Source organism: Neopsephotus bourkii, unplaced genomic scaffold, assembly GCF_033783945.1.
Source record: "Neopsephotus bourkii isolate Nb327-2 ecotype Australia unplaced genomic scaffold, CSIRO-AGI_Nbou_v1 NB_1656, whole genome shotgun sequence".
In the NCBI taxonomy this organism is placed as follows: domain Eukaryota; kingdom Metazoa; phylum Chordata; class Aves; order Psittaciformes; family Psittacidae; genus Neopsephotus; species Neopsephotus bourkii.
The window spans coordinates 259,071-320,018 of NW_026902130.1; the positions used below are offsets into that span (position 1 = coordinate 259,071).

Sequence of the window (60,948 nt, forward strand, 5' to 3'; positions counted from 1 at the left end):
AGATGAAATGGCAGCTTAAATATTTCATTTACATGCAATATGCACAGCATTAAGTCCTGTCTTAATTCTTCACCTGTTTTCTGAGATCCTTTGACAAACACAGGACATTTCACCTCGCCATTGTTATTTCGAATGACTCTCAGGCTCATTTAATGGTTTTGTACTCCTATGTGATAGTATCCTAGGAGGGGAGCAGACTGCGGTCTCTAACAGGAGCACCGAAAGCTGCAGCCGGGTTGATTCTTCCTTAGCAGACATTTCCAACTTGCTGCTACTGAATAAGGATGGAGCTTCACCCAGGAAAACAGATCTGGCTCCAGTGGGCATGCAGATGCTCGGGGGATGAGCTCCATAGGAATGGGCATAAATAGAACTAACAAGCAAGCAAGCAAGCAAGCAAACAAGCAAATGGCACCTCCCACTATATGAACTGAATTAATTTTCTCTGATGGGAAGAGGGTCCAGTGATTTCGAGGCTTCAGGATGTTCAGTGTAGTGTTCATTTCTGCACAGCAACCCTTATGACACAGGCTTCATCAGAGGCATTTCCATGTCCAGGGGCTCTTTTTCTGGTGACTGGCTGAGCTGTCATGAAACTGTGATCTACAGCTTACTCAACCAAACATTTTCTGTGCTATGACTCCTATAAACCAACCCATCTCACTATGCATAAGTCTGAAAGCCTGCACCACTGTGTGGCAGAGCTCCTTCCTGTACACACACTTGTGCACACAAACATACACGAGAGCACATACACTCTCTGCTCTTTCTACTTACTAGTAAAACTACAGAAGAAGAGAGAGCACTTCTGCTCAGAAGATGATATGATAATTTGCTTCTGAAAAAAATACCCATATTTATCCATAGGTTCTGGGTATGCTTCTGGGTTTGAAAGTACACGTAAACATGCAAATTTGTACTCCATCCGTAGTTTATTAGAACAAAACATATTCCTTACTTGTCCTTCTAATAGAGAAGATTAAAACAGTACCAAATGTGAGCATTAGTGACTTTGGAAAGGGGGTTTATTCTTTATGCCCTCAATGCCTAAACTTATTATTTTGAGGTGGCATACAAGCTGTGATCATAAACCGAGTTTTACTGGGAAGCCATGTTTACTTCTTGTTTATCAGGCTTATTTTAATTCATTCTGGGTAGGTTCCAAGTGCTGGGTAAGAGATTAAAGGCAACTGCACACCCCAATTAGCAGCCAACCCTCTCTAAGTAAAAATATTTCTGAGGGGTGAGATGAAAGTGGAATAATTTCTGTTCATTAACAGTAGAGAGCTGGGGCGGGTTATTTTTCACTGAACAGCTATACCTTGATTTTGAGCCTCTCAGGACTTAAAATGGATGACCATTTTAAAAGTTAAACCCAATGCATAATATACCCCTTCAGGAATGGCTTTCGATAGAGCACACGAGCTCTGCAGTAAAAACCATACTGACTAGTAAACCTTCGGGACTGTGCAGGACTCCAAGCTCTCCAGCAGAAAATTTAGCTCTGGGGCATTAATCTCTCTGTCTTTCATGCAAAACTTTTCAACTGAAACCGCGGTGGAGGCCATAAAACTTTTTGCTTCACTTTAACCAGGGCAGCAGAAAATTCACTCTGTTCTAGGGGAACAGTCGGCTACGGGGCTGAGAAAGATCACCTTCAAAAGGACTTTACCGTCTCTTTCCTAATATGATTCCTCTGTGCAAGTGTAAATCCTACCTCGTGCACACAGTAAGCGAGAGAAGTTTCTCCCTTCGGAGTAATATGGAGTTTATCAACTAAAAATTGAGCAAATAAATCTCGAAACTTTATTTCTGGAGTGTATTTTATACCTGAAAGACTTGTTTTAATTTTCACTTTTTCACAGAGGCCTATAAATCTTACTGTATACCCGCTTCACCTTTTGAGAAAAAAAAAAAGCAACACAACAAAACAATAAAAATTAAAGAAAGGGAAAGAAAAGTAAAAGAGAGAGAGGGATGGTGGTGAGCAAAAGCAGCGTCGGCCACAGCAAAACAGCCGTGAGCACACAGCCAACGCAGCCCCGACGCGACAGTGACGGGCCGGGCAGAGCCCCACGCTGCATCCCGTTCCTGGTGCCCACGGGCTTCCCAGCCTCTCACAGCCCGCCTGCCAGGCAGCTGTTCGCAGAGCTCTTCCTGGTGCCTGGGCCTTGGCAAACTTGTTCCCCCTCCTCCGCCACCACCGGGTAAATCCCTGGCGTCTCCTGTTAACTTTCTAATGAGTAGAGAGCCGGGGAAGGAGAGTCACCCACCCGGGCTAAACCCCGCCAGGATCCCGACGGGAACTCCGATGACTGATTTATTTACCGTCATTGTTTTACTAGACAATGCTCGCTTCCCGAGAAACTTCGGGCATCTCGGGGGCATATTGTTCGGAAATATCTTTGAAAATACTCCAGCTGCTCTCATTCCTGCCAATCGTAGCACCTCTTTGATTTGAAGGGGAGAAAGCTTAAATCCTTGCCTTTTATTGAAACCCGCGAAAGACCTCGGGAAGAGCGGGCGGGAGGGAGGGGAGGAGAAACGGGGAGAGGGAGCGAGGCTGTGGGGATCCGTCAGTCGGCATTGATCCTCTTGTTGAGAGGAAACAGCGCCAATGCTTGCAGCGCACATGGTTCGGCGGCCGCACTCTTCGCATCACCTGCCGCCCGAAACCGGGTCCTTCATGGGGAGCCGCGGAGAGCGGGGCCGGGTTCTCTGCAGCGGCACCTGCGGGGCTCCGCGTCCCGCCCGGCGCTGCAGCCAAGTAGTACTCGGCGTTACAGACTAGGATGAGCCTATAGCCGGAGGTTTATCTCTGGCTCTCTGGGGTGTTTCTTTGCTCTGACAGACGAGGGAACGGACGAGGATGCAAACTGATTTCTGTGCGGGAAGCCTCGCTTGTAGGTTTGAAACTGCAGCACTGCCCTGGAAACACTTCTTCATAAAACATCTTTTCAAACTTTACACTCCCCATCATCTACAAGCACAGCTGTAAATGTGTGGGCGTATTGGCTCCTACACGCGCGCGAGAGAAAAATGCATGTCCCTCCTCCTATAAGTGATCCTTCCTGCACTAGATTTCACGTCTTCAGTCTGCCTTTCTTCTTGATGTGTCAGGCTCTGCCTTTAAATATCAGCTACGAAACTGGGGGGGGGGGGGGGGGGGGCGCCCGCGGAGACGAGACGAATTTATTAATCTGAAGTAACTGGTGCCCTCTGAGCTCAAAATAACGTAACATGATAATTGCAGGACTGTGTCTTTAGCATAAATCCGAGCCCAGAGCACAGCCACATCCTGGTCTCTGTTCCGGCCCGTGAATCGGGCATTTGTGTCAGCCTGTGTAAACGCTGGTTATTTTGGGCGGAACAAAAGTCTCCATCATTCCCGAAGGCGTGACACTGGTGGGAGCAGTGAAAACCTTTCCTTGTTGGCTCGCTGGCGATCAGCATGAAGGACAAACTGCGGGAGAAAGTCGCCTTGGCCAGGAAAGGGACATTTCAGAGAGGCGAGAGGATGGGCAGGAGACATGGAAGGAGAAAGGATCGTGCTTGGGACCCCGAGGAGCTGCGATCCCGCTGCTCCTTGTGGGTGCACACTCACTCATACACACACACACGCCCAGATGCTCAGGGGTGTCTTGTCGGCTCCCAGGACCCACGCGAAGGTTATCCCTGTGTTCAGCGAGTGATGGGGCTGTCATCGCCACCTAATGCTGGTGCTCGGTGGGATGGGTGCATCACACTACCCGCTCGGCTTTGCTCTTCCCTCTTTCCCAGCTCAAGGATGCATCTGAAGAAGCTCATTATTGCTATTATTATTATTATTACCACCACTACTACTACTACTTCCTCTTTTTTCAGTGGGAAGGGAAAAGCAGGAGGTCCCACCACCCAATCCACCTAGTAGAAAGTATCCAGTACACACGTCTACATTGTTCCCAGGGGTGTTGGAATAGGGGATAAAATTTTGGCTCTCGTATTTTCCGAGCTACCTACTTTTCCAATACTATGTCGGTGCTGGTGTGATCAGTCTTACCCCGCTGTAGAGAAAATAACGCTAAATTGCTTCTGTTTCCTCAGCTTTTCGAGTGTCTCTCCTTCTTGCAGATTAAACGACTGGCTGCGGGGGGGGGGGGGGGAGGGGCAGGAAATCACAAGACTGTGAAAGGAATAAAACTCTAAGTCCATAAAGATGAAATGTAACGAGTATGTCGAATACATAACGCTGCTATATAACAGTTTCAATTAGTTGAGTAAGTCCTCTGTAACGTCTTGTAAAGGTGTAAGGACACGTTTACAGTATAAGAAACATAATGTTCTCAACTGTACGAGTTAATTATTTCCAGATTTGGTTGTGTTGTTTTTTTTTTTTTTTTTTTTTTTAGAAGCGAGTTTCACAAGTAAAGGCTCTGTCCCGGTATAAAACAACTGATGTATTTTTCCAACATTAAACATCTTGAGTTCATAGCTAGAAGAGGAGGAGAGAGCGAACAGTTTAATAATTTGACCCGTGAATTTGAGAGAAACAAAAAAAAAAAAAGAGAAAAAGAGCAGCCTTTTGTCCTTCAGGGAGACGCGATTATGGCGACCGGGTCTCCTTCGCCCAGATTTATCTCCACTCAAGAGAAACAGTCCGTATGGCAATAACGCCGCCTGGCCCAGCCCAGATGTGTCGGAAGGGAGCGGGAGCAGAGCTTTTCTCTCCTACAATTCACCAAATCCCGAGAAATTTGGCGAAGGTGTTTTTTTCTCACTCAACACCTCCAAACTTCTGGAAATGAGGGGAGTAAAGTCTCAGGCTTGTGCCAAGGTCCGTGCACGACCCCAGGTCTCTGTGCCAGCAGCGTTTCCCCCCTCTGTCCCCAGTGCCTCCAGCTGGGAGCCGGGAGCACCTTCCACACTTCATGGGGTCGGGCAGACCCCAGGAGGATGTCGATGTTCTCCTCGGTTCTCCTGCCGTGTGTCTGGGGCTGGCTGATCATTCACTCTATTGCTTTTTATGCTGCAAAGGTCGCAAGTTCCTGAGGAATTGAACTTGCCCTCACTCCCGAGTGGTGCCAAAATCTCACCTCTTTCCCCGTAAGATTGCGATACCTACATGGGCCTGCTTTTAACTGCACCCTCAAAGCCAACTGCCCGAGCCCGCCTCCCTCCCACCAGTTTCCCTCGAAGTTTATCGCATATTTAACCTCTTCTTTTTTCTTTTCGGGGTTGGGTGTTTTGGCGGTTTTTTGTTTTTTTTTTTTTTCAGAGCGGGTGTAAGCTCACAGTCAAAGTTGAGATGAAAAAGAATCAAAAAGAAGGATGGGATTTCCCATGCTTAGGCTTTTCCTATAACTGAGTCCAGGACCTAAAACTCCATGCAAAAGTCTTGGCTTTAGCTCCCTGCACTCCACAGCTTCCAAGACAAGCATATGCCGAGGCTGAGAAGCCATCCGTTGGTAAAAATCAACGCAAAATTTACTTGTCACTAACTTTGATTGACAATAAAAAGGCCCATAAATCCCTTTTTTTCGTGCGTCTTAACCCAAAGTTGTCCGATTTAAAACCAGGTGCTAGCAGCGGAGCAAATAAAGAGTTCCAGATTTCTCTTAAACGTACTTACATTCTTTGTTAGGGTGTTTTGTTCGTGAGGACCCAAGCTCACTTTGGGCTCGTAGAGGTGCTCGCACCTCACCGGGACCACAGAGAGTCTGCAGAGGATATGTTTTTTTTTTCTTAATTCGGTCAATTACAGCACAACTTTTCGCACGAAGGGAACATATGCATACACGTATAGGAAAACTTGTCTAGACTCCCGTATGAACCATTATACACACACATAGCCCACGACAGGCAGAGGAGTGCTTAACAGAGAGGAACGTTTTCAGTATCCTGTGGGGAGTCTGTATGTAGGTACCTGATAGAATCAGAATCCCGGCAACACTGATTTTGGGGATTGGTTATATATCTTTTTTTTTTCTTCTTTCTTTCTTTCTTTTTTTCTTTTTTTCTTTTAGTTTTATTTTATTTTTTTAGAAGGTAACAGGATGGACGAGTTGCTAATCTCTGTAGGTAAAATCATATTTGAGCTTCTAAGGGTAAAAAGACTGGGAACGTCTCTCTGACCTGCGACTGGGATCATATATTGTTCTAAAGTAGAAATGTCAAAGTAAAGTCATTTACCACCTGGATGTCCTTGACTTGGGATGATTAAAGTTTAATCCGAGGTGTGTGCACAGTTTTACCGTGTTATTTAAACACATCAAAGGTCATAAAAGGATTCCAAGAGCATGAGTCGTACACCAGAGAGCTTTCTCTGTGGAGAAATCAGTATTTTATTCTAGTCTAAGCTCCAGAATGCTCTTTAAAGAAAAATTAAACAAATGGAGGAAGAAAAGCGGGGGGAGGATGATAGGGGGAAAGGGATTTAATTTCTAAAGGGAGTGACAGACGTCAAGAGGCTGGAGGGTCGGGCTCTGGGGGGGTAAACCCGGGAAAGGACAGAGCCTTTCAATTATCATTAGCTGTGCAGACATCTAGTGGGAAACCCTCGCAATTGCACCCTGACCTCCTCAGCCCCGCGGGAAGGAGCTTACCCCGGCTCCTCGGGCGCACTGCTCCCCTCTTCTTCATTTCTCTCCTTTCTTCCGGCCGCCGCTGAGCCCTGCCGCCGCCGCCGCCGCCGCCCCGCCGAGCCGCCGTCGCTGAGCTAGGAGCCGAGACCGCGGATGGCGGCATCCCGCAGCGCGGCCCCCTTTCGCCCCCATTGGAGGCTCCCGGTGCCCCGCCCGGGTCCTGCCCCGGCGGGACCGGCCCCCGCCCGGCATCAGCCCCACTACCCCTGCAGCCCGCCGTGCTGCTCCCCGTGCCTCTCTTTCTTTGCCGCAGGCGGTTCTTGAAAGTGAGGCAACGGTATCCACCTTCCCCCTCCGCAGCCTTCGGGGCTCTGTTTACCCTTGCAAATACCTGACGGTTATCGCTAGCAGGGGACAGGAGCCTACCCCGGCGCCGGCGGAGCCACCCGAGCAAGCCGGGACACGCGGGGCGCTGCCACCCGCCGCTCCCGGCGGGACGGCAGACACCCGAGCTTACCCGAAACCCTTCCTGGTCTTTTCTGGGTTCCAGATCTCGGCAGGGGTAGGCAGAAAAGACGGGGGGGAAAGGAGGGGGGGGAGAGGGCCTGCTAAAAAACAGTAGGAAGAGCTCGGCTCCAGGTTTCCCTTGCGCCACAGCGGAAATTCGTGTCTTCATTTATCCCGTGGAGTTTGGGGAGAGGACGGAGGAGCGGGCAAAGAGGAAAAGAGGAAGGGGAAGGCGTTGACCTTGAGATTTGAACCATGTGTCGGCATTTTAGAGACCTACCCTCCCGTGCCGGGGAATGCCAGGCTGCCCCCGTGTAGCAGGTGGCTTCTCCTTGGGCACGAAAGTCGTTTCCAAGTTGCAGTGGGACCCAGTGCCAGAGTCTTTCCAATTTTGTGGAGAGTTCGGGATATTTTCTAAACCGGCTAATCTCCTCCCGTCCCACCTTTCTTCTTTTCCTGAGGAGTTCAGATCATTCCAGCTTCTTAGCTGGCACCTAATCCTGGTGGCAGTTAAGATGTGGGAAGCCCCACCACCTGCCCAAATGATGCTGAGGGGGAGCCACGGAGGAACCTTCCACTTTGTGAAGACTCAAACTACAGTTCTTACGGCCCACACATTTTTCTCCGGGTTCCTTTTTACTAGGCAAGGGTTTCCTTGTCGGTTTATTATTTCAGTGACTTCTACCGAGGCTACATTCGATTTCTAAGTATCAGAAATCTCTACAGATCCTAAAAAGCCATTGTATTTTCTCTTCCTCTCCCTTTTCTCGCACGTTGCTGGTCAACTCCCATTCCCAAAGGCTTTCCTGGCTTGCAGGTATTCTCACCTCAGAGAGCAAAATGACCCCTTTGGGTACCCAGAAAGGGGAAGAGACATCTTGCTATGGGCATGCAGGTTTGAACTATTAGGCTGTAAATTTCGTACCGTGATAAAAGCTTCAGCTGTGTTGTTCAATATTAAAGTTTTTGGCAATAGCATCACTTGGGGTTTTTTACTTCCTTTAACCCCCGCCTCAGACCTACATTCCCTTCTCACAGATTTCTGAGAAAATCTTTCATGTTTCGTTTTAATATCTCATATATACGTTTCAGGTTTCTTAGCTGGTATACAAATAAGAACAGACATATGGCAGGAACATTTGATGTTTGCAAACGGGCAGAGGATACTTGCTAACCGATTTCCGCTGGGGAGTTATATGGGATTCTCTTTTTATATATAGGCAGCTTTTATGGCAGTTGGGATATTCTTGCTCACAGTTTTTAAGGTTTCGATCTTGTGGTTATTGTTAAAAAAGTAGTACAATCCATCACACACACTAACCCCCAATAAATGAAGTTTAATCTTAATTCTCTCACTGGGATAGCTGCACACATAATGTCATCTTCCCAGCTACAGTGGATTTTTGTTTTTCCTTTTGCAATGGTCTTGCCATCCTATCAAAGATGAGAACTTGACTGAAAGTGCATTATGAAATGACGGTTACTTGATTGTCTAGGCAGTGTCCAAGCTTCCTAGGACCCTCAGTACAAAATTCTGACCTCTCTTTTAGTGACCCCCAGGGTAAGCACAGAGCCGGAACGACCTCCCTCCAGCCTCCAGCGAAAACTAATAGGTCAGACAAGCTCCCTCTCCTTTATTTGCCAAATATTTACATCACCCAGAATGGTGATGACGTGTCTGTTCGTGCCTTCACCACCTCACAGCGGAATTATTCCTTGTAGGTAAAACTTCCTGGCGGGCTATGGGACCGGGAGCTGGCTGTTCCCCCCACAGCAGGTGGGCTCCGGTACCGGGGTCCCGGGACGTGACACACCTCCTCCTAGGTTCTCCCCACCCCCGCCGGGGCCACTGCCGTGTCTCCATAGCCTGGGCCCGACCAGTTTCTACTGGCTTCGCACACAGGTTTCAGCCTGGATCTGTGTCCACACTCCGTTCTGGATTTCTCCAGATAGAGCCCCGGGACTGAGAATTTGTTAACCTGAGAGCAGGGAGAAACCGGTGTCCGGCGGATATATATATTTCTGCTGAGCAAAGAAACACCAGCCTTTATGTTTCTCTTGCAACACCACCTACGAGATGTTGCTTTAGGTTACATTCAACTGGGGTTTTCTTCTTCTTTTCTTTCTTTTGTTTTCTTTTTAGGGGGGCGGGCTGGCAGCGGGCTGCGCCGGGAGATGCAGATGATTTGACGTAGTCCCCACGCTCGGCAAGAGAAATTGCAAAGAAATACGGTCTTGTGAAAGTGAATGACAATTAGTAATTACAGACAGCACAGAGTATCTTCCCCACAATCGGGAGGAAACTGCTCGGAGCAGGGATACTCACTAGCTGGCACCAGGGCAGCCGCATCTGCAGGAAGGCGGCCCCGGGTTGTGCGCAAGTGGCCAGGGGAATTTCTTCCTTTAGGTATCTGCTTCGGGAGAGAAGGGGGCATGCCCGACTAGAGACTAACCTTTATTGTTTTGCAGCTCATTTCTTATATCAGAGAGGTTGCTGTGAAAACACTCCCTTTTCTCCGTGCCATTATTGTACTAAATATACTTTGGCTCCCGGGATGTTGCGAATTGTCTTCTGAGCGTGGGAACCTTGGCGTGTGCCCTGAGCTCCTCTTCAGCTGCTTGGCACCAGCCTGGACCCCTCTCCCCGGGTTTCTCTCTCAGAAGGCTCCCAGCACTGCAGCAGGGCTGCTTTTTCTGGTCTGAGGCCGTCCCTGCTCTTTCCCTTTCCCCCTGCCTCTGACCCGTGGAGAGGATGGAAGAGCCTGCCCCCGCTCATCCACACCAGCTGCTAGGTGCGGGGAGAGACACAGTCTGGCAATGCCAGGTGTTGTCCGGGATCCAACTGACCGCCACCTTCAAAGACCCACAGTTCGGTGTGCTCGGGCAGATGGAGTCCGTATCCCAGATGAGAAGCTCTAAGCCCAGGCATGGGCAGATAGGACCTGCGGGAATGCGCTGAGTGCGGGTTAATTCCGGACCGACTCTGCTCCAGCCTTTCCTGATGAACCACCAGCCTCAAACACACCACTTTAAGCTGAGCCCAGAGTAAATAGCATCTTAGAAGTACAGTCAGCTGTCGCGTATGTAAGAATGGGATTTAGCCTTCAACAGGGCCACATATGTAAGTGCTTATCTAAAGAAGATATAAATTTAAAAAAAAACTTTTTGGAAAAATTCATGATTCAGCAAAAATGAACGGAGTAATATGCTTACCCAGAGATTCAAGTTATCAGCTAGTCTGCATTTGGTTGGTGTTATGTTTAAAGGAAAATACTGTATAATTCCTATTTAGAGAATGTGTTCACGGTATGGATGGAAAGACATTAGTTCCATCTGACATGAAGAGTAGCAAATGTCTCTTGTTATTAAAGACAGCACGTATTACATGTACCTGAGAAATGGACCCTAGAAGCTAGAATGCATTTTCTAGACACCGATTTTACTGGATTTTTTTACCAAATAAATTTTTAACAGAACTGTGTGTGCTTGGTGAAATGTAAAGCTAATTGGAGAACACGGGATCATATCACAGTATCAAGTAACTTTCTGCTGGGAGGTGGCTGGTACTGAGAGCACCCACGACATGGAGGAAGGGCATTTAAGCAGTGCTGAGGGCTCAGCCGAGTCCAGCTGCCTCTTTCTGCCCGAAACTGATCGCAGATCCGTGCAGATGGTGAGGTTCTCCTCGTGAAGCGTGTCCCCAGAGTTGTCCCCGCAGGGTACCACCCGTGCGAGAAGGAGGGTCTCACCAAGCCAGAGGTGGGATGAGCCTGGGGATGAGAGAGGGTGAGTGGGAACCCCATCCCGGGGTCGAGGGGCGACTCACTCTCCCCTGCAGCCCTCTTTGCTCCAGCACGACCCTCGGCAATGGGATGAACACAACGTGTGGCGAGGCGAGAGGCATGTGTGTGGTCACACGCATACCCTACAGCCAGGGCGAGGAGACATGGGGCCCGTCTCAGGTGTGCGCTCCCGTTGCCTGCCTGGGTGCGCGTTCCCCCATTGCAACTCACCTCCCTTCTCACCCACTGCCTGCCGCCAAAAAACCCAAAGAGGCGGATGAAATGTACAGAGGGGAAAACCCGAAACACTCAAAGGCGAGCCCCGTCTGTGCCCGGGAGTTAGAAGGAGCCGTGGCGAGGTCCCTTGGGTCAGAACCAGCACCCGGCCGGGTCTCCCAGCACATGTGTGCCTCGAAGCGGCTGCCCATCCCGGTGGAAGTGCCTTCCCGAACTGGTGGGCAGGCAGCCTGGTAACATGCCAGGCGGCAGGCAGGGAGCCCCGCAGAGCAGCCCCGCAGCCGCACGACCTGCTGGAGGAGCTAGTGGGGCAGGGGATATCAACCATGGGGCTTCTCCCGCCGCCATTCCTGCTCCTCTCCACACTACCTTTGGCAGAGTTGCAGGGAGCTGCCAGATGCAGCGTGGTTTGGCTTTGGGATTTTTTATGTCCTCTCAGCAGGATGGTCCCCACTCGTGGCTCAGGTAACTTCCAGCTAGAGTCACCCTCCCCTACTGTCCGTGCGGTGAGCCCATATCTCTTCAGATACAAATTAAGGCTGACGCGATTTAGAGCCCCGGTTATGTACAGTCTCATCTGAGCAAAGGGCTGGAGAAGTGAGGAAAAAGAGCTGTTAGACAGACCCAGACACTAGAGATAAACTGCCTCCATCAAGTCAATGTTTTAATCACTAAAACCACTTCTGAAAAGGGAACCAAAAAACCCTCTTGGAGAATGTACTCAAACAGCTGTCTTCCAGTGAAGGCAAACATGTCCAATGCTTCCTGTATGATTTTTTTTTTTCTTCCCCCTCTTTCCTTTCTTTCTGTAGATACTGCGCACAGACGTCTTCAGCTCTGGGAGCCTTATAGTTTCCCTAGGTGAAGACACGGCTCGGGAGTCAACATGGAAAAATAATAATTAATAATAATAATAATAATAATAATAAAGACCCTGCAACTTCTTGGAGAAATCAGCAAAGTCCACTCCTGCCCCTGAACCCTCCTGCTCGGACGCTGTGTAAATGTCACGCTATTACAGGGAAGCTGTGGTGAAAAGGCGTTTTAGAAACGCTTTCTCTTGCTTTGTAAAGGAAAGAGCAACTTCGGCTTCTCTCCGACAGCTTTTCAAAGGGAAATAAAACAGCACAAAATGGGCCTGAAGCTCAGGAAGAACTTTTTTTTCCCCCTAATGAAAAAGGTGGAGGGATAAGTTTAATTGTAATCAGGCTGCAACAATACACCATGTGATCATGTGGTAGCAATTATTACAAGCTCCCAGCAGAAATAGAGAGGATATGTTATTGCAGTTCACTGTACCCTGCCTTTCATATCCCCCCCCCCCCAAAAAAAAATTTTGACCTTCTGGTAGATAAGGCAAGAAATTATTTTACTCCCAAAACGCTAAATCCTGAAAATCGGAGGATAGACCCAACAAAATCAAGGAATATTAACTTGAGTATTTTTTTTTTGTTATCTGTTGCTACTACACATTTATACAAGAATATTTTTACCTGGAAGATGTAACCGACCTGATAAACCACTCCAGTGGCCACTTGCACGGCCAGCCTGGCCTCCTCGCTTATCAGAATTGACTAACAGTAAAACAAAAATGTTCTCTGCTCCATTTCTGCTGGTGGACAGAATTCATGGCGAAGAAATCCGCCTCAGTTTACATGGCAAAATTAATGTAAGTTGTAGAGACGTCTTTATCACTGCATCGAGGCAGCCTGCAGCTGGCAGAGAGCCCGCGAGGGCTTCTCCTCATCGCCACATTTACACGACAGTTTAAGTAAAATATTTTCTGCTACCTACCACCGCGTAACGCCAGTCTTCTGTTGCTTTCACCCGCCAAATATAAACAGAAAGCTATCGCACCCTCCCTGGAAATGCGCTTGTGAAAATATTATAGGACAAAAATGTAAAACAACACACACACACCACCACCACCACCCCCCACCCCCCCCCCGGAAAAAAAAGCAGGAAAAAAGACCTTGACCGTGAGACAGAGATCAGGATCATTCCCATTTTCACTTTAATCATGTGAAATACCTCCAGCATATTTTCTAGAGCTAAAACACAGAAAAAAAAAATAGCACGGAGTGAAGCGATCTGCTGAGACCTCGCTCCATAAAGACCAGTCCGTGTCCCACACTTCTGGTGAAAGCAATTACACTATTTTCGAGCACACCTCATTTACAGTAAGTGCTGTCTGGAAGCTGGGGTGGACTGAAATAGGTAGGTCCGTACCTAATGTGCTCCTGAGGATTTTTGAGACGCCTTCGGAAATCTTCTCGGACTCTTCTCCTTCTGTATTTGCTTTTACAAATGCTTCTTATTTTGTAATTATCTAAGCACACACACCACCACCCCCCCACCCCCCCCCCAGCACGCAGTGGGAGGGAGAGAGTTAAGATGTCCTGCAAACCCCGCTCGTAAAGCTGCTTACTTCCATTAGAAACACATGAATATCCTGAAATACAAAGTGTCTTTAAAACGGACGCAGGAATGTTTATCTTAATCCTTGATGCTTCAGAAATTGTGGAAGAAAGCATCTGTGACTGTACTGCTCCAAATTAACCTTCTGGCAGGTAAATTTCATTTGCTCATGAAAATCAAGTTCGATTAAGGTTCTTGCTCCTGCTATCACTTCACTCCGCGTCTTCGAAGACTCCTGGGCTCTGCAGGGCCGAGATGATTAGTAGTAACCAAGATCACCGTTTAGCTCCTCCATTATCAGCTAAGACCTTTTAGCGGGTTTAGGGGGATTTGCTCTGTCACAAACACATATTTGCAGCAATCAGAAACGATTTTCCCCCCACTTAATGCTTATTAATTAGCTGTAAGCAGTGGGTGGAAAAATAAGAGTGGATTTCTTTGGGCGATAGTTTTTCCTCTCTATTTGTACGATTGCGATTATCCTGCAAGAAATGAGAATTCTCCTCAGCCGGGCATTCCCGCGGCAGGGCTCCGGAGGGTTGATGGGGGTGTTACCACACAAAGGCTGGCTTGGAAAAATAAAAACCCTAAACCTTCTGTATGCTCTGTCGACAAACTCAGTATTCGCAAAAGCTGATATTCATCTGAAAACACTTTTTGTTTCTCTAAGGAAAGCGAAATTTTAAGGCCTCTTTAGGAAAGTAAGTAGCCGCATTCTTATCGCATGGGGAGATTTACAAATTATTTATATGCTCTCGTTTAAGGCCGAAATCCCGCAGCCCTCACCACGCCAAGACTATCTTTGGCTTCACGGTGCCAGGAATACACAGTGACATGATTCAAAGCACTTGTAAGAGTAAAATTCTACCTTCACTTACACCTGCAAAGTGGGTCAAACACATCCGACCACTCTCAGGGCAGCCAAGGGAAGAAAACGCCACTAAACCTTTTTGTAGTACCTGAGATGGGCATGGCCATGCACTACGAGGTGGGGCTGCCGCCGAATAGGAAAATCAGTGAGAAATTGCCTGGCTCCAAAAGGATTCAGCACCTTCTAAAATCCTCCTACTGATCATGGTTGTTCATCCCCTTTCTCCCTAAGGAATTAATAGTCGTTTTGAAGGAAACGTTTTAACAGATGTATTTCTCCCTAAGATGTTTTATACGCTATATAAACGCAAAGCAGTTCGGAAGTTTGCATCAGATGTCTTGGAAAAAATGTTGAGACTCTATTATACGTTTGTATTTGCTATGTCCTAACTTTATTTCGAACGAAAAAGGGGAAGAATTAAAAAAAAAAAAAAAAAAAAGGAACAAGAACAAGAAGCAGAAGCAAGCAGCTTCGATTGGTCTGTCGGTTGCATGCATGGAAGCATTCAATTATCAAGTTAATGTCCCAAAATGAAGCGTTTGTGGAGCATGGCCAAATCAATCAATAAACTCTTTCGGCGTTTTGGTTTATTTATCCAGCTCACCCCAAGACTTAAGTTGCAAAAAATAAAAGCTCTTCCACAATTGGTAGGGAACGGTATATGTGCAAGGGAGGGTTGTCTCGGGCATATTTTTATCCCTGGTGCTCATTACAGGGTCCATGATTTTCGAAGAACATCTGTTCTGCTCGATGCCTTCAGCCCTCACCGTTCTTTTCTAATATTTAATGGTAAATACCCTTTAAGGCAGGAAAGAATTATAGCTGGGGAATTAAAACTTTCTGGGGGGAGGGGGGGATGAAATCTAAACTAGTTGACGAGGCTTGTCTCCTCTCTTGGTGTCAATAATTTATTAAAAGTCAGTCAAATCCTAAAAACAAAACAAAGGCGTAAAGTTCCGCATCCGACAATAACTGTTATGCTGCTGCTGCATACGCGCCCTGCGGATGCCATTTTGCCTCCTCTGAAGAAACGGTCCCATTCCCTGACTCGCGCCCCCCCCCTCCCCCCGTCATAGCAAACAGGGGACAGGGACAGTGGTATCATTGCTCTTATCACCATGAAAAGCATGGCCCTCTTCCCAAATGATTAAATTGAGCTCTAGAGCGAGGGAGAGATGCAGGGAAGGGAGAAAATAAAAGCTCTTTAATCTAATCTCCCTTCTCCCTTTCGCACACGAGGCTGGAACAGCCCCAAGTGGGTAAACAAAACAAAAAAACAACCACTAAAACTCTACAGACCGGATGCCCTCCCTGTACCCCCCTCTTCGTCCCCCCAACCTTCTACCACTTGTACAGTTTGCACCGGGGCTGAAAGCTACAATTCCACACGGCTTCTCCTTGCTCATGGAAAGTCGCTTGGAAAGCAGTCAGATGAGGGAGAAGAGCTCCGCGGCTGAAGGAGAGGAGTTTACAGAGGGGGGCCGAGCTAGGGAGGGGGAGAGCTATGGAGATTAGTATTGTCATGGCTACTCGCTTTTTAACAAATCAGACAGATCTTAGGGCTGTGAATGACAGTTCTCACATTGGCTAGACTGCAACTTTCAACTTGACCTTGGCCTTTAGCCGTGTCTAACCCGTATGTAAAACAGCGTTGCCCCATAGAGCTGCCTTCCTTTACCACTTAGTGCCCCCCGCCTCCCCCCAGCCGCCCATTTGCAATGCGATTTTCAGAAACAGCCTCGAAAAACCAGAGAGAAACAAACCGACCCAGTTCATGCCAGTCAAGCAATGTCTGGCCTGGGGAATCCACAGGTTTCAAAACTGGAGCCTCAAAGAAAAGGAGAAATATGCAGGGAATAAATATTTGCTTTTGGCCATGGGGAAGAATGCGGAAAACCGTATGTAAAGTCAAGATGGGAACTCTTTATTGGCTACAACGAAGGAAAAAAGGGCTAAAACGGTGCCAAATTAGCAGGGGAATGACAGCGACTCCAGGTATCCCAACCCATCGGAAAAAGCACCTTGAAAAAAAAAATGAAACAAAACTCCATAGGCGCCAAAGGGCTACTTCTCATGGCTGGGAGCTCTGCGCTAGGCAAGGAAAAGCCTGCTCGGTAACAATGTACGTCTCGGGATTGCTCTGCGCTTGTAGCCATGCGGGCAAAACAATGCGTCAACGTCAATGGGAAGCACAATAGGATAATAAATACGCCGAGCTGTCAGGCGCAAAACAAAGCAACATGCAATTGGGGAGGGGGGGGAAATAAAATTAGTTTTCAGGATGGGAGTATTTGGGGCTGTTTTGTCCACACGCGAGAAGGCTGAGAGCTGTTAACGACTAGATGAACGCTGCTTTAAGTCAAGTTTATTGATAGCTCAGCGATGGAGGGTTTAGAGTTCAAGGTTGTACGCGAATGACGACGGGAAATGCATCTGCTCCGGTGGGAGTGGGAGAATATTAAAAATTGAAACTATTTCTCACTATGAAAGGTTGTAACATGTATCACGAAAAGAGAAAGCAGTTTTAAGTTTGTGGGTTTGTTTTGGGTTTTGGGTTTTTTTTTAGCTTTCGCCTTCAGAGAGGTAGGAGCTTAAAGAAGAATAATTTTCAGCCAATAAACCATGTTTTTCCCAGCACGAAAAAGCGCCGTGGGCCCGTGCGCGCACTGTACAAGCCGACATGATATTTTATAGCCAAGAAAGATTCAAGCCGAATTGTAGGCCCTGGGTTTTATTATTACAGCAACGAATAATAGAGCAGAGTGGCGATGGAGATCCAGTTAACCCTCCCGCTCCCCGAGCGCGTCCTAAAGGATAATAATACATAAATTCGTGTTTTCCTATTCTGTTCCTCTTATCTGACTTCTGAGGCTTTGTGGCGAGAGGAGCGAGATGGGTCTTGGGCTTTCGACGGGCGGGAAGGAAGAAGGAAAACACCCGGAAAGGACCCTGGGAGGCTCTGTTTCCAGAGCCTTATCTGTCCCGGCATGCGGCCCGGGGAACGGCCAGGGACCCCGTCAGCAATCTCCTGGCAGAGGCACCGGTTCAGGCCGGGGAAGGCAGAGGGTCGGAGGGGTGCTGCTCGGCCCCCCTCCCGGTATATGAGGGGAGGCCTCCGGGGCTCCCGCGGCCCTCGGGGCGGGGATAAGAGGCTCGGGGGAGAAATCCGCCGGGGTGCCGGGGTAGCCCCGCACCTTCAGGAGCGCGCCGCGGCAACAACGGGGCCAAAATGCTCACGCCTCGGTGGCGAGGGGAGAGAGCGAGGGAGGGAGGGAGGGCCGGAGAGAGGAAGGAGGAAGAAAGGAGGGAGAGGGCGGACGGGCGGTCCCCCCCACCTCTCCTCCCCCCGCCGCGCTCGCTCCCCGCGCTGCAGCAGGACCTCGCCGTGCCCGCCCCCCTGCCCGTGCCCGCGCCCCCGTGCCGGGACCCGGCCCTGCGCGGTTATGGCGTTATTTAATTATCTCCACTTTATTCCTTCAGATGTTTATCAGCTGCTTTGCATATCACGTGGGGGAACGCGGCCCAATGAGGGCCGGCCTGGCGCGACACTGGCGCGTCAGCCTTGGTCAAGTCCCGCAGATTCAGTATCTCTTTTTTCAGTCTTTGGGGCTTTTAAAAAAGAGCCACTAGTCTCAATGCGGAGCGGGCTATGACAGCCTCCGTGCTCCTCCACCCCCGCTGGATCGAGCCCGTCATGTTCCTCTACGACAACAGCCTGGATGAGATCAATAAGAACATGGACGGGTTTCACGCCGGCAGCAACTTCGCGGCGGCGGCGGCGGCCAACCCCTGCCGCAACCTGATGGCTCATCCCGCGCCCCTGGCCGCCCCCAGCGCCGCTGCCTACACCTCCAGCGAGGCCCCCGCCGCCGGCATGGCTGAGCCCGCTGTCAAGCAGTGCAGCCCCTGCTCGGCCGCCGTGCAGAGCTCCTCCGGCGCCGCTCTACCCTATGGCTACTTCGGCAGCGGCTACTACCCCTGCCGCATGACCCACCACAACGCCATCAAATCCTGCGCCCAGCCCGCCTCCACTTTCGCCGACAAGTACATGGACACTTCAGTCTCCGGCGAGGAGTTCACGTCGCGGGCCAAGGAGTTCGCCTTCTATCAGGGCTACGCCGCCGGGCCCTACCAGCCAGTGCCCGGCTATTTGGATATGCCTGTGGTGCCCGCCATCGGCGGCCCCGGCGAGCCGCGCCACGACCCCCTGCTCCCCATGGACAGCTACCAGCCTTGGGCCATCACCAATGGGTGGAATGGGCAAGTGTATTGCCCCAAGGAGCAGAGCCAGCCGCCTCACCTCTGGAAATCCACCCTCCCGGGTAATACACCTGCATGGCTCCCCTGCAACTTCCCACCCCCTTCTCTTCTTTCCCCATTCACTCCTCCCGGGTGTTCCGCCGGTCGGGCTCCGGGATCATCCCCGGGCTGACCCTTCCCCGCCCCTCCCGCTATCCGCGGCCCCATCTCGCACATGCCCCGGCTCCGCTGGAGAGGCCCCGGTGCCGCCCCCTGCCCCCCACAGGCTCACGGCGCATCCCGCCTAGCCCGCCCGGCCCCGCTGCCGGCACCGGGAGAGGAAACAGCTGAAAAGGGCCGCAGAGAAGGCTGCGATACTATTTCCCGTAACTGCCGGAGCACGCAGGCTGGGGCAATGGCTGCAGCCCTGTGCGGTTCTCCCTCGAGTCTGTGGCCGTGGCTGTCTGTCTGTCTGACAGCAGCGAGCCCTCCCGTGCCTGAAAGCTGCCTGCGACGGCCAGGCAACGGAAGCCCCGGAGGCTAAGCCGGGCTTTAGCAGCCCGGCTGGAGCGGGACAGGCACGGACTGCGCTGTAACTCTTAGCCCTGCACCTCTTGTAGATGTCCTAAACGGTTCGAGCTGTTTTCTAACGCTTCTCTCCGTGTTTTTTCTATTCCAGACGTCGTTTCGCATCCCTCTGACGCGAACTCGTACAGACGTGGGAGAAAGAAACGAGTGCCTTACACAAAGGTCCAGTTAAAAGAACTCGAAAGGGAATATGCTACAAATAAATTCATAACCAAAGACAAACGGAGGAGGATATCGGCGACTACAAATCTATCAGAGAGACAGGTCACAATCTGGTTCCAAAACAGAAGGGTCAAAGAGAAAAAAGTGATCAACAAATTGAAGACCACCAGTTAATGGATTAAAAATGGAGAAGCAGCAGCTCAAAAGTTTCAGAACATTCTTTTCGTGTTCAGATTAAAATAATTATTAATAATAATTAAAAAGAGAACAGACAATGAACCTCTTATTTCAGAACAAGAGATTTGTATCTTTGGAATTATAGCTTCTTTTTTTTTTTTTTTCCCTTACTTTTGCTTTTTTTTTTTTAATATTGCTGTTGCAAAATGGCTAAAACTGACAGTTCTGAAATCCCAAGCATCCAGCCAGTATCACTGACAGACTGGAAAGCCCACCCGCCCAGCACCGAGAGATACACTTGCAGTTAAGACACGCTTTTCTGAGAAACTTGTAAGTATTTCTACGGCCTTATTATTTGAGAAGACTCTTCGTGGCCACGATGCAAGAGGTGATTAACGTGAGGATGTTGATGTGGACACATAATTTGGTTTTATTCCATTGCAATCCAAACTGTATGTTGAATGACTGCTCAGGTAAATCATAGTGGGGGAAAAAAAAAAACCCAAACAATTACTGTAAGATTTTAAACAATGCATTTAATGTCACAAAATAATAATAAACTTCGAAGGTACTGAATAAGGATTTCAGAGACATCAATAATGAAGGAAGCTCTGTGGAGGATCTGTTTTGATAGCAAATTCTAAAACATCGCGAAGTAGTGGGGATAGGAAGGAAAACTTTTGCTTGGAGATGTCTTTTGGTTTAAATTTTTATTTTCAACAGATGATTTCTTGTCATCTGAATTGTTTTTTTGTTGCTGTTTATTTTTCTCCTGGAGACCGTACAGTCGATACCTTTTTAAGGACTATGCCTATTATAAACCTTAAATAATCTTCAAGAACTCATACTCTAAGTCCCCGGAAAATTTTTAATATTTGACTCTGGGTGGATACAAACCCCGTGAACATTGGCATTTCTTTACAGTGGGAAAAAAACCAAACCCTTCTTAGAAAAAAAATCCAAGAACTTTTAACTGAAATACATTTTTTCCCAGAAGTATTTTGATTTATATAATCTATATTTTGATCTATAAGTAATTAGTCGTTTTTCCTTGTTTATTGTCTGTTATGAGGCCGCAGTAGAACGTTTAGGGATTCTTTTTACAGCACCTTTTAATCCAATCAGTTATTTCAACCAGCACATTATTTTGTTTTTATTCACTATAAGAAGCTATCTTGTAAATAAAATTAAAAAAAATCAGCGCACTGTGAAAATGTACTTGTGCACCCTCTTTTTTTTTTTTTTTAATATTTCTACTGAAAAATGAAAACCCGAGACGTGTAGACAGGTATAGTAGTATTAATGCTGTTAATAAAATAGTCACTGTAATAAACCCTGACAGAAATACTCTTTATTTTTTCATACCTACGTGCATTTCATCAGAAAAAAAAAAAAAACTTATATAATGTGTCTATCTTACAATTTTAATACTGTTGTCTTCCATTACATAGCTTATGTGTATGTGGTGGGCTCTTTTTTTCTGGATGGTGTTTATCTGAGGGCTGGCACGCCTGATAAGCAGCGTTCCTAAACTATAAATATTTCAGTAATGTTGAGCAGTGGTTTTGCAGAGGGCTGGGGGCCAGGGGGGAGGAAGTGCAGGATGATACCCGTGCAGAACTGCAGCCCTGGCCGGGAAACGGAGGCCAGTGGCCGGCCCTTGGGACAAGAGAAGCTGCCCAGCCCAGCGGTGCCTCGTCGGGAAGGTATGGTGGGGGGGCTGCGTGGAGATGACAGGACGGGCAAGGCCTGAAACCTTGACCTTGAGGGGAAACCAGCCGATTTGTGACCTTGACTTTTGACAGCTACACGCGCCGGAGGCATCTGCGGGCCGACAGCGCCACCTCGTGGCCACTGCAGTGCTGCGACCGCACCTGACCGCGCCCGCGCATCTTCCCCGCCGGCGGGCGCGCACGCTTGTGGGAGCCGCATATCCTTGTGCGTAGAATACGCCTGAGTTTTCAAGACAGAGCACGGAGCAAATTGTGCTCTGCTCTCTCTGTCTTTCTAGTGGTGGTAGGACATCGGTGAGCCCTAGCCAGACGTGAGAATCGGAGAGGGGATGAGGGTGCAGGGCGAGGAGCCGCCGGTGTCCGGCCGGTGCTGTGAGTGGCGGGAGAGTTCGGTCGGACACAAAGAGATGTTTGCTTTCGCCTCCCGTCTCCTGCGGTGGTCTGCAGCTCTAATTAGAACTACTGGGGGGACCTTTACGGTGCATTTAGAGGGTATCAGATACCGCGCTCTTTGAGTGCTTCTAGCTTTACATTTGTGAAATTCAAAAGGAGCCACCTCGACAGGGATCAGCTCTAAGCGCTTTCTGCCCCTCAGATCTGGCTGTAACGCGTTCGTGCAATAACTTACATGAAAAGTACCTGCGGGAGAGGAATCTGTTTTCCAGGAGGCTGGCATGTCGGGGCTTTGCACTCCATCGGTGCGGGTTTTTAACCTGCCTGCTGTGTGCGGGAGCCTTTCGGGGTGAGCAGAGACCGCGGAGTGCTGTGGGTTTTCAAGCCGTGAAAATCCGCGGCTGCGGAGCGTGGGAATCTCGGATGCATTGCTTTGGAGGCAGGACAGTAATATTCTGGGCAAGATTTCCCCCATCCCGCTCAGAAAATAGGAGGGAAGAGATATAGAAATGGCAGCTGGTTTCCAGGCCGTGCAGTTGAGCTGTGCTTTGAGGTGACACCGTGTCCCTCTAGGGTGACAGGGAACAGCCCTTTATAACGAGGACTGTGACTGCCGGCGGCCTGCGGCCGGAGCGAGAAACAACGGTCAAAGACCCACGGGCACATCACCCGAGGGGGCAACATCCCGTGCCTAGAAGGTAGGGCCTTGTGATGCACACGGGCCAAGGGACCCGCGTGGGACCCCCTCGCACTCGGGGAGCCAGCAGCATCCACGGACTCCCACGGCCTGGGGCTTTCATCGGGGCTGAGGCAGGCAGCAAGTGCCGCGCTGGGGTTGGGGCTACTGAAGCCACCCGCAGCCTCTCTTCCCGGCTGCACCCTGCGCGGGGTCAAAGACTGGCTCTTCTGGCCGGTCTCCCACCGGCTGTACCTGACGCCCGCGGGTGCATACCCGCCCGTTGTATTGGCTGCAAGCACCGGACGGCCGCCTTTCCTCCGTCTCTTTGCAGCTCTTTCTTCTGAAGGAGCTCAGTTGCCTGGAGAAAGCCACTTGTGAATTACACTTGTTCTCTCTCTGAGTGAATAATTCTGTTTATTCCGCTATATTTCGCAACCTGTATAATTATTGCGTGAGACACGCCGCAAATTACATGTACTGCAGGTCGGAGATGGGGGAGATAGGCAGGATTCGAATCGTTCGTATCTTAGACAGGATCTTCTATTTTCACACCATGCCCCAGAGCGATATAATTCTCCTTGAAAGAAACCCACAACGAGAATATGGCCGACATTAGTAAAATAACAGGGGTCTGGATTTTGTTGGTATTTTTTTTCCTTTAATGGTAACTTTTAATCGGAGCTAGCGTTTGAAGATTGTTTTCAGACTGAACTACCTACCGTTCAAATCTGCTAAACATTTGTAGACTGACCGTGGATTAGCGAATTTAAATTCCCACTACTGTTCAAATAGCTCTGCCGCATATATATTTCACAGGGTAAAAACGGGAGCGTTTGACTCGCGATCGCTGGCAGGAGTAAGGTAACATTTTGGATTGGACCCCTGCTACCATGTAAGTCAGCGTCGAGGCTCTCGCAAGTTTCAACCGGAGGAGCAGGTCGTGTTTCCCGGCCCTGCAACCGAGAGTCCCTGCCAGGAAGAGGGATCGGGCTGGCTGCGGAGCTCCCCTATCCCGCCGGGGTGTCTCCCCCTGACAACCGGGCGTGCGGCGGCTCTGCTCAGGAGGCTCCACGCTCGGTCCCGCGTTGCCAGCGGCTCCTCTCGTACCTGCTGCCACCTCTTCGGGCCCGACTTGAAGCCGAGCTCGGAAAATGTCCCATGGGGGGCGAGTGGCTGGGTCAGGTGAGTAAAGGCCGGGAACTCCGGGAACCCAAGATGAGGGGACTGCGGGGAGCGGGGTGCCTGGCGAAACCCTCTGCAACGCAGATTCAGAGCACCTAAATGCTTGTGTCTGAGGTTTTACGAGCCGCGAAAGATTCCCTGTGTGCGAGTCTTGCGTGGCCTACCCGCCCTCGCATCGGTTTCACCGCATGTCTGGCGACCCACGGCTGCACACCGCGCTCCCATCCCTCCGTCCCTCGGCCGGGTCGGTGTGGTCTCGGAGCGTGGGGGAGAGAGGGTGGGTAGGGGTGTGTGTGTTCGTGTTATTTATTACCTTCATTTACCATCCAAAAGCTGTTGGCACATACATTCTCAAGTACAAATTGCTGTTGTATTGCATATTCCCCTCTCACTAATCCGCCGCCAGCGTCCTAAAATACATCCCTAATAAGTTTTGCAAGTAAATATGTCACCAACGAAAATAATTAAGCAAAGTGATACATTACCTCACGAAGCCCATCCCTGCACGCGGTTCGGGCAGAATTATTATTAGATTCCCCACGTTACCGAGAACGTATTTAAATGGTGGTGGTGAACTTACTGTGCCTGGCCCACTGTGCAGAGTTATATGTGCGAGGAGGTTTACTTGCAGACATTAAAAAATAAATAAATAAAAATGCCGGAAGAAGGATTTGAAAAGAAAGCAAACACAAAATTAAAAAAAAAAAAAACAAAAAACAAAGCTTTCATAACCCGAAGTAGGGTCTCTATTTTCTCAGCTCTCCTGAAATTAAAATATTCAGTATATTTGATATATTTAAGTGGTTGTGCAGAGGGACACAAAGACAGAGGAGAAAAATTATTACTGCATATTGAGTTTATATATAGAAACATTAATGTCAGAGCTGTATTTCATTCGCCGTGTAAAATGCAAAACATAATTGAAGACAAAAAAAAAAGATTAGTTCAGTTTCATTTCAAGTAATTCTTGCGGGATTCATCAATGTCTACATTGATTCCCAGTGTTTGAGCAGGTTAAAATCACCTAATTCTGGGCTCCCTTGGCCCTTCAGCTTTAGAATTCCCATGGGCAGACAGTAGCCTTTACTGCTCTGAGGCGGGCGGGCGGGTACAGCAAATGTTTTGTATTTTTTCCCACCAAGAGAATAAGCCGGTATTTAATCTATCCCCTCCTCGAGCTCTTGGCAGTAGCAAAGGTGGTTTGCTATGGGAAATAAACCTTGACAGGAGCATATTTCTGAAAAGAATAAGTAGAACTGCAAAGCTGTATCTTTTTCGGCCTCCTTCTGCTAGGAAAGGCTCCTGCTTAAAAACCCTCGGTAGGCGAAATGGCATCAGCAGCAAACAGAAAAAATATGGTGCTCAATACCGACATGCTCAGGAAAGAAAATCTCCCATAGCTTCCAGAGCACTGCCCTGATTTTGTATGCCTCTGAAAGAATGGGTAAGCATCTCAGCCTTTAGCCTATAAATTAGTTATTTCAAAAATAAAAAAATGGTTATGGCTTAAATAAAAGCTCATTCCTGATGCATTTCAGCATTCTCCGTGGGCAGCGTTAGCAATAAAATCAAGACAGCGTTTAATAAATAAAAAAAAAAAATTGGCAGGCGCTAAAAGGCCGTTTTTTGCCATTCATAACTTCGAGATGTGTTTTAATGCACTTTAATGATGATTTGAAGAGATGGCCTTGCGCGTTCTCGGCAGCTAAAGGAGTCTAAAATGAGAGAGGGGGGCCGAGACAGGGGTTGGCTTTTCCGCGTGGGACGGCAGAGACGTAGGGTTGTGGGGGCCGGGCCGATGCGCCCCTACCGCGGGTGTTTTAACCACGCCGGGAGCCCTTCCCTGCCTCCCTGGCCCCCTCCTCCTTGAATGCAGTTGATTCATTAGGGTACGAAATGCAAATGTTCATTAAGTCTTTCTTCCTCCTCCTCCCTCTATCCTCCCTCCCGCCTCCGCACCCCCTTTCAAACAAAAAGGGGAAAAAAAAAAAAAAAAAAGGAAAAAGAAGAAAGGAATTTTTTTCTCTTTTTTTTTTTTCTTTTTCGCCTCCAGTGAACAGCTTCAACATGGCGTGCTGAAAGGCAGAAGCTTTGCCCCTTCCTAGATCTGAACTGTGATTAAACATCCCCGAAGAGAGCATCTCTCTTCCTCCCACCGCTCTCCCCCCCCTTCCTCCCCTCCCTGTAGCGTAGAGGAAAGCGCCCTCTTCTACGTAGGAAAGGTCAAGTCCTACAGCGCACAACCCACGGTCATTACTGTACGGTGACCCGGGTTGTACTGGGGAGGAACAGCCGGGTGTCCCGTGATCAAAAACACTGGGATTTTTTTTTCCTTTTTATTTCTTTTTTTATTTTCCCCCCCCTCCTCCTCGTACGATGGGAATCCGTGGAATTAGACAGCGTTTTAGCCTCCTGCAATCACCTTGTGTGCAAATCGCCATCGGAAATCCTAGGGAACCGGGAGAGACAGAGAGGAGAAAAACGAATAGCAGTAATAATAGTAATTATACCAGCAATAATCGTCATTAGCCTGTGATATTGCTGCGTTTTGCCTGAAGCTGGCAGGAAGGACGATGTGCCCTAGTGGCTAGATTTCTCTTCGCCTAAAGACAGACCAACAACAACTAGAACAAAAAAATTATATAAAACCACAAATCAACAGCAACCCAAGTCACTGTGAGATCGTGAAGGAGTGTTTTGTGGACCGGGTATATTTAATCTGTAAAGGAGGAAAGCCAAATAATAAGCAATCCATCCTCATTGATCTGGAGGTCTACAGCCCAGCGCAGGATCCTAGCTGTCAGTCTCCGTGGGGATATATTTTTGCACAGGCGAGAGACTTCTGGATGGTGGGGTAAGATTTTCATGCTCTTCCTGGAAGCGGTCGAATGTTTCTCCTCTCCCCTTGGCTCGGTGGTGAATTAAGCAAACAAGCCAACACCAAACACCCACCCGGTCCTCCCGCAAAGCCCCTTGCATGACTGGAGCAAGGTCATTTGAAAGGCCTCTCTGGAGGGTTTCCCAGGCCCCGTCTCTCCCCCTCAGTCCACCCCTTTATCTCCCCACCACGTTCCCTTTCTCCCACGGTGTAGGAGGACGAAGTGCTGCTTCTCCTGCGGGGACCTGGTTGAAGAAGGCTGCTTGGGCAAAGAGAGCCGAAGAGCCCGCTGAGAAAAGTAAGATTGCTTTTCATAGCTTGGATTCTGGCTCCACCTTTCTCAGATGTGCTGCTTCCCATTGTAGCATAGGTAGAACGTAAAGAAGGCTCCTGGCAGGAAAATGAACCAGAAGAAGCTGGGGTCAGAGCCCAAGATGTGGGCAGACTTGTATATAAGAGCTGCTGTTTGCTTGGCTTTGTGCTGCGCCGGGGTGTCTTGCAGATTTGGGTCTGGTTGCATGGAAAAGCGGCTCCTGGGTTTTAATTCCGACTGGTTTATTGACATGTGTTTGCCTCTGAAATTATTTTTACCATTCTAGAGATGAGGAGGAGGGTGGACGGCTATGTGTGGAAGAAAGCAGGGGAAGCATGTTGAACCTGTCTTCTTTTCGCCATTGTCTGTGTGTATCTAGAGAGGAAAATGCCAGCCAGGAGATATAACCTGCTAGTTTAAATTAATCAGGATTTCATCGTGATCGCTTTGATTTAAACGCACCAAGCAAACTGCTTTCATTTATTCCTGACCGCATAAATCGGCCCCTCTAGTCGGCCTGGGAGAGGAGCAATGGAAGAGCAGGGTGTTTTGAGTCTGGTTTTAGCGTTCGAGATGCCCTCGGGTAGGCATAAAAGATAATGGATTTTAATACAAAGCAATCCTGAATGGACATCCTCTCAAGCTAGTGGCTGGTTTATGTTTAAATACGAGAAGGTTTGTAAAATGAAAATACCATGCTGTACGAACACTTGGCAGGAAAGTAAAGCCGAAAGAGAAAGGAGTAACCAACACACTGAGGCCGGTCTGATTAGGGGGTTTTGCCTGAATTCCCCCGGCCTCTACAGTGAGGACCTGTCGTGTTGATGTGCCCCGATTGCTGTAAGGAGTGATATTAGTATCAGCCTTTGTTGGAAAGTCAGGAAAGGGGAAATAAGCGGGACCGTTAGCAGGTTTCCACCCCGGTATAGGAAAGAGCAGCGATATTAGGCTTAGAGGGAGTGCTTTCTTTATGGGTATCTTTGGGTGACATAGGAGAGAATGGAGAAGAAGGGGTCTTTATAGAGCTGGCTGAGCTATATGGAGGTATGTGATCACATCCTCCACTGCAGTGAGGATTTTAAGCTCGTGTTAGACAAATAGCTTCCTATAATGGTTACACAAATACAGGTACCTTCATTGCAATGGAATTCTGAGAGTCCATCAAAATATGAAGTTGGGGTTTTGAAGTCGTTGATTTGACAGCCCCAGTATAGTGATACTTCCTGTACCCGCCCCCTTAAACAATCCTTGATGAAGAAATGCCTTTACTTCGGTGGGTTTCACGATATGTGAATAAGGTTCCCCTATAAAGTTAGCAGTATGGTACAGTAAATCTGATGTATTTCTTGGCGAGTTGGGCAAAATAAAAAAAAAAAAAAAAAAAAAAGGAAATACCTTTATAAATCATTGTTAAAATTCAATGTGGATTAGAGAGAACCCTATATCCTATAAAATTCAATTTAGCTTAGAATCCAAGTCGATTGCTTTGACTTGAATTTCTGTGGCAAAGTGTGGATCTTGGCATCGCAGGAACAGTCTCTCTATAACAAGCTTGTCTTGGCGTTAAGATATTTCACTTTGTGTAGCTTTCTGCTCTTAATCGAGAGGGCACATTATAGATCTCATAACTCTGGTGTGTTGTTTGCATCTTGAATTTGTAGGGGGAAAAGAATGCTCATTTGTCCGAGGCAATGCAGGAGTATTTTTTTCCCCCTCTCACTGAATATATTTCCTGGGTTAACAAATCTAAGGTCAAGTTCAAGGCATCTGTTGTAGCAATACTTTTAAATCTAAATGGACATGGGAATGTTTTGGCGGACTTTTTTTTTTTTTTTTTTTTTTTTTTACCCTAAGGTGGAGGGTAAAGCAGCATTCCGGACTGCGGGCGAACTGTGCTTGGGAACATCGCTTGAGATGTGGCTGTCCGTAGGGCTAACCGCGTCGTTTAATAGCACCGCACTTTCGAGGGATTTCTGGGGATGTTCCCTAACCCATTTTGATGGATTCCACATAAAGATACATCGGCACAAAAGGGGACTGTTGCCTGCTTCCTACAAACGGCGCTAAAGACTTGGGGTTTTGTGCGTCTGGGTGGGAGTCGCTGGGAAGTGCCTGCTTTTCTGTACCGGCGGATTATAACCAGGGAAATTTGCTTTCGCGCTCGTTTTAAGCCAGCCGCTTGGTCTAGACACCCCTCTCCCGCAGCCTAGTTTTGCCGAAGTCTTTTGCACCTGTATGTGGATAGACGGTTTATGTGTGTAATGGATGACTGGATGTGAGCATTCGTGTGTCGGGGAAGTCTCGCAGATCGTTCAAGGGAAAAAAAAAAAAAAAAAAAAGAGACATTTATGGTCGCACCGTCAGTCAACCAATTTCTGATATACTTTGCCGTCTGAGAAAATATTTCCTCATATCCCCCTTATCGCCGAAACTGCCTCCATTCTCTTTCACGAGCAAGCTACTAAAGATGAAATATTCCCGATATAAAACAAACCGATTTTTTGAGGGGTTCAACTCCCCGGAGTCTGGGCAGGCAAGGCTAGAAGACCTGGGGAGGGGAGCGGGAGAGGGGGGAAAGAGGGCGCTGTGAAAGACTCCCCGCGCTTGGGAAGGCGCCGGGAGTCTGTCACAACAGCCAGTTTGGCTGCAAAAGGGCAGGAAAATAGTAGTCGAAACAGGGAACTTATCCCTCTGGAAGTAACTTCGTGTCTTGAAAGAATGAAGAAAAAAAAAAAAAAAAGAGCCCTCGGTATTTTGGCTTGCTGCAGCTGTCGGAATCAGGGTCTGCCTTTAGATAGAGCCCTCGAATCTACAAGGGGTGCAAAATAGCCGGGTTAGTCGCCATCGATGGGTCTCTACAGGTCTGCAGCAGTCTAATCCTAATAGGCAAACTAAACGTGAGGGTTGGGAAGAGGTGAAACCCAGCCACCCTCAGAAGCTTTTCCATCTCAGCGACTTAAAAAGACACAGAAGGTGATGGAGGAAAGGATTTCGGAATCGATACTAAAAATCAATCTAACATATTCTCCGGCCAGATGAGCTCAGCCTTTTGAGATATTCAAGCCTCTAAAATAAGATAACGCGATTAAATACAACAAAAAGAATCAGAATAACTTTGACTTGAATCGTGTGTACATACGCCCTTTCTCTTCAGACGTATTTTGCAGTTCCCTAGAAAAATCGCAACCGTACAGATTCAGGTTGTGGACGATAAATATTCTATTCCATACTACAGCACGGGGCTTCCATCTCGTCGATTAAAAATATTAGCTATTATTTAAATTATGATAAACATTTTAGCTAACTATTGAAACACACTCCTATTGCAGTGTTACAGGAACATATTTAGTTAAAAAAAATAAAAATATAAATAAAACCAAAGGCTACTTTCCAACCGGACATAAAGGCAAACAGAAAAGAAGAAACAACAGTAAAGAAATTCCAAGCCCTAAACATTTAACACTCAAACAATAAGCACTTTTTTTTTTTTTTTTTCCTGAAGCTGCATTCCTGGTCAATTTTGCGAAGAATTATCGCCTTATGGCCTTATTTTCACTGGAAAAGTTGAGAGCGGTTTGCGCTTTTCGAGGGCAATAAGGTTGAGAATTTCCTATTACTAGTTTTTTTCTAATAAGCCTTTGTAGACTGTAATCAACCCCCAGGTTTACCGAACCCTGTCTTAATTCCTGAGACATTTTCTCCTGCTCGAGCCGGAACACCCTTCACCCTTCCCAGGCGAGAGGAGCAGCAGCGATTGAAGCCAGCCATCGTGTAATATTTTAATTAGTTACTCTTGACGCAAATTCCTTTTAGCACACGTCTCCCCTGTTAATTATAAGCACTCACACTATTGGCAAGGTAAATGGCCGGCTGCAATTTTTATTATTTTTTTTTTTCCCAAGCAAAACCCTGTACAAAAAGACAACAGTTTAGATACTTTAGAACTTGACCTCTTGGAGACTAGCTGTAGTAACATAAACAGTTCCCTTCGCACGCCATCTGTATATATAAAAGCTGGCTATCGAGGCGTCCTAGCTCTGTTTATATTCCTCCAAAGAAGAGATGTAGCCTTTTTCCTTTGCTTTGTTTAGCTTAGCTATGGGTAAATGTGCTCGCAGTCTCCCCACCTCTTGGCCACGCTTCTCCTTTGCAGAAACGTCCTGCAGCAGAACTCCCAAATTCAGAGCGGTTTTACCCTCTCTAATCCGGCCGAAATACATGGGAAGGCGTAACGAATGCATTTTGCTTCTCCAAACGAAATGCCTGCCTTTGTTTATGTTGTTTTCAGTGAGGTTAGCGAGGGGAAAGCTCGGTTTTCCCTCTTCCTCAACGCGGAAGTCTCAATTACTGTATTAAAAGAGCAATTCAACATTAGACTAAATAATCAACGTCGATAATTGTGATGAACACAGCAACTTAACAGCAGGCTCCCTGCAATTACCCGCACATTCCGGGACTTTAAGCGTACATTATCTCTGTTTCACTTAACAGCAAATAAAGCAGAGAACAGCCTGTGCCTTGGGTGTCTACTCACTCCCAGGCAAGCTACACCTCTCGAAGTCTTCCCCATCACCCTCCCCGCTTACTCTGCATGCGGAGCCCAGAAGCATTTGGGGGTCCCCTTGCATTGCTAAAGGGCTTAGATAAATAAGCTGATAGGTTTGGGAAGGGGGGGGAACGGGGACGAGGGGATACACACACACAACTCGAGGCGATGCAAAAGTAGGCATCAGGGCTGCATCTGTGCATGCTGTGCAAGCACACATATGCCCAGACACACGCGCACACCCCACACGCACACACACGCCTATTCGCAGTTGCATTCTCGCCCTTCTTGCCTTAATTTCCTTTTGTTTCCCAGAGGCAGCCCCGACCTCTGGCACGGCAGAGCCTCGCAAGGCGCCGCAGCCCCGGCCGCCGAAAGGAGCGAGGACGAGCTCCATACAAACCTGTGCCAGCTCCGCTCCCCACTTCTAGCCCAAGGGCCTGAAATTTATTGAAATGCAAGGGGGGGGGGGGCCCCCCTGCAGTGAGCCCGAGGATGTGGCGTCCCGCGATTAAGCGCTGGGCAGCTCTGTCATGTCTGCTCTGACACAAGCTGAAGTTGACTGCCAAAGTGCTATAAAACCGCAGGTCAGTCTAGAACTGTTTTCGGTTCTTCTAGACGCGCCGTGTTCAATTATAGCCTTAAAAGCCCTAATACAAGTGCAAGAATTTGTTTGCCATCACACAGAGGCGGGGCGAGGCTCTGCAGTGGTGGTGCCTTTGTTATCTCAAAGTCACTGAAATCCTTATACATTCCTTTTTGTTGGAAGGGATGGGTGTCTGAGTGTGAGCAGGGTGTGGGGAGAGGGTTTTCACCTACGGAATTGAAGGGTGGGGGGACACAGGGAAAAGAAACAGCGCTCGGATACCAAAAGAGGGCTTCCGACCCCCCAACCCCACCCCACACCCCCATCCCCCTTCAGAAGCGGGAAGTATAACGTTAAGGAAAAAGCCAACCAGAGCTCTTGCACACACGCTCCCCCACCCAAGTTGAAAAAAAAAAAGGAGAGGGAAAAAATAAAGAGGGAAACCCCCAAACCCTTTTACAGTCCTTAAACGACGCTGCAGTCTTCTGCTGGCGGTTTTGACTATGCGCAATCTCTTTCCATCCGCTTTCTAGCAAATACGTCAAGCTGGAAGATTAATTCATTAATTTCAAGTTCAGCTCGGAGGCGTGCAGTAAGCGTAAGAAGTTCTTGCAGGAAACCAAAATAAAGAGTTCATTACAGGGATACGTCCAGAGCATTTGATTTGTGAACGGTAACCCTTGTAAAATAAGAAAAAGGCATATAAACATTAATGCTAATAAATTAGTTTACTCCACTGCAAAGTAATTACTTGATAATACTGAATTTACAGCTTGAATTCAAACGCAATAGTTAACTGTAATGTAGGGAAAATACATAATGAGAATATTTTCTCCGTGCACAACATGATTAGATTTGTTATTGAGTCAGTTACGATAAGCTAAGCAATAAATAAACAAATCGATGTTGACATTTAAATACCGAAGATCTCCAGAATTTACTGGAGAACTTTCTCCGGATATATAAATACTTCCACAGCACTGCAGAAGAAGAAGGGGGAAAATCCAAATATTCTTCCCCTAACGTTTTCGTTTCCCTTCCATTAGCCTCCAAAGTCCACGGGGGCATGGATCTTGAACTACGTCTGATTTCCTAAGAGCACCGACTTCACAATAGCCTTTTGCCGTTCTGTTTTTCTATTTTGATGAAATCCAGCCGGAACCCAAATATTTCCTTTCTGAAATCGAGCATCAGAATAGCAAAAAAATATTTTCTCCGAGAGCCTAGGGATGTCCATGCCTCAAAAGGTGCTGTATTCTTTGGCGTATTTCTATGTTTTCTTTGGCTCTGCTCATTCGGTGGGCTGTGCGTTTTTATTGGCAGAGAAGTACTTTTTAGTCTCTGCCCTGTTCAATCCGCTTTCTATATCATCCCTTTCATGCAACAATAGTAAAAGTTTAACCACGATTTTAAAATAGGTCTCCCTGGGTCTCAGCCTTCAGTGACGGTACGAAGCAAAAAGAGAAGTATCTCGGTACGGCAAGTTTCTTTCTAGGGGTTAACAGTATGTCAAATAATTTTAACTAGGCTTCTGGCAATTAAACTCTACGTATTTGTCAAACTAGGGTAGCCCAATCTCCACTGGTTTTCCAAGTGTTTGGCGGCAGCGTTGAGGCGGAGAGATCAGCAAACACTCTTTAGTTCCGTGGTCTGCAATTAAAAGGGCTTTCTGGAGTTGCGAATGAGGCAAGGGACTGTTTGGAGGGGGTGAGGAGGGCGAACCTGCGTCCTGGGACCCCGACATTGTTAACTACCTCCAGCAAAGCTTGACTGAAGCCGCGCGGGGTATTTGAGGTTAATATGTAAGTAAGGGAAGGAAGACACTAAGCGCTTCGGAAGTGAACATGAATGCAAGCATGTAATCTATTCACCATGAAAATCAGTACAGACTTGACCCTGGCACATTCTTCCTAGTTTCAAGAAAAACCCTGCGGGGCGAGGGCTTTTTTTTTTTTTTTGGCTTTTTTTTTTTTTTTTTAAGGGGGGGAGAACTCCAACCGAACTAAACCAAACGGGGAAAAAAACCGGGGTGGGGGGAAATAAGCCCCCGGTCGGTTCCTTGAGGAGCGTTTCCTCCTCGGCAGCAGCTCTCCAGCAGGAGCCATGCCTGGATCTCTGCTGTACCCTCCGCCCGGAGCCTGCCGTCCTTCCGCAGAACGCCCCAGCCCTCACAGGGCCAGCGGGAAGGTCTCACCCTGCCCTGGTGGGACCGCTGTCTGCGCCCCAGCGCCAGCGGGCGGCTCGGTCCGGGCGGCCCGGTCCGGGACTGCGGCAGTGGCCCGGTGTGTCCGTGTCCCCCGGGGCTCCCCCCCCGAGCTCGGCTCGCCCCTGGGCGCCGGCGACGAGCTGTTGCTTCCCCCCGCGCTGGCCACAAAGGGAGCGGGGCCCGGACCCGCCGCTCGTCAATGTCAACGTCGGGCCACGTGACCGCACCTCCCTGCCGCCGCCGGGGAGAGCTTTCCACGTCAGCTTACGTCTCCCCATCTCTTACTTCACGGATCTGCTTCAAAGAGGCAGCTGCGTTAGAGAATCATGTTAAGCTCAGCTAATGCGGAGAAGCCGAGGTAGCCCTAATGATGGATTTTGATGAGCGTGTTCCTTGTTCCTCTAACATGTATTTGCCAAGTTGTACTTACTACGTCTCGGGTCCTGATTTTTCCAGCCTCCCTTCTTTTTTGCCCCAGACCCCGTCTTCTCGCCCTATGACATACTCCTACTCCTCCAACCTACCCCAGGTCCAACCTGTGAGAGAAGTTACCTTCAGGGAATATGCCATTGATCCCTCCAGTAAATGGCACCCCAGGAACAATCTGCCCCACTGCTACTCCGCAGAGGAGATCATGCACAGAGACTGCCTGCCTGCCACCAACACTACTAGCATGGGCGAGATGTTCGGCAAAAACACAGCTAACGTCTACCACCCCAGCAGCAACGTCTCCTCCAATTTCTATAGCACGGTGGGCAGGAACGGGGTCCTGCCCCAGGCTTTCGACCAGTTTTTCGAGACGGCTTATGGCACGGCGGAAAACCTGGCCTCGGCGGACTACCCGGTAGACAAGAGTGGCGAGAAGGCGCCCGCGGCTGCCGGGGCGGCGGCGGCAACTTCAAGTTCGGAGGGCGGCTGCGGCAGGGCGGCGGCGGCGGCGAAGGAGAGGCAGAGGCGGCCGGAGAGCAGCAGCAGCCCGGAGTCATCTTCCGGCAACAATGAGGAGAAATCCGGCAGCTCCAGTACGTATAAAGGCAGCGCCCGAGCGCTTTTAGGAAAGGCAGCTTCAAATCTAGCGCACCGCCGCTGTTAAATTTTTATATGCTGTTTTATAAGCATATAAGGTTTATGAAGGGCCTTTAGATTTCCCCCAACAAAACTTTGTTATAAAAGGCGAGATCACGTGTTTAGTGCTGAAATTGGCCGTGAAATACCCACCGGGCAATGGATACCTTAAAAAAAAAATTCTCCCTCTTTACTTTTTTTTTTTTTTTTAATAATAATAAAGAAGAGCTCTGTGGTCAGCTCTCGCAAATATAATAACGTCCATTCGGTGCCTGTAAATTTCGAAAAAAAAAAGAAAAGAGGAGATCCCGACTCCTTTGATATCAATGTAATCCAGTGATTTTATAAAAGCCATGTGTTGCACCAGAAGTCTAGTTAGGAGCTGAATTCAAAGCCTTAACCGTTTTAACGATTGCACTAGAATAGCGTTTAACAGATAAAGTAGCCGCCTGAACTGCAGCAATATATTAAAAGAAACAAATTAACCTAAAGCTGGCCTTTTTGTCTAAAGGAAGCCATTTTACTAAAGCACTGTGGCAATTATGTGTTGCCTTCTGTCCAACAGTTTGTTACTTACAATTGTTATTCAATCTGTCAAAGTCTGATTTTTTTATGTGGGCTTTTAAAAAGGCAAAGCCAGTATACGACTAGGGGGTAAAAATACCTCGACAATGAACTGTACCAGAAAAGGAAGTTTTTAAACGGATAGGAGCTACGTTTAACGTAAAGAGCTCCTGAACCCTGAAACCTTTTATATTCTGCTTAATGAACTTTAAAACCGTAATGGCTAATCGAGAGGAGAATACCTTGATGTTGCGGAGAGCATGCTTGAAAATAGCCGGCTGGGGGAGAATGACGCGCCTTGGCCCTGGGCTCAGGGCTTTTTTCCTCTACTGGGGATTAACCTAGGGAAGGAGGGCGAGATCCGAGCGGGTACAGGCTCGAAGAAGGCTTGGCGTGGGATATCCCTGCGCACTGCCGCCCTGCCCGCTGCAGGCAGCCAGGTGACGGCTGCTCCCTGGGCAGCTCCGTGTGCACGGCGCCCAGCGAAGTACTCTACAAAGGCTTCCCTCCAGGTCGTGAAACCCGCAGGAACCCCCCGCCACCAGCCCTTCCTCTGGCCGCCCGCCTCGCCAAGGCAATGAGGCCGGATCCCTGCTACCCGCTGGGGCTTTAGCCCAGCCCGACACCTGGGGTGGAGGCTGGCCGCGGACTGTCCCGCTCCCTGGCTGCCAGCACCGGCCAAGGCGTGGGACTGGCCCCCAGCCCCGGACTTGCCACCGCCGGCCCTGGAGCGGGCAGAATGCTTCTTTTCCCTGTTAGCGTGTTTTTTTGGGCTGTGTCCCCCCCACCTCTCCTTAGCCCCCTCCAGGTCTCAAACGCTTCTGCCTCTTTTCGCTCCACAGGTGGACAACGTACCCGTAAAAAGAGATGTCCATACACCAAATATCAGATTAGGGAGTTAGAAAGGGAATTCTTCTTCAGTGTCTACATAAACAAAGAGAAACGCCTCCAGCTCTCCCGAATGCTCAATCTGACCGACCGCCAAGTGAAAATATGGTTTCAAAATAGAAGAATGAAAGAAAAAAAAATTAACAGGGACCGATTACAATATTACTCAGCTAATCCACTACTTTAAAACTCATAGCGTTTTTCAAGACGAGATTAAATTCAGATTTCGCCCTTGACAAGGTCAAGCCACGGGGTTACATGGAGGAAGGAGGTGTGTATCTGACGGGACTAGAAGAGTCCAAGGGTTTACATACATGTAAATCTACTCTGGAACTTCAATGGTGATTTTACATATATCGATATATTTACATATCAACTGGAATCGATTTTATTTTGACACACATGGCACCCATTTCGGAGCGGGCACGTCACCTCTGAGGGCAAAATCCATACCTCTTACCTTTCCAGGCACTGCGGCTCACCCTGCTACCGCTTTCGGGGGACACAGACCGGAGGATGGCATCCTTCTGTCCCCGGACTCGCCCATTCCCTGCCCTCCTCGCCCCTGGGCGGCTGCGGACCAGGGTCTGGAGATTGCCAGGTCGAGCTCACCCACCTAGGACCACTGCAGAATACAAACTCTGAGAAAAAAACCTTTTGTTCTTCCTTAGCAGAAAATATGTCTAGGTTAGAGGCAGTGCTCTACTGCCCGTGTGTTTGAAAAGAGAATTTGAGGGGACACACACCCAACACACAGAGAATTAAAGGGAGGGGGGGATGACATGCCTACCCCTTCACAAGCCAACCGCAAGCAGTTGTAATGTGGATGTAGTGATGGTTCTAATAGTTTCCTTTGGGGGTGTGGGGAGGAAAGGGCTAGGGGGAAGAAAGAGAACTAAATGAAAGACTTAATTATTTACTGAAAAAAAAATCAGGTATAAATTCGCCATATATCGTAAAGAAACAATCACTGAAAGAAAAAATTAGCAGATTTTTAGCTCTTGTATTATTTATGACAACTGACTATGCGTTGCCATCTTTTCGGAGACAAATCATATTTAAACACTAAAAATAAAAAGGGGGGAGGGGGGAGAAGTGTGAATTTAAGTGTTTTAAAAGAAACAGCTCCATAAAGGAAACTAACCTTCTGGCTTCTGGCTCACAAACTTTCTTCAGGAAATACCTGTGGAGAACGACAGTTTAGCAAATACCACACAACACTTAATTGAAACTTGGAGTTGTGCAATGCACTAACATTGGATCATTAAAATAACCCCATCGCATGTTCTTTTAAAGGTGACTAGTGAGGAGTTTAAACAGAAGCCAAACAATGTAAATATGGTAATTTTGTTGTTGTCTACTTTAAATGTCAAGAGCTCTACTTTGTAGCCCAGTCGACGTATGCAAAGAACTGAGAGTTGTTCGGACTTATTTTAAGTATATATAAATATATATATTTCCCTGCAGGAACCAAAGCGTGAAAGAAATAATAAAAAAAAAGAAAAGAAAAGAAAAAAAAAAGCAAGAAAAAAAAACAACCACCCAACAAATACCGCCCCCCCCGCAATTTAAGAAAAAAAAAAAAAAAATATATTAAAAAAAAAAAGAAAATATTTAAAATTCTGCATCAGTTTACAAAGGATACTGTGTTCTATCGTTAAGGTAATTTGCTGTTGAGAGTATCTGAATGTATATTTCATACAGGAACGTTGTTTTACAAGACTTGTAAATAATAAAAAAAGAACCCATGACCTATTTTGTTTGAATGCCTTTCTCCCCTTCCCCTGTTTTTTTGTGTTGTTGTTGTTCCTTTGGGGCTAAAGGGTTTGGGATTTCTTTACATGTGCAACAAAGTGGTAATAAGAATGTTTTTTGATTAATAAATTTACGAAATGGATGTAATTTCTTTGTCACGGTTCACGAAATGCAGTATCTTTATAGGACATCACTGTTTTCAACATGTATCGTCTATATGTATATACAGTTTTCTTTTAATATGCGAAGTATTTGGTTGCATGTATACAGTGGAACAGCGCACAAGGAAAATAAAAAAATGGAAACTTTATATTTTTACTCTGGTGTTAAGTTACTGCATGTTCTTTTATCTGATGTAACTTTGGGACCCGAAATTCCTCGTGACCTTGTTCAGACATTATGGAGAATTATTCTTCTTTTGGGAACTTCGCTGCTAAATCTTCTGCTCTGGAGTTAGCAAGTGAACCTTGGCTTGCTCAAGCGTCGTTTTAGGGGGCCGCAGGAAGAGGATAATGAAGTATGTTGGTAGCTCGCTATGTCTTAGGCCTTTTTCTTACCCTGCCAAGGCCGGTAAGGCAAGGTTCTATGCTCCAGGGTTTGATGTGACATTGCTGCTTGCTCCCCACCACCTCAGTTCAGGAGAACTCCTTGGGAAATGCTGGCGGTGTCAGTGGCGTTTGGGATAGGTTTTATAAGCCAAAGGGAATTTATAACCAAAGGGAAGGTCTAAGCCAGCTGATGGATGTTGAGCCCTAAGAAAATTGCTGTCTTTGAAAAAAAAGAAAAAGAAAAAGAAAAGGCCTGTGGTGGAAAAGGCCTATGGTGGAAAAGGCCTGTGGTGGAAATCGACTGTTTGAAATTGTCCTTGATCTCCAGGGCAGGGAGGAGGTGGACTGAGGTGGGCAGGGGGAGTGAAGGGGAGGAGGGCTGGAGGGAGAAAGTGGGGGGGGGGGGGGGGAGAAAACTCCAAACAATAGCTGAGATAGGAATGTGTTTTGAGAAGAGTTTGAATCTTTCATGTTGACCCTAATCCTAATCAGGAGAAGAAAGTACATTCTGTTTTCACATTGTTTACTGGCTTTGAACTTCTGTATTGCTTGGACATCACCCATAACCTTGAGGTGAAGGACTTACTGACTTTGGGCCTTTGCTGACATCTGCCACCTAGCCAGGCAACCTCTGCCCAAAGGAGATGTTAAAAAGTGAGGGGGGAAAAGGGGGACTTTTTGTTTGTTTGTTTGCCTAGTGTGCAAGTGGTGATGCCAGTTAAAGGAGATGGACAGAGGGACAGGCAGTGGAAGAGGGACAGAGGGACGGATGGTGAGCTAAATGGCAATGTAAGTTAAGCCAGGAAGCTTCCTTTTCTGGTTAAAAATTAACTGGCATTCCTAGCCAATCCCAGAGACAGTTAAGACATGGAGTTTCTCTGGTCGGGGTTTTGATTTCCTAGCCCAATAAAACCGCATCCTCTGTGTTGTTGTGACAATGTGGTCATAAAAAGTGTCCGTGACTTGTCCGCTCGCCTGCACGAAATACATCGCTATAAAGGCAGCGGAGCTTTCCGCACCGAGAGGTGAGTGGCCACTTGCCCTCCACCATCCATCCGTCTGTCCGTCCGCCTGCCCGCCGTTCTTGCCGCTGGGCCCCGCGGCAGGACGGCTGGCAGGCGGACGGACAGACGGCTGCGGTTTGAAGGCTGTTTTGCCACAAGATGGCGATCTTCAGATCAATGTCAAAGCCGCCCAAGGCGAGGGGAGCAGCCCTGCAAAAAAAAAAAAAAAAAAAAAAAAAAAATCTTGGCCTTTGTTCATTTTGCATCCCTGGAGCCGCACGGATAATTATTTCACTTACCGGGCTCCGCGTTACAAAAAGCCGCTCGGGATGCCGGGGGAGGGGAGGGAGCTGCTGGGGCTTCCCGGTGGAGTTAAAGCCTCTGGGCTTTGGGTTGGAACATGAGCGGAGGTAAGTGTTTTATCCATCTACTCTGAGTGGAGAAGGGAGAGAAGCGGGCACTGGCGGCGGTGGTCCTCAGCCAGCTGGGGTGGCCCCGGATCCAAGCACGGAGCACAACGGAAAATAACCCTAGGGAAGGAAAGCAATGCAAAAAGTTGGTGATTACGACGTGAAATAATATAGAAAGGGCTTTCTGAGTTGCAGTTGACCTTTTATTTTCTCTTCTTAAAGTTTTGGCCAGCAGCGTGGAAAAACCCACGTTATCTGGAAATATTTTTTCAGAGTAACTTGTAGTTTTCTTCCAGTTATAAAAAAATTGTAACACTGGAAATATTATGAAACTTGACATTTATGTCTGGAACAGTAGGTGTCTTCAATCAAATAGATCTATGGCAACAGAGACTGCAAATGACAGACAACTCTGACGATCTTATTGGACTTGAACTGTAGTTTAGTTGGGGTCGTTTGGTAACTTTAAAGGATAGGCTGCTTCCTTGCAGCTGGACACAGGCTGTGGTAAACAAATTTTGACACACGCTAAAAACTCTTTATGTGATTGCATATGAAGTCAATGTTTATATGAGACCATAGTTGGATTTCCTCTATCTGTCTGTCTGTCTATCTATCTCTCTAAAACAGCTCATGGGCTCTAAACAAACAATAGTCAAGGCATCCTCATGTGCTCAGGGCTGCTCTGGGTTGTAGCTTTGAAACTCTATCCTGGCTACGAGTATCCCTAACTCCAGGTTGCTTTTCTCGCCCATAAAAGTTTCACTTGTTTTTGTTATGTCTCCATTTGAGAAGGACGGGAGAGAAGGTGGTATTATACGGGGGAGATACTTGTTTGGCTGCATATTTTAATTCACATGTCTCTTAGGAGAGATATTCAATTTAAAAATACCTGTCCGGGGAGGAAAAAAAAAAAAAAAAAGAAAGAAAGAAAGGGGGTGGGGGGTGGGGGGGTGGAAGGTCATTTTATCCTTGCTCTCTCATGTAAGGTAATGCAACTTGTCTGCAGTATTCTTAAAGAAAGCACCCTTGTGCTCTCAGGGAACTGCTGCAAGTGTAGTTAAAAGCACATGCTCAGTCGGTAGAGAGCTGTTTTGAAATGCTTTCGGAACCGATCGATTTCATCAGAGATGCTGCATTAAAAGCTCGGGAATGTTTATCTCTTTGACCTCCCCTCAGCAGTGCCAAGAAGTGAGAAGCAACGTCTCGGAAAATAGCAGGGTGAGTTGAGGGTCCCTTTGCAACATTTCATTTTACACCAGTCAAGTTAAACTCAGCATATTTGATCAAATATTTATTTTTCCCTTCGTTGTTTCCCTGCCCAGTTCAATACTCGGTTGAATAAATCAAAGGGACCCTAGCAGCAGTTAAAGCGCCCTCTGGTTACGAATTTTTTACTGACGGCCGCAGTCGTAGGATAATATTTAAAAAAAACAAACTTGTTTCTTACAATAACTGTTTATTATTTCACATGATTTGGGTTTGCATGTTTTGGAGGGAAGTGGCGAAGCCAACTCAGTGTCTACACTGTGTTTAATTAATCGCGTACTCAACTTGAGCTCACATACCACATTCAAACCCCTGGGAGGCTTTTTCATAAGCTCTTTGGGTTTCTGTTTTGTTGTCTTCTTCTTTTTTTTTTTTTTTTTTTTGTCACAATCTTTTCATTAAATGCTCTGAAATCGAAACTTCAGGCCAAAGTGTGTGTCTGAGAGCCGAGTTGTACCGCAACCAAAAAAGACATGTGTATGCATCCAGATCTTTTTTAAAGGAAAGACAGCTACAAAAAGGGGAGAAGCGATACAGTTTCAAATGCTTAATACAGCTGTGCAGCCCATCTCTTACAGCAGAAGGGCTACACTTAAAAGACTAACTGGGGTATGTAAGATTTCCCTGGCACATGCTATAACCCGATACTGCTGTTGCTTCTGCCCGGCGTTCGGGGCTCTCTGGACAATAGAAAGCCCCGTTGTTCTCGCCCGTGCCGAGGAAGGGCGCGGAGATGAAGCCCTAATGAATTGGTCGTGTGTATTTTGTCCTGCCGCACACAGGAGTTTGGAGCTCGTCGGATTTATTTGCAAAATATGCTCCTAATCCAAATGAGTAAAACGATACATATATAATATAAAACATGGTTAGGAGAACAAGCCTCCGGATGGCTGGAATAAAATTAAATCTCAGCCTAAGTTTTAGCAGGATAATCCGCCAAAACAAGCCAACCTCACCACCACAACCAGCATGAAAGAATATATAGTAAAGATAAAATTAGTGGGGCCGTCATTTGTCACCTAACTTGGCACAGACGCAGTTCCTAAACCTCCTGTTTGAAATCCGCCTTCTTTGGAGCAATTCCAGGGAAGGGGAAAAAAAAAAAAACAACCCTCAACAAAAAAAAACCCCACCACACAAAAGGAGGAATCTGGCACACACGCACGTTCTTGACAACTGACAGTTCCAGTATTAAATAACTATACCCTGATTGCATTAATTTTTGGAGCTGTATAAAACGTAATTAGCGGCTGTATTCTCAGATCGGCGGTGCATGCACTCCTGCAACAGCCTGCAAGGCTATTTACGTTTTCACGAATTGCCGTTTACCCATGTCTACAAATAAAAGTATATTTTAATTAGCTCGCAAAACGCGTCTCTGGATTAACAGTGCTGATCTTTTGGGTTATACAGGCCAATAACAAAAAGATAAATCACGGTTTAACATGATCCATTTTGCGATTTCCAGTCAGAGTTTGCTCAGGCTGAGCTGTCGTGTTTTATTTATTCCCTTTTTGTTTTTAATTTTAGTCCGACCAATAAAATGGCTTAACGACGCTATTAATGCATCTATCATATTTTTCTTAGATCAATAAAGTTTTATTTTGATATTGTTGTCTATGTACGCCATGAATTTAGATTCTCCATGAAAGCACCTCCTCGCCGGTTTTGATATTTATCAGGATTTTATTTGCTCGGTTTTATAGACCCTCGGATAGCTTTACTTACAGGAGTAGAATTAGAAAGAAAGTATTTCTCGTCCCCTGGCGTCCACAATATTCTTTAAAATTTCATTTAAATGGGGGTTAAGCTCCAAGGGACACATTGTAAGGTTGGAAATGCAGTAGCTACACCCAGCGCATGCCAAATTAGCTCCGTTTAGTCAGAATTGACCATTATCTTTTATAGTTTCGAATCAAGCGAACATTATTAGTTTTACTTCACTGGGTTTGACGATGCTGGTTACTATTTGCCTTGGCCTTGTTAGCGATTAAAGAAAGCGGAGATAATGCCACTCCGAGCTGAGTTCATGATCTAGACAGAGGCTGTGCCTTGACCATCAAACCAACAATGGACATCGCTACTAAAACCGCACAACCAGGTCCCGCCAACGGAAGCTCCCGCAGAGCCTGACACCCTCCAAGGGCGGACAAACCCCAGCCTTCTGCTGCAAAACCCACGAGGAGAGGCTAGGAAAACTTTAAACCTTCCAAATTGTCCCCGGCCTCCACGCCTTTTGTCTGATTTCCCTGAACTGGCCTGCAAAGAGGGAGAAGAAGCCAACTCGTGTCTCTTCCAGAGCATTTCGAGTCGTTTCATTCCGGCTGACGAGAATGTCCTTTTATAGGCCTTTTCCCCCTTTAATCCAATTTTTTTTTAAGGGAGCTGCTTGTTTTAAAAACAGCTTTGGAAGGATTTCAAGTGTTGCTCCTTGGTTCCGTATGGCTTTTAGGTTTGCAATCCATTTCTATTTAATTTGGCAAATGCAAAATAAACATACCGCAAGAGCGGACTTCCCCGGAGTAATTTTTGTACCTGGCTTGTGTAGAGAAATGGATTTGGAAGGCGGCGTTGGGGCTCACGTTTCATTTTATTTAGATCTGCATTTATAACTCTAAGCCTATTGATAATAGTTTTCCTGTATACCAGCCAATAAACCTGCGTCTTATGTAGTATTAATTTTGTTAGCACCGATATGACCCGCGTAGGAATCTGATAAGGGTTTGTCCGTCGCACATTAACACATCGCAGGGTTAGTCTGGTTGGAAAAACATAAACAACATTACAGGACGAAATAAGTGAAGGAAATAACCCACGGAGGGTTTCCATAGGTTATGGGGTCTACCCAAGTCACTGGTCACTACGGGCTGCTCAGAAGGAAACCGCGCTGTGATGCTCTCCCCACCTCACTGGAAAAAACAGGCGCCTTTGCATAAGGATTTTATGGGTGTTGCAAAGTAGTAGGTAGAAGCCTCCGCCCGCTCCCCCTGCGCTCTCAGCGAGCACGGAGGGAGGCTGAGGAGGACCCCTCCGGCTCGGCAGGCCGAGGGAAGGGACACTCACCTCCTACCGTAAGGCGGAGGGGGGAGGAATTCTCCGGGGGAATGTCACGCCGCGGGAAAAGCGTTTTCCCGTGGCAGGCACACACTGCAGGGCAAGACCACGTGGGAGCTTAACAGAACCGTGGGGTGGAGGGGAACGGTTGCTCCTCGGGGCGGCTTGAAATCTGAGGGCTGTCACCAGGGATGCTGGGCCCACCGCCCGCTCCACCGCCGCCCCGCCCGCAGGCAGCGGCCCCGCCGCCGCCGCCAGCGCCCTCTTGGGCATGGCAGCTGGTGCCAAGCCGCGGCCATCGCCCCGGCAGGAGCTGATGCCCGGACGGCAGCCGCTTTCCCCTCCTGCTCCACTGGAAACGGAGACCGGCCAGGCTGTGCTTCCTCCGGCAGCGTGCGGGAGAGGGGAGCGAGCCTGGCTACTCAGGGTAGCCAGAAAGCGTCGAGCAGCCTCAGTCTCCTTTAAGCCCGGAGTTCCGCGGACCAGGCAGTGAGGCGACTTCGAAATGGCATAAGAGAGAGATGATGGAAGTAAAAGCAAGCCATAATTAAGCAATTCATTAGAAAATCTATCTGTCTCTCTGTCTGCGTCCCTGTCTGTCTGCTATCTGTCTGCTCCCTCCGCCACAACTGCAAATTGGCCGGACCAGGCTGTCTAGTATCTCAGGATTCATCTACTTATTCTTCTTTCTATTATTTAGTACATTGCTTGTGCAAGAGACGGTGCTTTTGAAGAGGCAAAAAGTGAATGACCCAAGGGGGGGGAAAGATAAAAATTATCGCTCAAATATAAACACATCAATAAACAGGGTCCGCAGCATCCTGCGAGGATCCATTTGAACTGCTAGCGTCTGGAATCTTTCTGTGGCATATGTCTAGCTTTATATTTTAAATGGTAATCAGACCTCTGGAAGGGTCCAACGTTAACTAAAGCATTAGGAACTGCAACCGCACAATCATCCTCCCAGAATGGCATTGCTCCCTAAGAAATTCTTCAGCGCAGCAGCAAGCATTTTATCTCAGGAAATTTAAGCCTAGCCTGGCGTCGTGGCTGTGATGTTAGGCTGGAAGCAGCCCCCTTCCTCGGCAGTTTAACGCGAGAGGCACCAGGCCCCTTTACGGTTTCCAATGATCCGTGATAAACAATAACACGTATTTTATTTCTTAAAAAACGAGACAATCAAATAAAATGAGCAGAGCCTGAGCATAAAACACCGGGCGAGCCGGGCTTTATTAATTTCGTGAGACACACACAGGCTTCCCAGGAAGGTGAGCAGGCACTGCCGTCGGAAAGCCTAACCGCGGGAAGAGAGGAGCGATAGTAAAAGCTTCATCTGGACACCGTTTCAGCCTAGGTATAATAAACATCAGGACCGCCGGGCTATTTTATAGCGGAGAGTGTGATAAGAAAGGAGCAAAACTTGGAGACAGCACCGGCAAAGCCAGCTCCTTGCCTTTCTCCTTTCCCTTTGCTTCCCAGGATCACAGCTCCTGCCTGGGCCAGGCGCTTGCCCATATGGACGAAGCGTGTGAGCCAGTGTCTATGGAAATCCATATTACACATTAATATCCATCTATCCCCTAAATTCAGAGGTCGACCTGAGAGCAGCTCTGTGCATACGAAACCAGACGGGGAGGGGTTGCTGGGGAGGCCAGGGCTTCCATTGGCTGCAAGCGTCTGCCGTTGTGCGAGGGTATCTCTAATCATATTCAGCATGTTTTGCACAAGAAATGTCAGCCAGGAAGGGCTATCTGCTCCCTTCGCCAAATTATTCCACAACAATGTCATGCTCCGAGAGCCCGGCTGCAAACTCTTTTTTGGTAGACTCCTTGATCAGCTCGGGCAGAGGGGAAGCGGCGGGAGCAGGAGGAGGAGGCGGAGGAGGAGGCGGCTACTACCCCAACAGTGGTATCTACCTGCCACAACCGTCCGATCTGTCCTACGGGCTGCAAAGCTGCGGACTTTTCCCCGTTTTGAGCAAACGCAATGAAGGCACTTCTCAAAGCATGGTCCCCAGCTCGCACCCCTACGTGTCAGGGATGGAAGTGTGGCTAGACCCCCCCCGGTCCTGTCGCATGGAAGAGCCGGAGAGCCAGCAGGCCACCTCGTGCTCCTTTGCTCCAAGCATTAAGGAAGAGAGCTCCTACTGCCTCTATGACTCAGAGAAATGCCCGAAGGGCTCGGCTGCCACCGACCTCGCTCCTTTCTCTCGGCTGAGTGCCGAGGTCAACCCAGCCGGCAGCGGCGGCGGGGTCCCCGTCCCGGGCTACTTCCGCCTTTCCCAGGCTTATGGCACCTCCAAGAGCTACGGCGCGGGGCCGGCTGGGGCTGCCCCCTTCCCTCTGCAGCCCCCCGGCCGCTTCCAGACGCCTCCATCTTTGCCTCCTGTCCCGGACGCGGGGAGGAAGGAGGACGAGGAGCGCTCCCCCAGCCCCTTGGCGTGTGTCTCCCAGAGGGAGGACGAGACTCAGGCTTCATCTTCCACCGCAGAGGAGCTCTCTCCAGCTCCGTCAGAGAGCAGCAAAGCCTCCCCCGAGAAAGAGCCCGTAGGTAAGCGAATGATGATGATGGTGATGGTGGTGGTGATGATTAAAAAAAAAAAAAAAGGAAAAGAAAGAAAAAAAACTGTTGAGGATCATAGCGGCATCGCGATGCAAAAGGAGGATCCCAGCTGCCCCGCGGGGCTGCCAAGAAGCGCTGCTCAGACTGACCTTCTGAACTTCGTAATATTAGGGCATGGGGTTGCCGTAAAAATTAATGTCCATCCTATAGCTTAAACCCCTTAGAGTCTCCGCTCTGGGCAACTTTAGCCCGCATGCTGCTTAAACATATAGAAAAACAAGATCAATCTTTTCCCTGTGATGTGAAGGTGCCTACCAGATAACAGAGATGTTTGTAAAGCATCCAAAATAAGCAATAGGCAGTGCCAATAAATAAACCTATTAACTCGGTAAGTTATATTTTACGATCCAGAATGCTTTTCGGAATAACAGCCGCGCTGAAATGTGCCATCTATGAACTGCCATCAAATTAGACTGATGAATGCACCGCGAATATCCTTCAACGTCTACACTAGATAACAGGGTTGTTATTTATTCATTCGCTTCTTTATTTCCCTTTCGGGTCCCCATGGCAAAAAAAAAAAACAAAACCTCCCCTTCTTTGGGCGGCAGAGTTTGCAGGCGCTTCTCTCCGTCTGCATTTCAGACGCCCTGTTATTCCTTCAGAGGGCCACATTGGAAAATTATAAGGTCAAAACAAAACAAGAAAGCGGAAAACTACTAGAGAGACAATCCCAAACCAGGAACCACTCCAAGCCATCGAGGGATCAGTGTTACCTCTTTCCTAGCCACTTCCAGTGATAGTAATAAACAGCCTGTAATGGGGGGATTTTTAGTTTTGAGGGTTTTGGTGTGTTTTCTTGTTTGGTTAGGTTTTTTCCTTCCCAGAAATGGTTGGATAAGAGAGGGCCGAGGCGAAACTCCCCGGGAAGGCAGGGAGGCTCCGGCTCCTCAGCTCACCTTGTTTTCTAACTCCAGAGCATGCTTGTAAAGTTCAGATCCGCACAGGCTTCGTTTTTTGGAAGCAGGTGCCTGAAGCTGTGTGAAATAAGCCTCCAGGCCATTTACCAAGCACCCCCCAGTAGCAGTGGCCTCGGAGAGGCCGAGGGGGAACTAGTAAAAGCCTGTTTTGGAGGGTCGGAGATGAACTACTAAGCGGGGCACTCTGCCCTGCCCAAGGCTGGCCGGAGCTTTTGGAGGAAAGGCAGATTTTCCCCTGCGGATTCAGGATCATTTGGAAACCGGTTTAAAGCTCTCGGTTCCCACAAAGACACCCCGCATTACAAGCGCCCGCAAGTGACAGAGCGAGATTCCCAAACACACACCGGCACACACACAGATGCTCCTTCCACTCTGTCCCTCCCTGGCTCATTGCCTCCTACCCGCTGGTAACGTCCCTTTTTTACTTTCTCAAAACTAGGCAATTCAAAAGGAGAAAATGCAGCAAACTGGCTCACGGCAAAAAGTGGCAGAAAGAAACGGTGCCCCTATACCAAGCATCAAACTCTCGAGCTGGAAAAGGAGTTTCTATTCAATATGTACCTGACTCGTGAGCGTCGCCTAGAGATCAGCCGCACAGTCCACCTCACAGACAGACAAGTTAAAATCTGGTTTCAGAACCGCAGAATGAAACTGAAGAAAATGAACAGAGAGAATAGGATTCGGGAGCTCACAGCCAACTTTAATTTCTCTTGATGAACCCATAAACACATCTTTATGATTTAAAGAGCCAGTATCATTTTCCTAGGCTATAGTCATCCGCACCTGTATGGATTAACGATTTTAGGGGCTCTCGATATGTCCTTAACCTCTTAAGAACTACTTTGGAGTGGGAAGGGAGGGTGGGGGAACACGACTAAAGCTAAGTTAATGCACAAAATGCCGTGCGTGAACCTCCCCACTTCCTGCGGCCTTTCCGGGGGCCGGCTTGTTCCTTTAAGCTTTGAAACACAGAAATACCATTTCGGGAGCTTCAAATATCTTTCCCCCCATATCTCTCTCTCGGAAAAGTAAACAAGCTTGGTTAAAGGTGTATTCTTTAAAATTAGAAGCGGTATAACTTGAACTGTACGTAGCTGCACAATGAAGAATTTAAGCCTTGCCATATTTCTATATATTGGGAGCTTTCTTCCCCTCCCCCTTTTCCTTAGAAAAGCAGACTTACAATAATGAAATGCAGGCATCCTCTAACAGGGCTTCATGGGAACGGGTGTTAAGGGAGATTCTTTTCATTTTCTTTTTCTTTTTTTTTTTTTTTTCCTTTACCTTAGAAATAAATATTACAGTTTTAAAATTGGCCAGGAAAATGAAATATCTTCTCTTTAAAGGTATAAAAGCGTTCGTGTTGCTCATGGACTAAATTATGACACTTACCTCTGAATTTCTCTCTCTCTTTCTGGTTGTAGATATTTACTTAATGTAGTTTTGCTTAAATATGTGGAATTAGTGATCTTTTTTTTTGTCTATAAATAACGTTACCGTTGGTAACGCATGACAAGCACACAGAAATTCCCCTTTGAGAAGAAAGTGGTCACTTTTTCTTCACTAATTTCACTGAAAACTATATATCCTGATCATCAGACGGACTTTCTGAGCCAGAGTCTGAGACTGCAAGGGAGGAAATGTTCGTCTTCCTTTATACTGTGAAGTTACATGCATTAAAGGGTCAAACATATAGGTGAAAAAAAATAGAAAAAAGAAAGAAAAAAGGGGGAAAGCTATAAATACAGATATGTATAAATGTCTATTATTATTAAAATGCCGATACTGTTTTAAGCAAATACATTCTATCGTTATTATAAATGTTAGTTCTAGCTATATCTAGTTCTTACCTTAAATCGGAATAAATTAATATTGTAATGCTGCTGTGCGTGAAAAAGACGATGTTTATGTTCTCATAGAAGAATAAAATACCGTGGAATTAATCCTTTTAATTTTACCTCTTTTTGTGACTGTTTATCCTCAGGTTCTACTTTATGTCTTCGAGAACTTTTACAACAGGAATAGTTGCCTAAACCCCCTGCAATTACTTTAGGAATCTATTTAAATATTACCTAGACGGTCGTAATTTGTCTGGGCCATATAGCGATGGTGCTCTAAGGTTTGTCGGCTTTTGTTCAGTTTTATGACTTGCTAGTATATCTGGATTGTTGCTGTCTTGAACGAGTGGTTTCAGTTGACTGAGGAGCTGCATAGACTGAGGAAGCAAATTACTATTTCTTGAGGGTAGGGAAATGATTTTTTTTTCTTTAATCAAACACCTACAAGTGTGCGGAGATCTTTTACACCAGAGGACGGTGACAAAATTCTAGCTTTATCTCAGGGCTAAGAAGAAATCGTAAAGGTGAGCTCATGGTGGGGGGAGGGGGTACCCCAGCCTCACCTCCCTGCCACTGGGCCCCTCCAGACAAGACTATTTCCTACCTGGCTGCATGTGGAAGAGCTTATTTCACCTGTATTGCTTTGGGTTTTTATTGGCTGGGCTTTTTTTTTTGCTTTGCATCTTCTCTTCTTTGCTGCATGTTTAACTGATGGAGTCTTGCACAAAGGGAAGGCAAAAGGAGGTCTGGGAGAAGAGAGAGAGCTAATGCTTCCTTGAGGGGCTATGTATGCTGGGAGGAGGGGGGACAGACTTTGAACCCTAGCTCTCTGGGAGCCTTTAGCTTCTCGTGATGTTAACATTGGAGAGCATGGCCTTTTTCTTCCCGATTGCATCTGCATGGAGAGGCGAAAGCTGCCCGGGAAGGGTGGGGTGGTGATGGTGATGTTATTATATATTTTTCTTGTTTTCATTAACACACCCGAGGCTGGCCGGGGACCGCGGAGGGGCGCCGGCTGGGCGGGCGGGAGAGAGGGATGTTTTAGTCACGTTTCTGGTTTTATTTTTGTAGCGGGATCCTTGCGTTAAGGACCACGGCAATGGGAAAGTAATAATTAGCGCCTGAGAACTGCTCTGTGGTTTAGGTAGTTTCATGTTGTTGGGGCTCCACCTTTCTCTCTACAGCACGAAACTGCCTTAATTACTTCAGTTGATATCATCACCAGGTATGCTTGGTGCGAGGGTCCTTTCTGCCCGAAGAAATCTTAGCGCTGAACTGATCTGTAGGCGTCAAGTCCCAATGCCATTGTTCCCCATCTGCAACGGAGCCTCCTTTGATTCCTCAGATAAACACGGCAGCCGAGGGGGGAAGCTTGGCAAGTTCTTCAAGGTTAGCTAGCTCCTAAGCGAGTCCCTGCCTGTTTGCGGGATTTTAATATATCTCGTAGGCTGCATTCAAGGTCAGGTGCGTTTTTGTATTCCGCTCGGCGGGCGTCGAGCTCGGGGGGCTGGAGAAGCAGAGGGAGGGAGGGGGGGAAAATGCTGTTTATATTTTTCTGTCTGGATTTATTAAAAGACAGAGACCCGGAAGCCTGCCTGGGGGAGGGAGTGGGGAGAGATCAAGTCTGCCGGCCCCGCTCCGCGTATCCATCACAAACAAGGCCCCGGAGCACAGGGGCAGTGGCCGGTCGGACCCCATTCGCGGTGAGGGTGCGCGGCCCCGCCGGCTGCTCTACCGCATGTTGGGGGCGTCTATTGCCCTCCTGGGCCTGTCGCTGGGCTCCGCCAACCCCGCGCTACCTCCCGTCAGATCCGCTCCCCCGGGGCTTCCCCGCGGCCCGCAAGGCCTCGGTTACGATCACGACTGCGGCGCGGCCGTTCTCCGCGGCGGCGGAACGAGCAACAGCGACCTCTCCGGGCCCGCCGCCGATGCCACCACCGCCGTCTTTTGTGTCCGCAGCGCGGCCGCGGGCAGGGGCGGTCTCCCGCCGGGCCCTCCGCCAGTTCCGGCACCGCAGCGAAGCGGGGCACCCTCGGCAGCAGGAAGGCAGGCAGGGGAAAGTGCAGAAAACTCGATCTCAGTGTGTATGCGTTTCTACTTATTTTGTAGTGACTGTGATTCTTTCTGCCTAAAAAAAAAAATTAAAAAAAAAAAAAGAAAAAAAAACACAAAAAACAACTTTCTCAAAACTCGAAATGAGATGCGAGAACTCGGAGTTTGGCTAACGGATTTATCTAAACCCATCCTAGCCTTCCTTAGAGAAGATGTCCTTGGCTGGGACAGGAGCAGAGCTCGGCTTTGCAGTCAAATTTAAGTGTTCATGTCTGCCTCTACCCACACTGCACATCTGACGGGCTATGTGCTGTGATCGTGCTGGGAGTGTGTTTACAGTGTGTATGTCCGTGCCTGCCTCTACGGTCTTTGTACATATGTTTGCCACTGCTCTTTATTTCTCTTCTTTTTTCCAGCATCATTCTGAGTTCTGATTCCTTTATCCTAATTCTGGGTTTTTATTTTCTCTCCGTCATGCCAGAATACCTCCGTGCATTCGTAGCACTGGCAATTCCGTGAGAGAGATTTGCGGTGGCAGGAAACCCTAGGGAAAGGCGATCCTGAACTTCCCGTTCAGGAGTGCTTGCCAAGTCCCGTGCATTCCTGCCCCGCGCTCGCGCCCTCTCTGCGCCTTCTGCTAAAGTAACAGGGCTTACAGATACCCTTCGCTTAAGAACCGACAGGGTCCTTCCTCTTGCAGCTGCGGGTAAAAGGCAGTAGGGTGGGACCTCTGCTAACTTGGTTATGTGGAGGTGGAGAGCAGGGAGTATTTTTGTCCAGGCACGATGGCTCCAACGGTGCTTCGTCCCTGGGAATTGGGATTTAATTGTGCAATTTGATGTGAATGTTTGGAGGCTTTTGCATCCGAGTGTCTGAGCCACCAAAATCTTCACTAATTTGCAACGCAAATAGTGGGGAGCCCCCGCTAGCCTTGGTGGCTCGCCTGCAAAATGGGCTTTGAGGAAAAAAGGGGTATAAAAATACGAAGAGAGACGAATGCTCCAGCGTTATTACCAGCAACGTGACCTCGTGAAAAACGCCTGTAATTATTTGCTGTATTTTATCCCTTGCTCTCTGTACACCAGCTCCTGCTACTTGGCCTCTGACAGTGAGCAAAGGCAGAATTTTACAGGGAAATAAAAATGCAGGCACTTTCTTTAAAGCGTTACTGTTATTGTTATTCATTTGCTATTATTTTTGGTGGGCAACCAAAAAAATGAAACCCGCTGCAAGTCGAGAACCCGAATTCGAATATAAACATCCAGGACTCCTGCAGCTAAGATTATTTTTTCTGAATGGAAAAAGGAAGTTCTACAATCACATTTCACCACAGCTGACTCTCAATAATAAATACAAATGACGTCGAGTTCCGTCTTTCCAGGAAAGAAATACAGTTATTTTGTACTATTATGGCGTGTCTATACAATGGCCAAAAAAAAAAAAAAAAAAAAAAAGAAAAAAAGGAGGAGAGCTTTATTTGCATCTTTTAAATTGTTAGAAAATAGCGGGCTCCTTGTTTGTGGAGATCTTGCAACTGTTCCGTAATTTTCGAACTCTAATGGGGGATAATAGTTTCATTATGGGCCTTTGTAATCGTGAATGGGGGGAGAGAGCGTTGTTAAAATCGGATCTCTGTAAGATTTCAGATTAAACTGTTGGGAAGACATGAAAAGAAAAAGAAAGAGAGAAAGAGAGAGGGGGAGCGGGAGAGGGAGAGAGCCAGCCACACAGTGATGTAAAACTAATTAGAACCACACTTTCGCATGCACAATATTTACACGTGATTTTAATTATTACTCAGCCGTCTCTACCATTTGCCGGGCTCTATTTTCAATAAAAACTGTTTCGAGTAAATTGAGCCACTAGCCGAGATTTTTTGTGCCCCCTGCATTCTACTGACCGCGGTCCTTCGCCAACCGCGGGGATAAACAGCGTGAGCCTCGGCCGGAGGAGAAAACCCAGGGAGTCGCAGGCGTGTTTGCAGAGCGCTCAGACACGACTTTAATTCCTAACACTGGACTTGGATCTGGCCGCCTCTTACTTTCCCCCTGCGCACCCTCCCCTCTTGTAACTCCCCTCTTGTAACCCTCCGCTCGGTTTCCGATGCCGTTAGCGTGTGTCCTGCAGTCAAAAGGAGGTGCCAGCAAATAACTAACTATATTTGCACATAAATTTGATTCACCAGATTGCGGGACGGCCGACTGCGAGCGCCCCTTTGATAGCCGCCCGGAGAAGCAGGGTGCCTTTCGGCAGCGGGGAGACGGGGCTTTTTCACCCTTTTCCCCCTGCTGCTTCCCTGCATAGTTAAAGCATTAATCGTCGTGATAAATTCCGCCGTCCGGCTCTGACCGCACTCCTTCCCTCCCGGCCAGGACGAAGTCTCCGTTCACCTCCGGCCGCCCAGTCCCGGCTCCTCTCCCCGGCCTGGCGAGGGTGTCCCCGTTTGCAGCGGCCCCATCCAAGAGCAGGGGCGGGCAGGCACGACTGGGAGGACTCGGAGGGTGTTCCGGTCACTGCCGCGATCTCCCCGGCAGGGTGGGGTGGGTGGTGAAGTGCAGTTTGGTGCGGGCCAGCCCAAACACCCGATCCAGCCCCTGCCTCAGTGCTCCTCCGACCCGGCGGGTGGGTTGCTGGAAGGGAATAAGTTGAATTTGACTTTTCTCTGCCGGCTTTGCTCTGAACGGAACGGTATTATTTACAGTGAGTTCCCAAACTAAACACAATAGTATAATTTAACCTTTCCAAGCACTCGTAAATTTTTACTGCTGTGAAACACAGCGATGCAAATGAGCGCGCTCATAGTTACTGACTTATTAACAACCTCGTGGTTCCTGAAACAATAATTTCTTATGAAATATAATAAATACATATTTAACTGCAGTATACCGCAACTGCTATTTTGTTGTTTTTTTTTTTTTGCTTTTTTTCTTTTTTTTTGTTTGTTTTATTATTGTATCATTTTATGTGAAGGTCTCAGATCACAAGGGTGGTGGAGGTTCTTATTTAAATTTTTTTTTCCTCGGGGAACACGACCCACTGATGGGATGATTAATTATGATATAAAATAGTCCGTTTAAACGAAAAAAAAAAAAAAGAAAAAGAAAAAGAGGGAGAGAGAGAGAAGGGGGGGCCGTAATACGGAATCTGATCTTTTCATCTCGGTTGGCCGCAATTAAAACAAACCCCGCCGTATAACTCAAATATTCCTTTGCATAAAAACATATGGCCTCGCTATAAAAATTATGGCTGGAAAACAGTGACCCATTAATAGCCCGCGGACTGATTTATACTTTATTGTTCTGCTCCCCCCGCCACGTGACCGGGGCAGCCAATGGGCGCCCGGGCTGCCCTCAACTTATTACTGAGTCTACTTCTCCGCCAGCACCAAGTTGTTACGTGAAACCCGCAGCCCCGAACCGCGGCGGGTCCGCCGCCCGCGCCCGCCATGTCGGCTCCCGGGACCCTCAGCAATTACTACGTGGACTCCTTCCTGGTGCCGGAGGGGGACGAGCTGTCGGCGCCCCGCTACCCCCCCGCTCCACTGGGGCCGCCGCCGCCGCGGCCGGCGGCGCTGGCCGAGCACCCCGAGCTGGCCCCCTGCAGCTTCCAGCCCAAGGCACCCGTCTTCGGCCCCCCCTGGAGCCCCGCGCACCCCGCCGGCGCCAGCGGCGTCCCCGCCGTCTACCACCCCTACGCGCACCACCAGGCGCCGGTGGCACCGCCCGACGGCAGGTACATGCGTTCGTGGCTTGAGCCTGTGCCGGGCTCCTTGTCTTTCCCCGGGTTACCTACCGGCAGGCATTACGGCATTAAACCTGAACCGCTGGCGGCCAGGAGGGCTGACTGTACCACGTTTGACACTCACACTTTGTCTCTCTCTGATTATGCTTGTGGTTCTCCTCCAGTTGATAGGGATAAGCAAAGCCACGAAGGCGCATTCTCTGAAAGCAATGGAGAAAGTGAGGCAAACGGAGAGAAACCGCAGATCGATCCAAGTAAGTGGGACTGCGAGGGTCATGGACTTCAGGGCACTGCGCCGGCGGCGGGGAGGTGGCGAGGTGCTGGGGTTAGTTGCGCGGCCGAGCACTAGCTGCCACCGCCGCCGCTCCATCTCTCCGGGGTCTGCCATCTGCGGAAGCCACCGCTGCCTCCCGCAGGCTTGAACGGGATCTAGGATGGCTCGGGCTTTCCATCTGAAAGGAAAACAAAAACCCCACCCTACAGCTGCAACTTAAAAACCAACAAAAATAAAACCCCAACCAGCCAACCCCCAAATCCAGAAAGGCAAAACCGCCCCCCCCTCCCTCCTCAGCAACCCCAGCAAACTTCGAGGGACGCGTTTGCATCCTCCTGCCCCAGGCAGATGCCAGGGAGAGGGTGTCTAGAAAGCATCGGATGTGAATCTGGTCTTTTTGAGACGGCTTGTAGGCCTGGGAAGCTCTTGCGGTGCTGAATGCACAAACCTCGCTTTTGACTTGGTCCCTTCCCTCCCCCCTTTCGTCTCTTCGGTGGAAAAACCCGGCAGGGCTGGATGCTCTCATTGCTGCGGAACTGGTGGCAGAGCGCCTCGGGGTTGCTATCGCGATTAAAGCCGTGCGAATGAGGGTCCTAAACTGGCGAGGTTTTAATTATGCCAGTTGCAGACTGACTCGCCAGCTCCCTGGGTCTTGCCAGTGATGACACAGGAGAAGGCCGAAACTAAAAAGTGAAACAATTTTGATGACATATTGGTCTGTCTGGTCACTCCCCGGGCTGGCAGTTGGGGGGGGGCAGGAAGGAGGGAGGAGAGCTAGCAGAGAGAGAGTGAGGAGGAGAAAGTGTTTTCAAAATTGCATTCTAGAAACAATAAAAAAGGCGAGAGGAGGTGGGGGCGGCGGGGCTCTGCTGCATGTCGTTGCGTGTGACCTCTCCATGTGTCTGTATTTTGGAGTCCATTGTGCCTCACTATCCTCTGTGCCTGGGGAGTTGAGAGGCACCTCTAAACCCCAATATCGGGACACATACACCGCTTGTCCTGCGTGGATCTCCCTCCCCAGCCCCCTCCTCCTTATGCTCCCACCCTCCCTCGAGCATAAACTTCTCCTGTTGTTTTCGTTGTAGATAATCCAGCTGCAAACTGGCTCCACGCAAGGTCCACCAGGAAAAAGCGCTGCCCTTACACCAAGCACCAGACGCTGGAACTGGAGAAGGAGTTCCTGTTTAATATGTATCTCACTAGGGACCGCAGATACGAGGTGGCCAGGCTCCTCAATTTAACTGAGAGACAAGTGAAAATCTGGTTTCAGAACCGGAGGATGAAAATGAAGAAAATCAACAAAGATCGAGCAAAGGACGAATGACGGCGACATGGGGGTGAAATTAAAATGCACAAAGTTAAAAAAAAAAAAAAAAAAGGAAAAAACTAGAGGAAAAATCCCCAAGAAAATTAAGTTAAAAACAAAACAAAAACCCCTCCCCTGGAGCCCTGCCATGCAATGCGTCTGGGTCCAGGCCTCATTATTTTTCCCTTGGCAAATTGATGATTGTACCTTGATTGTCACAGAGACCAGTTTGCCAGGAGAGGTACAGTAAGACTTTTAATTTTCTAACAGGAAAGAAAAAGGGGGCATTAGCACGAAAAGGCTGTTTAGCTGGCTTGTATAAATCTACCTGTTTCTTCACTTATGGAAAGAAAAAAAAAAGAAAAAGAAAAAAACTACCTTTTCATAATGCACAACTATTTACGGACTGTATAGTTTAGTCTTACGTAGTTAATTTTATTCGTTCTTTGCGCGGCAGAGAGATCTGCTCTAATACTTGAACACTGTGTTTTATTGTGGTAATTATGTTTGTGACTCAATTTATGTGCTTGGGTGCTGTACCGGATGTAATGGTGTAAGCTAGAATTCAATTTGAACTCAGGTTGTTTATTATAAAAATTGCATAGAGTATAGCTCTGTAGTGTATTAAGTCTTTTCTGTATAATTAGACAGTTAACCTTTGATTGTAAAATATATATATTATATATATCCCAACGCAAAAAGAGAAAGAAAAAAAAAAAAAGGCTCGTCTGGGGTGTCTGGGAATTAAGGTTTGAAGCAAGTAATTTTAGTATGCACAGTTGATATATATATATAGTACTGTCTTTGTCGGTTGTATATACAATCTATATATTAAAAAAAAAAAAGTAAATAAACAGACTAGCTTAAATATTGTTTTTGCACCAGTGAGCAGTTATCAGATTTCGGAGCTATACGTATATGTGAAAAGGGTAACTACCTATGGTTTACGTTTTATTTTTAATCGAATGATTTGATGGTTATTGTAATGAAGGTTAATTTTATTGATAATAAATTATACGCTATTAAAACCTACATTTGGTTATTGTAAATTTGTATCAATTAAAAAAAAAAAAAAAAAAGAAGAAATCCGGGGAGTTATGTTGATGCAGAACATACACTGTCTATTTTGAAATAGTTACCTCAAGGCCTACTGACCAAATCGTTGTGTTGAAATGATATTTAACTTTTTGCCAAATAAAATATATTGATTCTTTTCTACTTTGTGATGCTTTAAGATTGTTAAGAAGGGGTTCTTGCACAGCATACTGAATTTCTCCCGCAGATGTGGCAGGAGTAGGGCAGCCGCCGAGGCAATATTATTTCGGCATCAGTTCTATAAACGCAGACCTCGGGTGATAAAATGTACTCATATTTTAGTCCAAAATGGGCAGATCCAGGTCCCGAATGCCATTGCTTGGCTGATAGGAGGCTTTGCTTTCCCCCTTCCGGATATAATTTGGGAAGCAGGCCGAGGAGCGGAGCCCCTTCGCCTGGCAGTGGAGGCACAGTCCCCAGTTAACGCGGATTTAATAAATTTGCCCGGCGGGGCGGGGGTTTAAGACCAAACCAAAATGTCCGACGTTCTGCGATGGGGACAATAATGTAAATCAGCTCAGACAGCGACATTTAAACTGAGATGGTTAATTAGCGTCCAGCAGAAAATGCCTAGCACTAAGTGTGCTTCCCAAGCGCTGTGTGAAGCGCCTTCATTTTAGGGTTACCCCTTCTAGAGATAATTGCCCATGCAAAATAACGTTATTTCGAACATCACTCCCTTTTTCCTTCCCCTGCCATCGCATTTAGGATTTTTTTTTCCTTTTAAATTTCCCGTGGCAAATAAAAATAACGCATTGCATTTTACTAGCACCTCAGATTATATGTGTATATATAGTGTATATATAGAGATATAGGTACAGATAAAATTTTACAGACAATTATAGCAGAATTTATGGTGTCAATTTTACTCGCTGATTTAGCCGAAGGAAAGAGGTGGCTGGCAGCAGGCTAGAGCACAGGAGACAAAATAGGATTTATTTTTTAAAAACACAACAAGGTTTCTTTGGAGTGGAAGATTTCCACACACACGCCCCCCACCCCTCCGCTGCACCTACCCCTCCCCCGCCGCCCCAAGCCAAACCAAGCTCAGCAACAAAAGAAAATAGCAAAGTCTATGAGCTTGCTGAAATTTGCCCTTGTTTTGGGCGGGCATCTTACTGCTCAGAGCAGTTATCCTCCATAATATGAGCCGCAGCAGACTTCTGCGGCCCACCAAGTCTTGTTTGCAAATACGTCGAATAACAATACAAGCCTTCTTGTTTTACGGGCGTACACTTACACGCACATATGTATATTTAAAGAAAAATAAGATGGAACACACTTATGGCATTGGCAGAAGTTGTTGTTAGGAAAATGCAGAGCCATACAGTGCAATAAAATAAAATGACTGCTGTTACCGTTTATGGGGTGTAAAACGCTGCAGGGCTAAAGACAAAACTTAGGGAGCCGGCAAGAAGTTTACAGATGTGTGGAACTGCAGGAGGGAGGAAAAAGCTTTCGGCTTCACCTTAAAAAAAAAAAAAAAAAAAAAAAAAGAGGGAGAAATCCGGGGTAAGATTTGATGAGTTCTAATTAGCAAAAGGGAGCTCGTTCTGGTGTGCACACACACAAAAAGCCCCTAATTGATCCCTGAGCCAGTATTTGGGGATGCTGGGACGCCCTCTGTTGTTGCAGACAGAGGCAACTTCAAAGAATCAGCATTAAGAGTGTGTAATAAATGACGGGTCTGCAAACTGTCTGGAATTCGGCTCTTAATGAGTTTACAACTGTCCAGCCACAATTAAGATTTTCTACAAAAGCCTTTTCATTTGTTTTGTCTGGCTGTTTTAGATAAAGCGGGAGAGCGGAAATAACAACCTTTTATTGGCCTTCCCCTGCTTAAATCCAGGCTGGGAGGTGGACATTTATCTTCCCCGGCGCTGGCGGGCAGAGGCGCTGGCTCCGCAGGCCACGATGCGGCGAGACGGCGGGAGGCGGCGGTGGCGTGGCAGTGGCGGCAGGTGGCGCTGTGACACAGCGAAAGAGCCTGCTCCTGCCCGCCATCAAGAGCTCGGCCGCCTCCCCGAAAGCTCCTAAAATGTCGACTTTATGGGAGCATAACTCGGGTGGGAGCCTCTGGTTTGGTTTTAACAAGGTCCGAGAGGTTTGAGGTTCCCCTCCTCCCTTTCCTTATCCTGGGAGTACAGCGAGGGGTGCCCCTCTGGCACCGGGCGCCGTTAGGGTGACGTTCACCGCCTGGCCCCGCTGGGTGCACCCGTGGCAAAAGTAAAGCTTGGTCTGCACCAAGAACATATCCTGCATTTATTATTCTCAAAACGCCGAATCATTTCCTATTAGCTAATAGAGATGGATGGAGCCCTGGCACTGAACCACTAGCTCCTCTTTCTCTTGGCCCAGACTTTCACCCTTCTCCGGTGAGGCTCTGAGACTGCAAACAGGCTGTCCTGACCTTCCGAAGGGCTTCTCAAAAAGGAAATATTAGGTGAAAGGGGGAATTAAGGGGTTCGGGCAAGATGGAAGAGGGT

At 47.8% G+C, this 60,948-nt stretch overlaps 4 protein-coding genes and 3 long non-coding RNA genes across 9 annotated transcripts; 5 read left to right on the forward strand and 2 right to left on the reverse strand.

Annotated features, from left to right (window-relative positions):
- The first annotated feature begins 17,904 nt into the window (after nucleotides 1-17,904).
- On the forward strand, nucleotides 17,905-19,626 carry HOXA13 (homeobox A13). Its single transcript, XM_061375085.1, has 2 exons — nucleotides 17,905-18,697; nucleotides 19,294-19,626. Exons 1-2 carry the CDS (start codon nucleotides 18,025-18,027, stop codon nucleotides 19,536-19,538), a joined length of 918 nt encoding a protein of 305 aa, XP_061231069.1. The 5' UTR covers nucleotides 17,905-18,024; the 3' UTR covers nucleotides 19,539-19,626.
- A 6,262-nt stretch (nucleotides 19,627-25,888) lies between these two features.
- Nucleotides 25,889-37,174, reverse strand: LOC133223937 (uncharacterized). The gene is made up of 2 exons (XR_009728740.1): nucleotides 37,035-37,174; nucleotides 25,889-25,977 (listed from the first exon to the last, which is right to left on the reverse strand). It is a non-coding gene; the product is annotated as an uncharacterized LOC133223937 (long non-coding RNA).
- Nucleotides 26,257-38,115, forward strand: HOXA11 (homeobox A11). Of its 3 annotated transcripts, XM_061375075.1 has the most exons (4): nucleotides 26,257-26,382; nucleotides 26,621-26,704; nucleotides 34,536-35,079; nucleotides 36,529-38,115. In XM_061375075.1, the coding sequence occupies exons 3-4, from the start codon at nucleotides 34,554-34,556 to the stop codon at nucleotides 36,759-36,761; spliced, it is 759 nt and encodes a 252-aa protein (XP_061231059.1). In that variant the 5' UTR covers nucleotides 26,257-26,382; nucleotides 26,621-26,704; nucleotides 34,536-34,553; the 3' UTR covers nucleotides 36,762-38,115. The 3 variants fall into 3 exon arrangements, with proteins under 3 accessions (XP_061231059.1, XP_061231058.1, XP_061231057.1); XM_061375074.1 differs by lacking the exon at nucleotides 26,621-26,704 and having other exon boundaries at nucleotides 26,360-26,382; nucleotides 34,514-35,079; XM_061375073.1 differs by lacking the exons at nucleotides 26,257-26,382; nucleotides 26,621-26,704 and having other exon boundaries at nucleotides 33,848-35,079.
- Nucleotides 38,116-40,019: 1,904 nt separating this feature from the next.
- On the forward strand, nucleotides 40,020-44,888 carry LOC133223936 (uncharacterized). The gene is made up of 3 exons (XR_009728739.1): nucleotides 40,020-40,291; nucleotides 41,333-41,512; nucleotides 44,392-44,888. It is a non-coding gene; the product is annotated as an uncharacterized LOC133223936 (long non-coding RNA).
- A 1,238-nt stretch (nucleotides 44,889-46,126) lies between these two features.
- Nucleotides 46,127-50,099, forward strand: HOXA10 (homeobox A10). The gene is made up of 2 exons (XM_061375069.1): nucleotides 46,127-47,164; nucleotides 48,596-50,099. Exons 1-2 carry the CDS (start codon nucleotides 46,345-46,347, stop codon nucleotides 48,868-48,870), a joined length of 1,095 nt encoding a protein of 364 aa, XP_061231053.1. The 5' UTR covers nucleotides 46,127-46,344; the 3' UTR covers nucleotides 48,871-50,099.
- A 3,396-nt stretch (nucleotides 50,100-53,495) lies between these two features.
- On the reverse strand, nucleotides 53,496-56,047 carry LOC133223933 (uncharacterized). The gene is made up of 2 exons (XR_009728735.1): nucleotides 55,912-56,047; nucleotides 53,496-53,698 (listed from the first exon to the last, which is right to left on the reverse strand). It is a non-coding gene; the product is annotated as an uncharacterized LOC133223933 (long non-coding RNA).
- Nucleotides 55,423-57,459, forward strand: HOXA9 (homeobox A9). Its single transcript, XM_061375078.1, has 2 exons — nucleotides 55,423-56,041; nucleotides 57,147-57,459. The coding sequence occupies exons 1-2, from the start codon at nucleotides 55,492-55,494 to the stop codon at nucleotides 57,383-57,385; spliced, it is 789 nt and encodes a 262-aa protein (XP_061231062.1). The 5' UTR covers nucleotides 55,423-55,491; the 3' UTR covers nucleotides 57,386-57,459.
- Nucleotides 57,460-60,948: the final 3,489 nt, after the last annotated feature.

What these genes read in the sequence shown, in the direction of transcription:
- HOXA13 (XM_061375085.1), top strand. Translation starts at nt 18,025, where the DNA reads ATGACAGCCTCCGTGCTCCTCCACCCCCGCTGGATCGAGCCCGTCATG. An exon ending in CTGGAAATCCACCCTCCCGG is followed by an intron (nt 18,698 to 19,293) that starts GTAATACACCTG and finishes TTTCTATTCCAG; the next exon opens with ACGTCGTTTCGCATCCCTCT.
- HOXA10 (XM_061375069.1), top strand. Translation starts at nt 46,345, where the DNA reads ATGTCAGCCAGGAAGGGCTATCTGCTCCCTTCGCCAAATTATTCCACA. An exon ending in CCCCGAGAAAGAGCCCGTAG is followed by an intron (nt 47,165 to 48,595) that starts GTAAGCGAATGA and finishes TCTCAAAACTAG; the next exon opens with GCAATTCAAAAGGAGAAAAT.
- HOXA9 (XM_061375078.1), top strand. Translation starts at nt 55,492, where the DNA reads ATGTCGGCTCCCGGGACCCTCAGCAATTACTACGTGGACTCCTTCCTG. An exon ending in GAAACCGCAGATCGATCCAA is followed by an intron (nt 56,042 to 57,146) that starts GTAAGTGGGACT and finishes TTTTCGTTGTAG; the next exon opens with ATAATCCAGCTGCAAACTGG.
- HOXA11 (XM_061375073.1), top strand. Translation starts at nt 34,425, where the DNA reads ATGATGGATTTTGATGAGCGTGTTCCTTGTTCCTCTAACATGTATTTG. An exon ending in GGAGAAATCCGGCAGCTCCA is followed by an intron (nt 35,080 to 36,528) that starts GTACGTATAAAG and finishes TTCGCTCCACAG; the next exon opens with GTGGACAACGTACCCGTAAA.